General features: G+C 38.2%; 1 protein-coding gene, 1 long non-coding RNA gene and 1 pseudogene across 2 annotated transcripts; all 3 read right to left on the reverse strand.

Moving 5' to 3' along the window:
• Positions 1–18,401: 18,401 nt before the first annotated feature.
• Positions 18,402–20,142, reverse strand: LOC149242080 (aspartyl protease APCB1-like; annotated as a pseudogene).
• LOC149242081 (uncharacterized) lies at positions 20,136–21,639 on the reverse strand. Its single transcript, XM_089367628.1, has one exon. It carries the CDS (start codon positions 20,929–20,931, stop codon positions 20,428–20,430), a length of 504 nt encoding a protein of 167 aa, XP_089223754.1. The 5' UTR covers positions 20,932–21,639; the 3' UTR covers positions 20,136–20,427.
• Positions 21,640–24,928: 3,289 nt separating this feature from the next.
• Positions 24,929–28,015, reverse strand: LOC149242082 (uncharacterized). The gene is made up of 3 exons (XR_016245689.1): positions 27,658–28,015; positions 25,374–25,512; positions 24,929–25,221 (listed from the first exon to the last, which is right to left on the reverse strand). It is a non-coding gene; the product is annotated as an uncharacterized LOC149242082 (long non-coding RNA).
• Between the last annotated feature and the right edge of the window lie 44,074 nt (positions 28,016–72,089).

The raw sequence follows: 72,089 nt of genomic DNA on the forward strand, positions 1-72,089 counted from the left end.
GTACCCTTCCTTCATTTTAGCTTGCTCCTTTGCTTCTAAATTTTTTGACTTCAACTCTTTACCTTCTTGAAACAAAGTTTCAGAGCTGCAATTAGGTCTGTAATTTCGGCCTAGATCCTTCGCATGTGAGAGAAAGGTGGCACAAAAATCAGATTCCGGTTTCTCCTTGAAATGCTTTTATTCTTCTAGGTCTTTGCTCCAACTTGTCTTCCTTTTCTTGTTTGAGATTGAACTGCAGAAGTGTATCTCAAATGAGGTTGAGTTCTTATATATAGCCTTCTCATGAGAAGTGTATCTCAAATGAGGTTGAGTTCTTATATATAGCCTTCTCATTAGGTTGAATAACCTCAGATAGGGCCGACTTCTTCTAGGAGGCTAACTTGTGCTTGGAGGCTCATATGGACTTTATAGACTCAAAACAATATTTTAGATGTTACAACTTGCCCAATAAGGTTTTATACATTTAATAAAGACTCTTGATTCAAGAAAAATATTCTTTTGACTTGACAAATCCTAGAAGCATGAAGAATATGTTTGACCTAGTTGACCAACAAAATTGAGCATGAAACCTAGGCTTAAAATAATACTATCTTTATTATTTTTCTTGTAGCATAAGACATCCATAATGTCACGAGTACAATAACAATTATGAAGACAAAAACTAGTTATATTTTTTAACCTCTAAAACCTGCATGATAAAGGATCAAGCAGTTTTGGCAAATTGCGATAGGAGACCCTATCCTTTGATGTCTTCTTATGTTTGACACTCTTCATGAGATGTATATCATTGTATGCTTACGTTGTTTTGATTCATCCTCTCATTAGTTTGATTTTGATTTGTAAAAAGAAGACCTTCATATGTTTTGAGGATATTTTGGACCAAAATGTATTATTAAAATAATTAGTGATTTTATTTAAGACTCTAAAAAAAATCTGAAAAAATGAAAAAAAATTATATATATATATATATATATAATTGAAAAAGAAAAGTAAAATACTTAAATACTTCACAATTTAATTTCTTAAAATTCGAAATGTTTAGTCCACTTAACTTTATAAATTGATTCATTACTTTATAATTGGTATCAATTCATAAATAATGAATTTAAGACGAGATATTATTTTAATGTAAAGGACTTTCCATAAAGTTATAAAATACTAAGTTAATGCAAAAAAATATTTACTTAAATACTTTACAATTTAATTTCTTAAAATTCAAAAGCTTAAACAAATTCATTATTTTGTGATTTTTAATAAAATTTACAAATAATGAATTTAATATGAGATATTATTTTAATGCAAAGGACTTTGCATAAAGTTATAAAAAAATTTCATAAAGTTTGAAATATATAATATGCTATGATATATTAAATATATTTAAAGTTTTATATATATAATATGCTATGTTATATTAAAAAAAAATTTATTGAAAAAGGGAGATTTCATAGTTTATGTTCACATTTTTTAATATCTCATAATTAATTCATCAACTAATACCTAACACACTCACCCATTACCTCTACGATGAAGCATCATAATTTAAAAGAAAAGACCCTAAATTGTAAACTCTTTATTTTTTTTTATTTTTTATTTTTAACTATCTCTCCTAGTTGATTTAAAAGAGATATGTATCCCATACAGATCTCTCAGCAGTTTCTCAGTCGAGAGATATGGCCCACAGATTCGTGAGATATGGCCCACATATAGATAGATATATGGACTTATATATAGATGATTCAGATTGATTGAGTACTTGTATGGCTCAGCATCGACATTGTGGAGACATTTTTTCCAATTCCCCACAACATCTCTCTGATAGTTGCTCTCTCTAGCGCTCCTCGTAGTCTTGGCACTGAGACAGACGTTGCAGATTGCAGGGTTGTCAATTTTGTTACAGGCCCTCTCCATACATAATGCCTTCATGTGCATCAACGGTTGGGGTGCCCCATTGAAGGAGGAGAAGGGATATGCCTAGGCTCACCCATTTAAGTGTCAATCTCATAGTTGGAGAGGAGAAGACACCCATTGTTTTTTATTTCTTCGTTACTGTGAAAGTACATTAAACGAAAAGGTGGGGCTCACTATAACATACCCCTTTCTCAACTTATTCATATAAATGTGTGTAAAGTGTCACATCATATAGCACCACTAGGACAAGAATTTATGACATTTAAACCCCTTTAGTTCTTAACATACAGAAACATTAATGTTCAATTACTTAAATGATTCTATGCATTGGAAGCGTTGATCATGCTTTAAAAGAGGTAGTTGTCATGATCTTAAATTTAGGTGTCACATGGTAAATGTTAAACACCATGTGTCATATAGTAGATCAAATCCATTTTAAATTTAGGAGTCACATAGTAAATGTTGAGAACCATGTGTCATATGGAAAATATTAAGCAATAATGATTGGCTTATCAAATGATAAATGTTGAGCACCATGTGTCATGTGGAAAATATTAAGCATTAATGATTGGCTTACTAAATAGTGCTTAATATTTGTTGATGTCACATAATACAATGCCACTTAATATAGCACCATTGTAACATGAATTCATGGGATTTAAACTCCTTTAGCTCTTAACTTGCTAAATCATTAATGTTTAATTAACTCAATGGTTCTACGGATCGATCATGCTTTGCATGAAGTTTTAAGGGATTTGGATTAGTTATCTCTACATTGATCTTATGGAGGAATCCAAAAGGAAGTGGTTATAATTCTTTAATGAATTTGTTGTTGGGGGGTTTCTTAATGGTTAAGGGGAAGCTAATTGCATGGCCTTTTGAAGATTGATGGATAGAGATTTAGCTGCAGAATTATTATAGATTTAGCTAGGGGGTTAATTGTTTTAAATTTAGTTAGGGAATCATTATAGATTTTGGGAAGTGGTTACTTATTTTAAATGTAGTTGGGTAATCATTATAAGTTTGGAAGGTAGTTAATATTTTGAAAGATATGGTGGGGGATTGGCAACACGTGGTGGGCTCTCAACAGCTAGATCTGGCCGTCTGATTTACGACACGTGGCAACATCCAGCGCCTCAGATCTAGCCATCGATGTCGACACGTGGCTTCCTCTCAGCCGCCAGATCTAGTCATCAGATTTATGACACGTGGCGAAATATCAGCCACCAGATTTGGCTCTCAGGTTTATGACACGTGGCGGACTCTCAGTGCCTAGATCTGATCCTAGGATTTGTGTACGTGGCGGCCTCTCAGCGGCTAGATCTGACCCTAGGATTTTTGACACGTGGCGAAATATCAGCCGCCAGATTTGACTGGCGGACATGTGGCGGGGTATCAACCGCCCGATTTGGTCGTTAGATTTGCGACATTTGGCAGCGTATCAACCGCCAGATATGGCCCTCGAACTGGAGACACATGGCATTCTCTCAGCCGCCAGATCTGGCCGTAGTTTGCGACACATGGCAGCATCTCAACCACTAGATCTCGCCATCAGATCCATGACACGTGGCGGCCTCACAGCCACCAGATCTGGCCATCATATTCATGACACGTGTTGTCCTCTAAGTCGCCAGATTTGGAGATCACGACACGTGTTGTCCTCTAAGTCGCCAGATTTGGAGATCACGACACGTGCCAACCTTCAGCTACTAGATTCATGACACGTGGTGGCCCCAGCCACCAGATATGGCCGTCAGATTCATGACACGTGGCAGCCTCAGGTATTAGATCTTTTCCTCAGATTTAAGTCACGTGGCAGATTCCAGATCTAGGCACAAATTGTCGACACTTGGCAGCCTCTCAGGAACAGATTTTTTCCGCCTGCGAGCGGAAATCAGAGGAATGTTCAAATTTTCAAGAACAAATATTTTATTTCAATGTGGGAAATATTATTTCGTACGCCGAATTCAACTTCCCGTGAGCCGATCTGGCCAATAAGTTATTAGAAGATAACCCCTCTGCCTGATAACTTATCCATTAAGAACTTATCTTCTGATAAGTTATGTGGTGATAATTTATCTAGTGAGAAGTTATGAGCGTATAATCTATCTGATAGTGGATAAGTTATACTGAGCCCTTATCTGCGACGAAATAACTTATCATTTGTAAGTTGATAGCGTATCTTCTGATAAGTCATTTTCAGATAACTGATATGTTGATAAGTTCTTTGGAGAGAAGCTATAGCAACATAAATTATCTCAGGTAACATATCGGTAAGAGCTTATCAACAGATAAGTTCTGGGTTGATAACTTATTAGTTAGAACTTATCTGAATATACGTTCTTATCATCACTGATATGTTGATAAGTTATAGCAAGATAAGTTATTTCAGGTCACTTATGGGTAATAGCTTATCAACGATAAGTTATGGGTTGATAATAAGTTATCAGAATATAAGTACTTTTCTGATGATAAGTTTTCAATATACTTTTCAGGTTATGACGTATCAGTAGATAAGTTACCATTAGATGCAAAGAAGCTATCTCCTCATAACTTCTCTCGAGATCAGTTATACACCATGACCTATCTGCCAAAGGGTTATACAGCAACAATTTCTCCACAGATAACTTATTCAGTGCGGAATCGGCATTTTGACCTCTGCAACTACAGAGCTCCCTGTGTGCCGCCAAATATGGAGAACGCCTTCCGTTTGCGTCTTCCCGATGGAAGATTCAACTCGCCGCCGCCAAATATGCGTTGAATAAACTGTCTGATCGATAGGGCGGGGCAATTTCAGGGAATTCTGAGAATTTACTCCAGGAACTCTAGATTTGTTTGCTGAGAAATTTCATGTCACAGATTTTGAATGGAATTCATGGCAGATTCAACTCGCCGCCGCCAAATATGCGTTGAATAAACTGTCTGCTCGATAGGGCGGAGCAATTTCAGGGAATTCTGTGAAGAGAATTTACTCCAGGAACCCTAGATTTGTTTGCTGATAAATTTCATGTCACAGATTTTGAATGTAATTCATGGCAGATTCAACTCGCCGCCGCCAAATATGCATTGAATAAACTGTCTGATCGATAGGGCGGGGCAATTTCAGGGAATTCTGTGCAGAGAATTTACTCCAGGAACCCTAGATTTGTTTGCTGAGAAATTTCATGTCACAGATTTTGAATGGAATTGGACATGTAAGCAGAAGAGTTATTTGTTAATTAGCGCACTAATCGTGATGCCAAGATTATTTGGAGTTTGTATCAATGGTGAAATTATGGTAAATGTGCAAAAATCGCCACAATTCTGTGCAGTGCGTTGTCTGGAGGTGTGGCCCGGATTGGCATTCTTGTGGACATTATCCACTGTAGCTTCCCCTAACAACGTCGTTGTTCAGACTCATGATTGTAAAAGCAAAGGATATCATTCAATTTCGCGCTTCCCTGCCATGGCCGCCTCCTGACCTGACCTTCACGCCGAGGCTGCAAGGCCTGCGCTCTCAGCGATCGGGCCTCCTGCCCCCCGTGCCCGTTCCTCCCCTTTTCCTTATCCCCGTGTATTCTCCCCTTCTCTTACCCCCCCCCCCGCCTCTCCTGATCTCGCCTCGCCCTGCCTCGCTTCTGCGCCTAGCAGCGTTTGCTGCTAGGTCGCTCTGGGCTCTGACAGATTCCCGACCATGGCGGCCTCGGGCCCTTCAGGACCGGACCCGGATGAACTAATGAAATCTTTCGCTTCCCTAACCCAGGAGAACTCTTCGGAAAGGATCAGGCCCGTTACTTCTCGCTTCGTGAAAAAAATGGATGAGATCCCTGAAATCCCGCTCCCCCCTGCCCTTCCCAGGAGGGCGGCGGTAGCTCTAGCCGATAGAGGTTTAGTTGGTCAGTTCACGGGTTTATGGCCCTCCCCTCGCACAGTTCAGCGATGGGTGGAAAGAAACTGGAACTCAATCGTGCAAGGCAAGATCGCGATTCGCTTCTGCGGAAGAGGGTTCTTCACCTTCCTCTTCGAAACAATGGAAGATCGAAACCTAATCTTCAGGAATGGCCCATACTTTATGGACACAAGAGGCCTTTACCTGAACAGGTGGACTCCTGACTTCGATCCGGAGATGGACGTCCCCAACGCGGTTCCCGTTTGGGTCCGGCTCCCGCATCTGCCCCTTCATTGCTGGGGAGATGAATCAGTGAAGGCAATTGGAAATGGAATAGGGAAGTATATTGACAGATCGGAACCTAAGGAGAACATGCATGCATGTGCAAGAATCTGTGTAGAAGTGGATCTAGGAAAGGGACTACCAGAAGCCATCAAACTCAGAGTCGATCAATGGACGCACCTTCAGCAAGTCGATTATGAACAGCTTCCTTTCAAATGCAAGGTATGTCATGAATATGGACATTTCGCCAATAGATGTAGTAAAGCAAATGCAAATGTTTCTGATTCTAACCCTGAAACAGCAGAGGAAGCCTGGGAAACTGTCAAAAAGAAGAGGCCCAACCCTCCAAATGGAAACAGCAAAAACCCTATAGTCTCCCCCCTCCCCCCTTCTCCGTCAGGCCCGACTATTCCCTCATCCTCCAACCAATTCGAAACCCTATCTGAGGTTGATCCTCCTTCCCCCCCCCCCTCCCCGAGAGCCCCCCCTGTCACCCCCGCCTCCCCCCCCCCCGCCTTCCTCCCCTCCCCACACAATAGAGAGAATATTAACCCGGAACAAGTCCAAGGAAAGCAACACATCTGTAGAACCACCAAGAAAAGTCGGAAGGAAATCAAATAAGGAGATAAGGGATGAGACGGCAGCAAAAGAAATGACAACAGGGATTCAACAACCAATGGACACCTATCTGGACAAGACGAAAGGAAATGGAGAGAAAGGGAAAGAGAAAGGAGGTTCCCACACCAAAACAAACAAGTGATGAATCTGGTCTCTTGGAACTGTAGGGGGATGGGCTCCTCCCTCAAGGTCAATGCAGTCCGCGATCTTCTTAAATCAGAACACCCTGACATCCTCCTCCTCCAGGAGACCAAAATTAATGAGCAGGACTTCAAGAACTGCCTAAAGAATAGCAGAGCCTATGAAGGAATTGCAGTAAGCGCATCTGGCGCCTCAGGTGGTATAGGGACCATCTGGAACAAACAAAAATGGAACCTTTTAAATCAAAGACAAAGCAACTGGTGGATCCGTTCAGATATACAAAACACAGCAGGGACAGAAGATTACACTATCTATAATGTCTACGCCCCTCCCCATTTCCGGGACAAAGATGCTTGCTGGAAGTCAATTGCGGCAGACCTCCAGGGGACACAAGGTCGAAGCATTTTTCTAGGGGGAGACCTGAATCTAATACGAAATGCTGAAGAAAAGATGGGGGGAAACTTCTTGGCAGATCCCTCAAGGGAAGCCCTCGAAGAAATCATTCTAAACCACAATTTAGTGGACTTCCCTCCTCAAAATGGGCGCTTTACCTGGTCCAACAAGAGAGCAGGTCGAAACAACATCAAAGAAAGATTGGATCGTATCCTAGTCCAAGATAGAATAGTGGCTAAATTTGCATGCATCAAAAGCCTCATTATCCAAGGATATTTCTCAGACCATAAGCCTGTAGCACTTAAATTGGATAAAGGAGCAAACTTGGGACCGCTCCCATTCAGATACAACAAAGCGTGGGATAACCAGGAAGACTTCCGAGCTCTGATTAAAGAGCAGTGGTCAATAGAGATCAGAGGATCCCCGCACTATGTTTGGGAATCCAAAATAAAGATCCTGCGTTGGGCCATAAAACATTGGGCCAAAAGCAAGGCAGTAGCAGAGAATCGAAACAAATCAGCGCTCCAAGCAAAGCTAACGCAGTGGGACCAAGAGAAAGATAGCAGACAAGACACGGAAGAGGAGCAAATCAAAGAGATGGAACTTCAAAAGGAACTGTACAAGCTGAACAGAAAAGAAGAAGAGGAACAAAGACAAAAGTCAAGGTGTCTATGGCTCAAGTCGGGAGATAGGAACACCTCCTTTTTTCACAACAATCTGAAAATGAGGAGAGCGGGTAACAACATAGACAAAATAACAGTGGATGGAGTAGAAATAAAAGAGCAAAAGGAAATCATGGAGGCTGCGTCCGCTCACTTCCAAGAACTCCTCACTGCGGACCAGCAAAGTAGTGATGGCATGGAAATCCTTGACACGATGGACTGCAAAATCTCTGAGGACCAAAACTCTGAGCTGGATAAAGAGATTACTGAAGAAGAGATCGAGCAAACAATCCGCAACATGGCCTCAGACAAGGCCCCGGGACCTGATGGTTTCACTGTGGACTTCTACAAGACACATTGGGACATCATCAAAAAGGACTATATCAGAACAGTAAGAAATTTCTTCCAAAAAGGCAAGATGGGTGGTGGAATGAAATCCTCCTTCCTAGCTTTAATCCCCAAAGACCCCAACCCTCTCTCCTTTAACCGCTTTCGCCCTATCTCCCTCTGTAATGTCTCCTACAAAATCATAACTAAGATCCTTGCTAACAGGCTCAAATCCATTCTCCCCACTCTCATCTCTGAGAACCAAGGGGGTTTTGTCCCGAAGAGGCAAATCACTGACAATGTAATTCTCATTCAAGAGGCTATTCAAAGCAGTATCTCTAGGAAAGAAAAGGGTATGATAATGAAGCTGGACATGGCCAATGCTTTCGATCGAGTTAACCACTCTTTTCTTCAGGCTGTCCTTGAAAAGATGGGCATATCCGAGCTCTTTATAAGCAGGGTGCTGGAGTGCATATCGGGCAATTGGACAGCCCCCCTCATCAATGGAAGACCCAGCAAAGCTTTCAAAAGCTCGAGGGGCCTGAGGCAAGGGTGCCCGCTCTCTCCCTTCCTTTACATTCTCATGGCGGAAGCTCTAAGCTCGAAGCTGGAAAATTTGAGGAGGAAAAGAGAAATAACAGGGATTGAAATTGTCAGAGGGTCGAAAGGAATTAATCACTCTCTGTTTGCGGATGATACCCTCCTTATAGGAGGTGCCTCTTGCATAATGGCGAGAAGATTCAAAAAAGTCTTGGACCTCTTTCTTCTTGCCTCAGGTGGCAAACTCAACAATAATAAATGTATGTTATACGCCTGGAACATTCCTAATCATATCTTACAGCGCATTTCCCTCATCATGGAAATTCCAGCTCAGCTAAACTGGTCCCATTTCATGTATCTGGGGCTCCCCCTGGCAAAAGAGACAATCAAATCAGGGATTTGGGTCAAGATCATCGAAAAACTCAGAGGCAAATTGCAAAGTTGGGGAGTGCACTGGTTAAACTTAGCAGGTAGATCGATTCTAATCAAGTCCATCCTCGCCTCTCTTCCCATTTATCAGTTCGCTATCGCTCTAGCCCCGGCAAGCACCCATAAACACATGGAGTTAATAATCCGAAGCTTTCTGTGGCAAGGTGGCAAGCAGAATACTAAGAAGTTCAGTTTGGTCAAATGGGATAAGGTGATCCTTCCAGTGGAAAAGGGCGGGCTAGGAATAAGGGTTCCTAGGCTAGCAAACCTCGCATTGGGCTTCAAACTTATCTGGAGGATTCTAAACGAAAGAGATGCATGGTGGACTACCATAATAAAGAAGAAATACTTGAACGGTCCAAACAGCAATATCCTATCAGAAAACATTATAGAAAGACAAGGCACTCCGACTTGGAACCTTATCAAGAAATCGCTCCCCCTTTGCAAACCTTTCATCTCTAGAGCTCCTGGGAATGGCAGCGAAATAAGTATCTGGAGAGATAGAATAATGGGGTCACAGGCCAGAGATACACTTCGTCATCTGTTTCCCCTCCAACGGTGGATGGCTGATTCGAATTTCAATTCTCTCTCCGACATCTCTTTATGGGATCATGATTGCTGGGCTAGCTGGTCCCTCCCCAATCTCCCAATGAACTTAGCCAATCTTTGGGACGAGCTCAAAAGCTCCCTCAGTGGCTCAGCGCCCACTAATAGAGGGAAAGAAGACAAGTTCGTTTGGGATCCAAATGGGAGCAATTACTCAGTCAAAGAAGGCTACAAAGCCCTCCAGGACATCTCAGTGGTAAACAATTGGTCCCTGTACAAAGCTGCATGGCGCCCTGAATGCCTCCCCAAGGTCAAATTATTCAATTGGACTCTTCTTCACGGCAAAATTCTAACTGCTGAGAACCTCAGAAAGCGAGGTATCCAGGGGCCTTCTATGTGTTGTTTATGTAAATCAGCAGAAGAAACCATCACTCATCTCTTCGTTGAGTGCCCGATTTCTAAAGCTTGTTGGCATCTCCTCTCTGGTGCTATCTCTTCAGAAGCCCTTCCTCCTCAGATCTCGACCCTCCATAAAAAATGGGACAAAAGACTCCATCAACCCAAAAAAGGCAATCACATAGTGCACAAGATATGGAACAACATCCCTGCTAATCTGAGTTGGCAAATCTGGATTGCACGTAATAAGTGCATTTTCAATAACCAAAAGCCTACCATTACAGGCATTGTGGCTAAATCCATTGCCCTCATTGCTGAGTCTTTCGAAGCAATAGGGGTATCTAAGAAAGACATGGAGGTCGAGGATGAGAGGCTCAAGGAATGGCTGGGAAAATTCAACCTTACACCAAGTCCATGTGCTGGTATCAGAGAAAGGAAGGGCAGTCAAAATTGGAAGCTTCGTGGCACCGAAGAGGAAATTAGTAATTGGATAAGAAATCAAAAAAGGCCTATCCTGTATTTCGATGGGGCCTCAAAAAAGAACCCGGGTCAAGCTGGGGCCGGTGGGATCATAAAGGATTTACAGGGGAACACTATGGTATCCTTTGAATGGGGATTAGGCCAAATGCCCAATAACAAAGCAGAGGCCTATGGTCTCCTTTTGGGCTCTCTCATTTCAAAGAATCTCGGCCTTCAGAACCTTCTCATATTAGGAGATTCAGCTATAGTAATCGCTGCCATGAGCACAGGGAGAGAATTCAAACATCTGGCCCTCAACAATATCAAGAATCGAATCATGGAGAATGTTAGAGCGTTAGGAGAAGTTACTTTCAGACACATCCTCAGGAATTTCAACAAGGAGGCAGACCAGCAAGCAAATCAAGCGGTCAGAAGGAGTCTCGGTCAGGTCAGGGAGAATAATTCATTCTATGTCAAGGATATCCCGTAACCATAAGCCCTCCGCCGCCCCTTATCAGGGGAGAAGTCATTTCAGGCATCCGAGCCATCTTATCGTATCTTTCTCCATATCTCAAAGCTGCACAAACTGGCTTAATGACAGATCCTCTCGATCTCGGGCCTCTAAATCTCTCATCGTCCCCATAGCACGCGTGACATCTCGTCCTTCCAAGGCAGGCTCTCTCTGCGTCTTCAGCAAAGCCCATACTTCTCGTACTCAGACAGTCAAAAGGGTAATCATGGCCCTTGATCGTTTTCCTCCTATCCTCGAGCCTACTCAGTCCCGATTCACCCGCGCGAGGAACCTCCCTTCATCTACAAATAGTGGACAGCTCCATAACCTTTCCTCAGTCAGTGATCGAGTCTCTACTGCCCTTTCAAATCCTTGGTGTAGTTCGGAAGCTCTCTCCTCTTCAAGGATTCTTGTCATCCGTCCAGAACCAGGGGTAAGACAGTACCAGTTTTATGTGATTTTGTTTTTATTTAACAGTGGTTCTTGTTCCTCCAGCAGAGACCTCCAGAAGGTTGAGAGGCCCTATCGTCTTCTCCTAAATCCTCAGCTTCTCAGCGGTCCTGCGCCCTCCAAGGCTGTCTCAGGTTCCCTCTTCAATAGCACGCACTCACCTCTTATTCCTCAGGCCATTACAATGGCGGGACAGCAAGGCCAGCCCTCCAACCAGGCCCAGAATAAAGATCCATTGGGGAACATTTTCAATAACAAAGAATGCAATATGTGTATGGCACACACCATTATGATCAACAGTCTGAAAGCTCAGGTGAAGGAATTAACAGAGGACTACCACGCGGATAGGAATTCCAAAAGAAAGAAGTTGGAAAAAAGAAAAAGGGAGATTGAAGACTTAAAAGATCGCTGTATCCACATGGAGGCGGTTATAGACCATCTGCGCACCCTCACTGAGAGCCAACAGGCAGAAAATTCGACTAGAGCCAGCGCCCGGAAGGAGGACTCGGTCACACAACACTACCCTTGATTTCATGCATTGCAAATTTGCTTGGTTAGGAGGTTCCTATGTAAGGCAGTACAGCCGCTTGTTTACTGTATTGTGTTCAATTAAGAGAAACTATGAGGATAATGGGTCTGCGTACCCGATTTTGTGCCTCAGTTCTCATTCTTTCCCTCGCTATGTACTAGCTCTTTTTTCAGAAAGTTTTTCTAATATATGAGTAGCCGACATTGTAAAAAAAAAAAAAAACAACGTCGTTGTTCACATTTTTTGGCCACAAAGAGAACAATAATATTATTAATTTATTTTTATTTTTATAATTAGTATTTTTAAAATAAGTTGTATTATAAAATATTATTAATAAAAATAATTTAGAGAATTAATTTACAATATATATGCTATATTATGAATAAAGAAAAGTGCATATATAAATTAAATTATAAAAATTAAGAAATAAAACTTTGAAAAAAATAGTGATGAATCCATTAAAAAAAAAAAGTATAAAGAAAAATTTAAGAAAAAATATATTACATAAAGTTATTAAAAAAATGTGTAAGTATAAAGAAAAATTTAGGAAAAAATATATTAAATAAAGTTTTTAAAAATAAAAAGTAATAATTATTTTAAGTTTTTTTTAATGTAAGGAAATTCTTTTGAATATTTATTTAATTTAATTAAAAAAATACATTTGAAATTATTTTAAGTTGTTTATTTAATTTTAATTCAAAAATCTTAAATTACAAGTGTGAAAAAAGGTTTTTGTGTATTTATCATCTAGTTTCTTTGGCTAGGGTTTGGGGAGCATGACTTCAACATCTTCTATTAAGCTATGGTATGTACTTGCACATTATCTTATTGAATTGGTAAGAGTGATTCATAACAAGGAGGGATTGTTTCATATAATTTCTTTGGCTAGGGTTTGGAGAACATGACTTGAACATCTTCTATTAAGCTATGGTATGTACTTGCACATTATCTTATATCAATAAGATAATGTACTTGACTAATCAATGAAATTCTCCACCACCCACACTATATCAATATCAACACCTAACTGCACTAATAAAAGGTGCTCTCTCTTCATCTATGTAATGAAATTCTCATTGACACTCATTTGTATAACAACTCTTCTTACAAATCATTATTGAAGCATAAGTCACCGAATTTTGGATATCTTCCCATTAATAACATTATTTGAATGGATGAATTATTGAATATTGTGGCATTTAAGTTTGTTACAAACATCCTATTATTCAATTTCACCTATTGTATGTCTAAAATGATCATCACATATGATTATTCTTGTGATAACTTGTTCATATCAACTAAACTTTTCTTCACATTTTACGGCAATACCTTTTTTCTCCCCTTTTGCATGTATGGAGAACAATGCTTTTATGATGGAGAAATCACCCCCTATAATGTGATGTTTGAAGCACTCGTTTTCTCACTTTGAATTGCTCTTGTTGTTCTTCCACTCTTCCCCTAATAGCCCCTGCATCAAATCTTCTCAAACTCTCTTTGTCTCTTGCTTTGTGAGATTCAAGCACTCTGCTTGTTCTTCCACTCTTTTCTTAATGACATTGTCATCAAAACACTAGTTTATTGTGCATTTTGTCATCCATCATCATTGATATTTTATAGACTATTTACTCTCTCATCCATCATCATTGATATTTTATAGACTATTTACTTTCCCATCCACCATCATTGATAATTTATAGGCTATTTTTTAATAATGTTCACTACTCATGCCCAAACTCCTCTTTGTTTGCTTAGTCATATCCATAGAAGTTTGTGAGGATTTTTTGAAATTTAAACTACCAATATATTTCCAATTTGACCTCAAACACATTATAGACCAAGAGAGATGGAAAGTAAAGGCAAATATCACAATTAAGAAGAATATACACTAATTCATTTTACTATCATTATTATTATTATTTTATAGGGGTGTATTTTTCAAACCTTGACTTTTCTTTCATTTCATTTTATTATAGGCACCCACTTTATATTTTAATAGAGTCACACATCTTATTTGTAAGAAGTCTTACAATGCAATGAAAGTTTCTTTTATTGAGAACTCATTTCCCAAACCCTTACATCTCAAGTGTTTGTTAAAATAGAGTATATAAAAAGTGAAATTGTATACTAGAGCACATTAAAAAGTGAAGTTAGAAAGATTGCAAATATATTAAAAAGGGAAATTGTATGGTAAATTTAGGATATACTAAACAGTGAAGATAAAATGTAATAAATACTAAGTCAAATAAATTGAAGTGTTATTTATGAACACTTTTAGTGAATACATATATTTCTAATTATTATCTTATTCTTTACTTTTCCTCCTTTTAGGGGTTATTTATGAACACTTTTAGTGAATACATATAATCCTAATAATTATCTTATTTTTAACTTTTCCTCCTTTATGTATCAAGTGAACTCCTTCCTGTATCAAGTGATACAGAGATCAAATTTGAGAATATTGTGCTCATGTTACAAAGATTCATCTTATCTTGTTGACTTAACCCCTTTTAAAGGCATCTTCTCAAGAAATCATAATCAGATTATGATTGTAGACATTTTTTAACCATATTTTGAATTAGATTATTTGGGTTAGTCAAGTTAAAGAAGATGACATTTTTTAACCATATTTTGAATTAGATTATTTGGGTTAGTCAAGTTAAAGAAGATGATGTTAGTGTCATTGTGGTTTATCTTGTATTTGATTAATAATGTATTTTTATCATTTTAATTAGAATATTTGGGTTGGTCTAAGTTAAATAAGATGATACCACTGTCATTATCTTGTCTTGTTAAGATAATTATTTTGAATTAGATTATTTGAGTTAGTGAAGTTCAAGAAGGTGATGTTAATATCATTGTGGTTCATCTTGTCTTGTTTACTAATAATGGATATTCATCATTTTGAACTAGATTATTTGGGTTGACAAGTTAAGAAAAGATGATATTGGTGTCAATGTGTTTCATCTTGTCTTGTTGTGTAATAACCCTCAAGGGGCATCTTATCATATTGGGTTGCACTTGTAAATATTTCCTACTAGACCAATAATTTTTATTATTTTGAATAAAGATCATTTACATTCTAATATATCCAAATAGTTACATCTCCCATGTTTTTCCCATATTAAACTTGTTTTCAGATAATAACTTTGGACTTTGGAATTTCTAGCCGAAGTTCAACTTTAACACTTTTGATAAATATATCCGTTTAATATGATTGTGAAATTAGCATTATGATTCCAAATAATTTTATTTTATTTTATTTTCAATCAGATTGAATTCCCCAAATTTCCAAACCATTCATTTCTAAGTAAAATGAAAAACAACATGAATAAAAACATCATAATTTGCTAGAACTACTTTCTCCTCCTTTATTGTGTTGTTTGCAAATACTTAATAATAGAATTTTGCATTTTTCTTCTTTTGCATGTTTCAATAATTTGTCCACAATATCCTTAAAAAAATGTGTGTTTTTCTTGTATTCTATGTTTTTTTATAATTGGTCCAAAATATCCTCAAAAACATATAAAGGCCTTCTTTTTACAAATCAAAATCAAACTAATGAGAGGATGAATCAAAACAAGGTCAGCATACAATGATATACATCTTTTGAAGAGTGTTAAACATAAGAAGACATCAAAGGATAGGCCCTATCGCAATTCGCCAAAACTGCTTCATCCTTTATCATGCAGATTTTAGATGTTAAAAAAAATAACTAGTTTTTGTCTTCATAATTGTCATTGTACTCATCACATTATGTATATCTTATGCTGCAAGAAAAATAATAAAGATAATATTATTTTAAGCTTGGGTTTCATGCTCAATTTTGTTGGTCAGTTGGGTCAAGCATATTCTTCATGCTTCTAGGATTTGTCAAGTCAAAAGAATATTTTTCTTGAGTCAAGAGAGTCTTTATTATTTGTATAAGACCTTATTGGGCAAGTTGTAACATCTAAAAGATATTGTTTTTGTCAAGTCAAAAGAATATTTTTCTTGAGTCAAGAGAGTCTTTATTATTTGTATAAGACCTTATTGGGCAAGTTGTAACATCTAAAAGATATTGTTTTGAGTCTAGAAAGTCCATATGAACCTCCAAGCACAAGTTAGCCTGCTAGAAGAAGTCGGCCATGTATGAGGTTATTCGACCTCATGAGAAGGCTATATATATAAGAACTCAACCTCACTTGAGATACTCTTCTCATGAGAAGGCTATATATAAGAACTCAACCTCATTTGAGATACACTTCCGCAGTTCGATCTCAAACAAGAAATGGAAGAAACTGAAATCTGATTTTTGTACCATCTTTCTCTCACATGTGCGAAGGATCTAGGGTTGTTGTTGCTGCTAGGCCTAAATTGCAGACCTAATTGCAAGTCTGAAACTTTGTTTCAAGAAGGTAAAGAGCAAAGGAGCAAGCTAAAATGAAAGAAGGGGACCTAAATTTGACTTCTTCTACTCACATGTGTGGTGCTAGGGTTTAGGGTTTTTGCAGAGGAGCCAAGAGTTGCAAGATGAGATTGTAGATTCAAGCTAGCGACGAAGTTTAGATTGGAAGTAAGTTGAAGTAGATTTGACTCTTATTGACTTCGTTGATTTTTGCCCTAATTGGAAGAGACCCTTAGAAGGCCAACTTGCTACTTGGAAGACGACTTGGTCTAGGGTTTTTGGTCTTGGTTTTTTCATTTGAAGATTCTAATAAAAAAGAGATTCTTTTGGAGCCTACTTCTCGTGTCATTTGTCTTTATTGTTCATGTCTTTTGGAGCCTTAGCCTAGGGTTTTTGGTCTTGGTTTTTTCATTTGAAGATTCTAATAAAAAAAGAGATTCTTTTGGAGCCTACTTCTCATGTCATTTGTCTTTATTGTTCATGTTCTTTTGGAGCCTAGTTCTCGTGTCATTTGTCTTTATTGTTCATGTTCTTGGCAATTGTTTTGAAAAAATCTAATAAGAAACAATAAGAAGATAACTAAAGATCACAAGCAATAATGAAGGATAAGGAGAATCAATTAAATAGTTACCCTACTACATTCTCCAACAAGATATACATTTAAGTCATCTACTTTTCTCTATTTCCTATGTTAAGATAACTAATCCAAAATCTCCTAAAAAACATCCTATCATCCTGTCTACTAACACTGATGAGCATGTACCCAAAACAGGCATCTTTTGCTATTACACAATATTCAACATCCTATCATCCTGTCTACTAACACTGATGAGCATGTACCCAAAACAGGCATCTTTAGCTATTACACAATATTCTGTCTACCAACACTGATGAGCATGTACCCAAAACCGGCATCTTTTGCTATCACACATGAGCATGTACCCAAAACCGGCATCTTTTGCTATCACACAATATTCTGTCTACCAACACTGATGAGACAAAACAGTCATCTTTTGCTATTACACAAGATTCATATACGAAATTAAATCAAACAAAAGATAATATCCAAATATATATTTCTATATAGAAAGTATCTACCCAAAACAGGTTGCCTTTGCTATTACACGACATTCATATATGAAATTGAATAAAAACATATATGAAATTGAATAAAAAAAAAAGACAGTAAACAACTACAAAATCTACATTTCAATATAACAGGCCCGGATCTATATCGAATCCCAAATTAAAATATGCATTTCAAAAGTCGGTATATATATATCGATTCCCAAATTTAAACAACTACAAAATCTACATTTCAATATAAAAGGCCTGGATCCATATCGAATCCCAAATTAAAATATGCATTTCAGTAAAGAAAGTCGGTATATATATCGATTCCCAAATTTAGTGTCATGTACACAAAATCTACATTTCAATATAAAAGGCCTGGATCTATATCGAAATCCAAATTAAAATATGTATTTCAATAAAGAAAGTCAGTATTTAACGATTCCCAAATTTACTGTCACTACATTTACTGTCACTACATTTTTATGTACACAAAAATTACAAAATACAGTACACAACATTCATACACAAATTTAGTGTCACTACATTCTTATGTATTCATACACAAATTTAGTGTTACACAACATTCATACACAAATTTAGTGTCACTACATTCTTATGTATTCATACACAAATTTAGTGTCACTACATTCTTATGTACACAAAAATTACAGAATACAATACACAACATTCATACACAAAATTGAAACAGAATACAATACACAACATTCATACACAAAATTGAAACAGAATACAGTACACAACATTCATACACAAAATTGAAACAGAATACAGTACACAACATTCATACACAAAATTGAATAAAGGTTTGTTTACAATTTTATATATCAAACTGATATAATCAATATATGTGCCCTTCAGAATATCGCAAACAAACAGTCAACTGAAAGACTAAGATAAAAATTCCCATGACCATTTTACAAATATGCACCTCAATCATTACATTTTAGAAATGACTGGTTGATAACTCGACAGATCTTCCAAATATGGAACATGTGGCTGTAAATAATGTAACTGCACATTAACAACTGTCTTCTGTGCATTTGACAAGATGTTCAAATTTTGCATCGCTCATTACAAAACATGAACCAGTTCCTGCCGCATTATTCTACACAAAAAGGGGGAAAGCCTTGATCTTATTAGGTGGCTTGTGGCAATCTTTACGGGCCCAGCGAATCTGATTCTATCCTTGCAAAAAGATTTCTCCAATTATATTTATTTATGGAACCATTGTTCACTTCACTGCCAGTGGCAATCTTCACAGGCCCAGCAAATCTGATTCTATCCTTGCAAAAAGATGTCTCCAACTATATTTATGGCACCATTGTTCACTTCACGGGCCCAGCCAAACTGATTCTATCCTTGCAAAAATATGTCTCCAATTATATTTATGGCACCATTGTTCACTTCACTGCCATTGAGGATTCCCAGACAAACATTGCCTTCAGAACTGATTGACCAAATAACCTTCTGGGGAATGTCAAACTGTCTGGTCTTAATAAGTCATGGGTTGCCCCCAAAACCCAGGGTTAATTGTTCACATCTTGCTATAGGCCTGATATGATGTCTCGCCTGCCAACACAATGGTAAAGTTTTATCTGCATATCCTGTACTAACCCCCCATCAAAATGGTTCTCTTTAACTGCTGAGACAAAAGCGAAGCATGCTATATGTGTGAGATATGCAAAGGAGCTACAACTAGGAAAAACCACTCTCCTAGGTTGTTTTTTTAGGTCATTAACACCAAGAGGTCTGTTTCCGAGTTTCATATTTGCATTGCCCACGTGATATAATTTCATTTCAGGTTTGCCAAGCATGGGAACCCACGTCATTCCCCACCAAGTACAAGATCATTGCCAAAGAACATATACCCCCCACCTCTTTCATCTCCAGTAATGCAACGACCAATCACATTCTTAATCAGACTTTGATTAGCTAATTGTGATGGCAGACTAACCTGAGCACTGCTAAAGCCCAATAGTCCATCTGTCACTGCAGATAAAACTGCAAAAGAACCCTGCTGGTCATATGCACATCCAAACAAAAAATTTGTTCGAGCTATAGAGCCATTTGTCAGTAAAACTCTAATATTGTCTCATTCTTAGTCAGACTTTGATTAGCCAATTGTGATGGCAGACAAACCTGAGCACTGCTAAAGCCCAATACTCCATCTGTCACTGCAGGTGAAACTGCAAAAGAACCCTGCTGGTCATATGCACATCCAAACACAAAATTTGTTCGAGCTCTAGAGGATCCATGATCAGCATACTCTATCTCACAGTCACACTGTTCAGAGGTACTCGTGCATTCATAGCTGTGACCTGCTTGCACATTCACACACATCGACTCCCTGCAGGATACAAGTTGGCTTTTCTGGGTTTGTACAGAGGTTGTGGTCCCTTGCCACTTCTGCAAGGAGCATCACACTGGGTCCAAGTCAAATCACTCCCCGTATCAACATCAAGGTGGGTTCCCAATGAACATTGACACATAATAAAGTCCATCTGGATAGACATTGCCTTGGATTGTAAAAGCAATAGAAGAACTAGTAGAACTTGTAGGTGACACATTATTTCTGATGGTGTCTCTCTCCACAAACGCCCCATTTCAAAGCAGGTTTGTCCTTTGGATACAGAGTATACAAGCCAACTTTACTGTCATCCTCATCCTCGTTGGGACTGCTATCAAATCCAGAATAAGGCCTCCAATGTCAGATTGCCAGGGTCAGTGCAGCCACAAACAAGATAGCAGCGGGCCTTAATCAAACGCGCCCTCTCCTCTTGATGAGAAAGGGTCTCCTGGCATTTGGATCATTTCAAAGCAGGTTTGTCCTTTGGATACAGAGTATACAAGCCAACTTTACTGTCATCCTCATCCTCGTTGGGACTGCTATCAAATCCAGAATAAGGCGTCCAATGTCAGATTGCCAGGGTCAGTGCAGCCACAAACAAGATAGCAGCGGGCCTTAATCAAACGCGCCCTCTCCTCTTGATGAGAAAGGGTCTCCTGGCATTTGGATTGGGTATCTGCTGCTGCTGAATTGTGCCTCCTCCTCCTCCTCTGACCATGAAAGCTGCACACAGTTTTTCCCTCATTTGGGTTGAGAAAGGGCCTCCTGGCATTTCGATTGGGTATCTGCTGCTGCTGAATTGAGCCTCCTCCTCCTCCTCTGACCATGAAAGCTGCACACAGTTTTTCCCTCATTTGGGTTGCCCGCTCTCTGGGATTTGGATTGGGTATCTGCTGCTGCTGCTGAACTGAACCTCCTCCTCCTCTAACCATGAAAGCTGCACACACAGTTTTTCCTTCATTTGGGTTGTCTGGGGCTGGCAGGATGGGCGCCAAGGAAATTATGACCACACATTTCAATTCAGGCTGCATTGATGCAGTAACCATGGAGACCTGATACCAACTCGAGAATTTCTAGGTGTCCCATATGAAACAGGAGGAATTTGCAGATCGTTTCTTTCAGAATTTGTTAAAGAAAAATGAGGAAACAATGCTGGAACTCCACTGAAGTCAGGCACATTTAGAAACTTGTTAAAACCATTTCCTCCCATGGAAGCCGGGCTGTTGTTAAAACTGCCACGACTCCTTCACCCAACCACTGATAACAGAGTTCATGTAACTGAAATACTCATCATCTTCATAATCCATATCAAATTAAAATTGTTCGGGCAAATGTTCCTCTTCTGAAGAAGGTTCTGAACGATTATCGTCTCCCTCAGATTTAATGACACATTTCTTGATCAACCTCCAACTTTACTTGACTAACAACAGTCATGTAAATCTCTTCAAGCTCACTGGATTCCTCCTCTACTCCATGAAACTCATGACTCATCATTGCACTGATTTCTGCAAGACAAGACCGGCTTCAGCAACCTTTTCTAGGAAAATAGTGGACAGCATCAAAACCCTTAAGCCTCTCGTACCATGGATTGTTGTCCTTTAGTTGACAGACAGTTTTGTAATGTCAACAGTGTAACAGATAACTCAAGATGGATAAAACTAGAAAGACACTCCGCCAATACGATACTGAGTCCTGGCCAATTAAAAAGAAAGTCCCCTCAGGTCTACGATAGTGTAATTTTCGAGGAAAATGAGTTGGTTAAAAGCTGGGGCAAAAGCAAATGGAAAAAAGGTCAAGCAACCATATTAACACAAAAGTGTATGCAGAAATACTCCCATATCACAAACGAAACGAGAAGCCCCTGCAAAAAAGTTGGCCATGCTATGAAGAATCGAAGATAGATAAAAAAAAAAAAATACCTTGACAGTCCAGCATTTCCCTTCGCCGTTGTCAAATGCATCTATTAAACAGGTGTAGTTCCATTTCTATATTGTACATCGCGATTGTCGATATGTACAGTGTATCCTCTTACTAATCAGAAAAATGATCATATTCTGCCCTTGTCGAAGCATGGTAGACACATCCTGGGCTGTGACCTGCATTTGGAGATAAAACTGGGCTGTGACCTGCATAAGGAAGACTACATTTGGAAATAAAACTGCCTAATTTCTGGACAAAAATGATAATTCCAATGAATTACATATTTCAAAATCTCATACAAGCCTCTCGTACTATGGGTAGCTTCCGTCTCAACATTTCTGCATCCTTGATGGCATCAAGGATACAAATAAATTCCAATTCATCCTCTGAGAAGGGTATAGAAGCCTGAGGCCAATGTTGCCAGTCGAAGTAAGGATCCTCCAGATTTTCTGGGAGGCAAAGACCATGATATACGTGTATTATCAATGGATTTTCCTCCAACTCAGGGATATCTTCGTATTCTTCACAAGAAGATTCTGCATGTCTGTCAGTATTAAGTATCCTATTATCTCGTATTTCAATCCTATGTACAGCAACCACTCGGAAACTAGATGTTCCATGGTCATTGGCATCACAATCATGTGGGACAAACTGTTGAAAATAGGCAATCTTACTAATAGTTCGTCTCTTATTTCCTTTCTGACTTGTAGTCACTTTACATTAAAAATTGAATGTGTTATTTTGACAAGCACCTATGTTACCAGAAACGAGAAACGGAACGGGAAACGAGAACGGTACGAGAAACGAAGTTTGGAGGTTTCGCATATAAGAAACGAGGAGAGAGAAAAACACCATATTAAAGGTGAACAATATAAACAAGGCATTAATCATAAACCTGCAATGTTTTTTGCTCATGAAATTGTAAATTGCAAAATGCCAACTACAAAAAGGTTGAAACTGAGGCTGAATTGATACATTCCAAAAATCTGATGAATGATTTGAAAGGGAAAATATGTCATATGCATGATGAAATGTGCAGAGTCTCGCATCACCTGTTTCAGGCTTCCATATACTTAAGGTTGAAACTGAGGCTGAATTGATACATTCCAAAAATCTGATGAATGATTTGAAAGGGAAAATATGTCATATGCATGATGAAATGTGCAGAGTCTCGCATCACCTGTTTCAGGCTTCCATATACTTTTATCCAGGAACATATTAAAACCATTTCCACTGACCAGCAAGTACTGGTTATATCAGTATAAGCCATGAAGCCCCAATGTCAGAGGCAAAACAATATATAGAATTTTCACACATATAGATTGCCATTCAATTTAGGTGAAAAAACAAAGGAACCAGATATTTTCATAGAGATCAAGGAAGCAGTAGCAGAATTACAATACTGCCTCATGAATCATGTCTATTTACATCAATGGATTGTCATAGCAAAGCAAAGGGAAGTGGCATATCAACAAGAACACGCCTTCATTTGAATAGGCAGCAGTGAAAAACATTTATATACTGCTGCATCAAAAATCTTCCCTGATTGCTACCAAGCCTTTGGAATGCATATGAAAGTACACCGTGAATTTTGGCACAATTAGTTAAATTTCTGTCTGCATAGATGGAACACAGACTGCATCTTATTGGTCACCGGAAAAAAGAATGATTCTTGGACTATATTGCGAAGAATTCCAAGTTACACTGCTAGTTCTTTCTTCAACTGCTAGTTCTCAGCTAGTTCTTTCTTCAACTGCTCGCTCACAAATACTCTGGACTCTGGAGTTCTTATGTTTAATTTCCAGAAACTAACAGTCCAGCTCAGAAACTAACAGTCCAGCGCAGCAGACTAACAGTGAACTGCCAATTAAACTCTCTGTATGTGTAATCAATTGCTAATTAAACTTGATTTAACCCACGTTTGAAAAAATTAAATTTAATCTGAGTCTGAAAAAATAAATTTAACTGCACGTCTATCCGGAAACGGCCAGAAGAAACTGCAAGTCTATCCGGAAACGGCCAGAAGAAACTGTTTCGTTTCGCCGGAAACCGTTTCTTGCCAGTGAAAACGAAAACGGCCGTTGCAGACGGCGTTTCTAGTATGGTCCGGTTTCTCTCGAAGGTTTCTGCCAGAAACGGGGGACATCGTCCCGTTTCTGGTAACTAGGACAAGCACAGTAGGGGGACCGTTTTTTGCAAAAAACGATCGTGATCTAGAAGATATGCTGCAACTTCTCTGATACCTCTTTCTCCAACTCTAACCCATCTCTTTAAACCAGGTTGCCCCAGAACTTTGCAAACAAAGAATTTTGGATTGTTGGGAGCAAAGGTTTTATGATAGCAACACTTCCACCTCTGTAATTTCTGAAAAAGTAAGCCCCACACAGCCCACACCTCGAATAGGGATCTTCACTACGGTACTCAAATCATTCTTCAACACTGTCACCAAATATGAGAGAACTTTCTTCAGTGGGTACATTCAAGCTTCAAGGCCATCTGCATCTTCTTATTTCCTTTCTGACTTGTAGTCACTTTACATTAAAAATTGAATGTGTTATTTTGACAAGCACAGTAGGGGGACCGTTTTTTGCAAAAAACGATCGTGATCTAGAAGATATGCTGCAACTTCTCTGATACCTCTTTCTCCAACTCTAACCCATCTCTTTAAACCAGGTTGCCCCAGAACTTTGCAAACAAAGAATTTTGGATTGTTGGGAGCAAAGGTTTTATGATAGCAACACTTCCACCTCTGTAATTTCTGAAAAAGTAAGCCCCACACAGCCCACACCTCGAATAGGGATCTTCACTACGGTACTCAAATCATTCTTCAACACTGTCACCAAATATGAGAGAACTTTCTTCAGTGGGTACATTCAAGCTTCAAGGCCATCTGCATCTTCTTTTTAAGAGTGTACAGACCACACCACGAATAGGGATTGGATCTTCAGTGTTCACTACGGTACTCAAATCATTCTTCAACACTGTCACCAAATGGGAAAGAACTTTCTTCAGTGGGTACATTCAAGCTTCACGGTCATCTGCATCTTCTTTTTAAGTGTGTACACATTGTCTTCTTTGTCCAGTGCACTGTTGAATACACTGCCCGTGCCTGTTAAGGCACCATCTAGAACAACAAGTCATTTGTGTTTGTATCGGACTATCCTTGATGGAAGGCATAAATTATAATCTGCTTCCTTCAGAAAGTCACAATTTCTCAACAGTCGATACCAACACCAAATTCGATCCTTGAGCATAAAACAGACCAGGAAATTTTGCAACGAAGAACTATGAAAATCAATCAAACTTCACAACAAACATGGTCGTAATTCTGTCGCACAGTTCTCTCAAAGCCTTTACATTTGTAAAGTACTTCAAACAGCCAGGCTCACAGCAAACAACCTATACATATGTTGTAGCTACATGCAAGAAAAAATTGGAATTAATAAACAGATTACAAACCAAAAAATTGTTAAAATTATCAATAACATACTTTAGTAAATCTTTGAAAGTGGTTGAAGTAACGCTTTATCCTCTCCACACATGTTTGCCTTTCATGAATCGCATGTACCTTTTGATCTGTTTCTTCAATTGTTGGCTCACAAACATCACAACAAACATGTATTTCTGTTGCACATGTTCTCTCAAAGCCTTTACATTTGTAAAGTACTTCAAACAGCCACAGCAAACAGCCTGTACATATGTTGTAGCTGCAGACAAGAAACATTTGCAATTAATAAACAGATTACAAGTATTTTAGCTAGGAGAACAATGCTTCAAACATTTAAAGGAACCCTACAGCACAAGAATTAAGGAACCATACAGCACAAAAATTACCAGTGCAAGAAAAGCTTGGTGAAGTACATATATGTATCATCGATGCAAAGGTGAAATAATATGACAACAATGATATTGTTTTGAAACAAACCTTGGACACAGTTTACGTAACAACAGGTATATTATAAATGACATATTTCATTTAGTACTAGATTTCACCAAGTATAGCCAGGGTTGTTGAACCACAATGCACAACCTCAGGTTTCAGATTTTACATCTTCAGATTGTTTCAAATAAAGTTCATCTTTCTTGTACATATAGTGATAAAATCATAGACACTTGATACATTCTTATTTCGTTCAAGAGATTATTTTCTTGCCATCATTATTTTTAATATTATTTCGTTCAAGAGATTATTTCCTTGCAATCATTATTTTCAATAAACATTAAAGTGAGAATACCTGCAACAAAGCCTCAGCGCAGGAAAGGAATTTCCTTGTCCAATTTTTATTAAACGACGATGGTTGAAAGAGTCAAACGAAAATTTCAATGAGAAATAAGAAAAAGCAAAAATTTGAGCAAGTGATTTAATCTGGCACATTTGAAAATTTGAGAAAGCGGTTTAATCTAGAACAATGAAAAATTTGAGAAAGTGATTTGATCTGGCACATTGGTAAGTGTAATGAGAACATTATAAACCAGGGTGGTTGGACAAGTGGCCATCAGTAAGTGGTCACACCTATTATGTATATGAGAGGGTAAATATGTTTGGGACTTCCACCTCAAACCAGGATGACCAATTAGGGTGAAAAAACATGCACTTAACAATGATGAATCCTAACCAGTAAAGAAAGATCACCAATTGTTTCACCCTCAGAAGCCAGAATGAGGGTGCTAGAATTCCCATTATTGTGTGGAGTGTCAAGATGGAAGAACCATAGCAAGTTCCAGCTAAATAAGGTGTTTAGAACGAAGAGAACGCCATGGCTTCAATCTTCTAATGCATTTGTTTCTTTTGAGACTCATTTTCATCTCCTTACTGTCTAGTTAGAGACCTTGTCTTGGTTTTATCTAGTTTGCGTTCCTAGGTTTTTTGAGGCTTGGTCTCAAGAAAATTTAATGGGTGGACCTCCTAACTGAAGTTGATTGAATAATGGCAAAAAAATGTATGTAGGATGTGGTCTGAGGCCTTGTCCCAAGACTGGACCTTTGTGTTTGAATTAAGCTGAGTTTACTATTTAGACCCTTCTGAAGTTGATTGAAGAATTAAGAACAGCAAAAAGATGTATGTAGGACGAGGTCTAAAAGAAGTTATTGGAGTGAGGTTGAAGTCCATGCTTGTCTCTAAGAAAAGTTGGACACACTCTTTCCCAGAATTCTAGGAAGGCCAAATTTTTTCTGCTCATTTTATTGCCTTACTATGGTAAGTCTTGTCAAACGTGCATTCCTCTATCATAGGGTGATGGAGGGAGTCCATGATGTTTTTGGCTCCTTATCCAAGATTGAGAGGTGAAGTCTGAAGAAGGGAAGTGTATTTGGGAGTTGAAGAAGGATCTAATTTCCCTACTATGGTGAGTTCTTGTCAAACGTGCATTCCTGTGCATTCCTCTATCATAGGGTGATGGAGGGAGTCCATGATATTTTTGGCTCCTTATCCAGGTGAAGTCTGAAGAAGAGAAGTGTATTTGGGAGTTGGAGAAGGATCTAAGTAACATGAGGCAGCCATCTAAGTAAGATGAAGAAAGTTGGAGATGTTATGGAGATGAAGGACAAATGCCTCATGTTTTAATGAAATTGTTGAGATTTAAATACAAATGAGAAACCCACACCCTCCAATGGCACAAAGTGCCCAATCCCCCACCTAATTGTAAATGAAAACTAATATGTTTATAACTAGGCTTGAAAATTTTGTTTTGTTTCTTCCATATCTACAAAAGCTACTCAATTAGAGGCAAGTTTTGCTTAGCCTAAATTTACATGAACACAGATGATATAAGCAGCACCAAAAGAATTTAATTAAAACAACATAGAGCCATAAAATTATGTAACAATAAACAAATAAATTCTTGCATACATACCTCCTCCCCCTGTGCTCATTACATCCATGATATCTTCACCTGCCTTATCCATGATATCTTCACCTGCCTTACTTTCCCCATCCATTAAGTCCCAAACAAAAGCCATGAAACAAAAGTAAGAAATGCAAGAGAAAGAAAACACACAGAACAAAACATCAAACCACAAATTAGCATGGCCATGCTCACAAATGCAACAAAAATACAACTATAATTGTACAAAAACAAAAGAACAAGAAGCAATAGCAAAAGATACAAATAATCATAGCAAAAAGAAACAAAAATAACAAAAACAAAATAAACAAAGAGAAATAATAGACATGGACTCTCCTGTACAAGCCCAAAATGCATCCATGGCCAATCAAGGACATCCTGCACACCAAAAAAATAGAGAAGTATTAAATTGAGACCATCAAATCTTATGTTACACAGCAAATATCTTATGAGAATATGAAACAGAGGCCGTCATGAGGAGGATTTCATAGAAAATCGTGTGGATTGACCAAAAGAGAACTCACCTCTACCTCTACATCTTCATTATAATATAGTGTCTATGACATAGATATTTCAATAGTTTCATCAATTTTCCTCCGAGAAGTATTGAGATCATCAAATCTTATGAGGAATATTAAATACACAGCAAATATCTTATGGGAATATGAAACAGAGGCCATCATGAGGAGGATTTCATAGAAAATCGTGTGGATTGACAAAAGGAGAACTCACCTCTACCTATACATCTTAATTATAATATAGTGTTTCTGACATAGATATTTCAATAGTTTCATCAATTTTCCTCCATGCTACAATTTTCCTCCATGCTACTTTCTCTGCATTGTGTTGCACTCAACATTTAAATAAATGACGAATAATGTAAGATGTTTCTAATTTAAATTAACATAAATAGAACCATACATACCACATGAGTGCCTTCACCCAGTACATTTACAGGATGTGCATTAGTCATAAATCCACAACCTATCTTAATTTCCCTACAAACAAAACCCAACAAAAACCATATCATAAAATATTAAATACAGAACATAAACAAAAACAGATATTGAAATATGTAAAGAGAAATCTTAAACACTAGCCAAAATTCTTAAGCAAAACTAAGTACACTCTATACAAAGACCAAAAATCACAAACCTTAAATAGCTAAGGAGGGAGGAGCATCATTATAATTGAAATGAACATTTCATAGTAAAGCATACAAGTGTTTTGCAATGAAAGAGAACTCACCATCTATCTATGCTTCTACCACACTAATTGCTCTCTCTCTAAATATTTCAGTAGCTTCACCAACTTCATCAACAATACTCCATGTATGATATATCTCTCTAGGTCTAGAATTGGGCCTGGTGTTCTCGAAAGTTTAAAAAAGGAAGATGTTCATTCATCACCTCAGTTTAGTGAGTTCTAGGTCAATTTGGAATTAGTAGCTACAAACAGATTTGAGTGTAAGGTGTTATTTTATTACATGGGGGTGGCTGTAGGATAACCTACATAAACCATGTAAAGGCAAAATCTAGCATCAGAATTTGTCTTGAACAGCTTAGAAGGGATGGCATCATCTCTAGCACATATCTAACAACCCAAAAGCCCTTTTACTTGCATTAGCATTAGTCTCTAATGGAAACCGTTTGTTTCTTTCTTGTTGGATATCATTTTAAGTTTTTTTTAAGGCTGCTATACGCCATTGCATGCCCTGATATTGAACATCACTCAAACCCTAACTTATAGCAACCTTGTCACTGGTCTAGCCTTATAGAGCTTGAACCCTAACTTTGAATATCTTGGTCATCTTAGGCCCTGCCGAGGCCTCTACCTACCTCAGGACCTCCAAACAAAGTAATCTTAAGCCATAGTATTCTTCTCAGGACCTCCAAACAAAGTAATCTTAAGCCATAGTATTCTTCTCAGGACCTCTAAACAAAGTAATCTTAAGCCATAGTATTAGAATAACTTGTAGGTGGCATAGGGAGGCCTCCCTTGCTATTGAAATCCCACTAAACAACAAGATGAAGGTTGTTAAGGTAACAATGGAAACTCTTCCCCCGGATGCGGGTGGAAATGGCAGTCGCTGAGGTGGCTGCCAACTGGGTCAGCGTGTGGAGAACGCACATGGCCTCCCACAAGACGGCACAGAAATTCAGAGATGGCATTAACTACAGCAATGAATGCGGCTTGAATGAATACTACCGCCACCCTGATAACCAACCTCATCCTCGGCTCAAAGCAACGATGGGCTCTTCGGAAAATACCTCTGCCGCTCCTGCAATTCTTCCTCTGCAACCTCAGCCCCTGCAATGCCTCTGCCCTTATGCAGTGGCGGCGCCCACCTCCCACACAACCACTGGTAGACGATGCCATCTTTATTGCTGCATCGACTTTGGTTCAGGCATCCATTTTACCCACAGCTTGAATCTGCAAATTCGCATCCCCTTAGCCCTAGTAGCTCATCCTTCTGTTGATTTACCTGTCAACTCTGCTATAACGTTGTAGCCCTCTGAGCCCAATTCGGACCACAACCCGCCTTCTAGTGTCAAAAGCATGGTGCGCCATAGGATGTGCAGCCGCAGAGGTGGGAATAGAGGTAGCTTGACCCACTCTAGGCACTCGCCAGCTTCAGAGACCACCTCCTCCCTGGCTGAGCAGCACACGAGCCGCTACCCCAATACTCGCAGTGGCAGAGGACGCTTCCATGCGGGGCCCTCCACCTCCACCTCCGGCCCTTCTCCCAGTAGCACTCCGACAGCTCCTCTGCCACACTCCCAGAATGCTCAATTTACCTTTCGCTCTGGCCTGAACCAGCCCCTCATCACTGCAACCATAACCATTAGTTTTCATGAGAAGCAAACTCTGGAGGCTCAAGACTCTGAGGTTGGAACTCGAATTGCAGCACCTAAGGATCACAGAGCAATGGGTGAGGGCCGCACAGAAGCCATGAGACTCTCTAGCATTGCGATAGGAGGCCGCACCACTGCGGGGAGCAGCCAATCCAAGACCAAAACGAAATTGGCTCAGTCTAATCTTCAGGGTGCAAGGGAACGAAGCTCTCAACTGCCAACCAGACGCGCAGGGAAGGAAATGGAAGCGGCTCAGAAGATGAATTGGGTCATCAATGATTACTACTGCATCATCGAGGAAGAGCAACCGGAGACGCAGGCAGGTGACACGGAAGCTCAGCCACTGACAAGTGGCGCCATGGAAGATTACAGATGTTTCATTGTGGAGGAGCAGCCTTCGTCGCCACCACGTCCCTAACCGCCACCTCAATGACTTGTGCTCGCCGCCTGGATTGCCACCTTGTGGACCTTCAACGTTCTACGTGCCCGCCTATAATCTGCCACTCAGCCGCCACGTGTCTCAGGTTCACTGGGACTTTTTTTCAGTTTCTGCCTTTTAATGGTTTTTTTTGGGGGGAACACTACAATTTTAAGCTCTTCAGTTGGGTTTTCCTTTTTTCAGTTTTTTCAGATACAATGATGCAAAACTTGTTAATTCGTTGGTTTCCCCTGCGTAGGCAGCAAAACTATATTTTTGAAATCCTTGGATTAAGAACTAGTTTCCCTTCTGGGCAGTTCAATTCTAGTTTTTTTGCTGGTTGATGCCTCTCTTCTGGCATAGCTTAGTACAGGCTTCGGTCTCTGCCTATGTGTATGATAGTTTTCTTACTTAATAGAATTAGCCTAATTTAGGAAAAAAAAAAAATGGAAACTCTTCCTCATTTCTACCATGGGATTTGGCCCCTTCCCAATGAGTCCATTCACTTGAACTGCTAGATTGTGCAGCAACAAGCCCATGCAATACCTTTTTACACAAGCAAGAAGATCAACCTATCTGAGGAGATTAAAAGTGTCTAAAAGGAAAATATCTAGCATACCTTACCCACAGAATTGAAACAATAGATGGTTTGTTTATATTGATTGAGTGCACCCATGGCTTCATGGTACATAGTTTATGCACATTGTTTATGTCAACTAGGGTGTTGGAATTTGGGTAGCTCAGAAGGTATTTCCGAGAGAAGGAAACCCACCAAAAGTGAGTTGGTTCGGAAGCACCAAGGAGGTCGAGAAAGGGCTACAGACCAAGCAGAGGGTTGGTGCAAGCCCTAACTGAGGCCGCATTTGTTTGAGAGAAGCCACAAGGCAATTGAGGGCTAGTTTAGTGGCTAGTTTAGGGCAAATGGAAGGAGTGGAAGATTATGGTCTATTTTAGATTTGGATTCATGCCCCAGGGAGGTCGAGCTTCTGTATGCCAGACGTGAGGTTAAAGGGTTGTCAAATTAAGGTTTGTCTGTTATTTTGAAGAGGGTAAACTTCAATTGTTTGTACCAGGAGGGGGTCGAAGCCCTAGAGTTTGTTATAGGCAGGCCAAAAAGGCCTCGTGAGGCTAGATAACACCTTAGATCAGGTTGCAACCTGTCCACACTAGGCTGTTGTTATGAATATAATTTATATAAAATAATAAAATTAATGTAAACAATAATAATCATAATAAGGTTAACTAAATAGTCATTATTAATGAAAAGGCATGTCTTAAAAGACAACCATTCATGAAGAGGCACCTGCCTAGGTATATAAGCAGGTCTCATTGGTAACATTCATATCATCTCATCAATTCCTTATATAATATTCAATATACAATTACTTGTCTTCGAAGTATTCTGAAGATTATTATTGCATATACGAACTTTGTTTGTTATATTGGTATTAGAGCATTCCTATAACTATTCAAACCTTGTTCGTTACATTGATATCAAAGAATTCCTTTGAGTATACGAACTTTGTTCGTTACATTGGTATCAGAATTGTTCAATACTCTGGCCGCTTAATTGTTACAGAGAACCAGTGTAATTTGGCATTTGGCCATCAACCTTGCGTCAACCTTGTTGTCATGAAAATTGAAAGTGTTTTGCTATAAAGGTTTTTGGACTTTCTCCATTTTTTTGTCGGGCCTTTGTCCATTTAAAACAAAAAACAAGTTATATATAGAGAGAATATATCTGGAAAAAAAAATAAAAGAAAAAAATTGCAAAAAAATAAAAATATTAATAGAAAAACAAAAAGAAAAAGAGTAGAATAAAAAAAACAAAAACAATCAAAAAAAAAATGAAAGAAAATAATTAAAATATATAAATATATATATATATGTATATATATATATATATATATATATATACCACTTACCTGCAGTCACCATTGTCATCCAACGCTACCATCCCACAACAGGCTATCCAGCTGCCACAGTAGCAGAGTGCGCCACTACCACAGAGCCCTGTCACCAAAGCAACTAATCCACCGTCGCCGCAACAATCAAACCTTCGCAACCCCCCAGTGTTTGATTGTTGACTCCGCCAACCACAGCATCTACAATTGTTAGCTTAGTTTATCTGCCCACCGTGCCTTTGTGCAATATGAACACAACCACAGACGCACAAGTTGACCCACCAATCCTATTCTAACGAATTTCCCTCAATCAACTTCCTTCACGTCATCGCCACTTTTCGCTTAGTGCCGCCACTGACCCTACAACACAGTCGCAATTCGTTCCCCACGCCTCCTATCCCAGTGTTCCAAATCGACCAACCTCCAATAGTGTCACACCATTCCAAATTCATCCGCCATATGTTGTAACCTCCCGCACGCCATCTATACTCCACGGACACTTCCATTTTTTCCAAAGACGAGTCAACCTATCATTCCTTGCCCTTGCCATACATTGCTACCACACAATTTCGACAAAGATTCTTTGCCCTTGCAATACATTGCTACCACACAATTTCGACAACCCTATCTGCTCTAATCTGCCCATCTATGCAGCGATTAGCCATCGAGTCGTCCATACAATTTGTTGTTGAAAACCGAAAATAGTATCATGTGGGAAGAATTGTCTGTACAATTAGCCATTGGACCTTTTTATTAAATGTAATAAACTATCAAAAGAAAAATATTGAGAATAAAACGTCAATAATAATAATAATAAAATATCAAAAAGTTATATTAAGAAAAAGATACATAGATCATTATATAAAAGGCTATATAAAAAAAGAAAAATTAGAAAAAAAATAGAAAAAAAAAGCAATTGAAAAACAATCATATTTATAAAAAATTATTTAAAAATAAAAAAAAAATGAAAGGAAAAAAAAGGGTCAACAATAAAAGCTATATATCTAAAAAAATCAAAAAAATATTAAAGAAGTTGTAATAAAAGTTTTGAATTATTATAATCAAAAAAATATTGAAGAAGGTGTAATAAAAGTTTTTAATTATTATAATTGAGCAAGGAATTCACGAAAAATGAGTTCCATAAATAAGTCAACATTTTGGACCAAAAGTCCATTATGTGAAAGTCCAAAATGTGTGGAAAAACATTTTGGACCAAAAGTCCATTATGTGAAAGTGCAAAATGTGCGGAAATTTTTTTATTATGGAAGAATGTAAGGTAGTGAATAGTCAACATTTTGGACTAAAAGTAAGTGCAAAATGTGTGGAAAAGTATTTATTATGTGTGGAAAAGTATTTATTATGGAAGAAAGTAAAGTAGTGAATAGTAGAATAATTAATAAGCCTGGTATTCTAACTACTTAATTAATTGGTATTCTAACTACTTAATTAATAAGCCTAGTATTCATAACTACATAATTTTATTGCATAGTTAAGGTAGAGTTTTTAAGAATGTGTTGTAAGGAAATCACTATTGAAAACTCATCATATATACAAATCGTAGAGAAATAATATACTGTGAAGATGGTGGTAAATTATTTAATTACAAAATTATGTAGTGTAAAAAGAAATGTGGTGTGGCATAAAGTGTTCATTACATGAAGATTTATAAGAATTACTATTTTCTATAGAGATGAACCTGAGGAAATTATATGAGAATTTTAAACCATGGTTAATAGAACTATAAGCATATACAATATAATATTTTTATTGTTTCTATATATAAAAATGAAAATTATTATGGAAGAAAATAAAGTAGTGAATAGTCACAAATAGTAAAAAAGTTAAAAAAAAAAAAATGAAAGGGAAAAAAAATTATATCTAAAAAATCAAAAAAATATTGAAGAAGTTGTAATAAAAGTTTTGAATTATTATAATTGAGGAAGGAATTCACGAAAGATTTATAAGAATTACTATTTTCTATAGAGATGAACCTGAGGAAATTATATGAGAATTTTAAACCATGGTTAATAGAACTATAAGCATATACAATATAATATTTTTATTGTTTCTATATATAAAAATAAAAATTATTATGGAAGAAAGTAAAGTAGTGAATAGTCACAAATAGTAAAAAAGTTAAAAAAAAAAAAAAACGAAAGGGAAAAAAAAGGGCCAGCAATAGAAACTATATATCTAAAAAATCAAAAAAATATTGAAGAAGTTGTAATAAAAGTTTTGAATTATTATAATTGAGGAAGGAATTCACGAAAGATGAGTTCCATAAATAAGTCAACATTTTGGACCGAAAGTCCATTCTGTGAAAGTGCGAAAACATTTATTATGAAAGAATGTCAAGGTAGTGAACAATCATAAATAGAAAGATAAAAAGAATAACTTGATTTTTAAAAATTGAAAAACATGTGGAAAATATTTATTATGGAAGAATGTCAAGGTAGTGTACAGACACAAATAGAAAGATTAAAAGAAAAATTCGCAGAACTTCAGCAAAAAAATTTGGCATCGAAAAAGAAATATAAAGATCTCGAAAGTCAATTTTACGAAGAATCAACAGAAAGTAACAAAGAAATTTAATTTGGCGTCTAAGGGATCATAATCAAAAATTACTTCCAAATGTTAAGAAGTGCAAAGCTACAAAGAAAAAATTAGAAGAAGAAAAGGAATGTCTAGAGAAGAAATTCAACGAGAATCTATCTAAGGAAGAAGAAAAATTGCACTTAAAAACCATTAATCAAAGGTTATTAGAATAAATCAAAAGTTTAAAAGATGAGGAGGATACTAAGAATAAATTCAACAATTCAGAATCATAGGAATAATAACCAAAACTTTCATATGCAAATAAAGAAGCTTAAAAGTGACAAGAAGTCACTAAATGACAAGTTAGAACGACTTACTCAAAAAGAAGTATTGAAGTCTCTAGTCATAATAGTCCAAGTTGAAAATAAAGGAACAAATACCGATCCAGTCAATATCACAACTCAAGAAGATGAGAAACCAATAGAAGTTAAAACATATTCAGATGTTGTAGTTCAAACAATGGAAATTCCAAGTGATGATTCAGTAGCCAACTCAACAACAACAGTACCTAAAGTAAATCAGGGAACTGCCACACACATGATAAGGGAAAGTCCAACCAGAAGAACTCCTTATCGACATCCGAATCACAAGAGCAGACAACTAAGTCAATCTACATATTTGAACCATTCAAAACGGAAACAACAGATTTATGCTCCAAGAGATACTGAAGTTTGCAGAATCCTGTCCTATGATAACAATTCATTACAAATTTCCAGTGATCAGAAATTTTCACAAAAGATTAATCTAGGATGGTTAGATCCATTCTCAGTCCGACAATTTTGTTTATCACTAAGAGAACCATATCATGTTATATCAACAAAGATGAAAGCTTTGAGACGAGAAGATATTTGAAACGGGAAAAGAGATCAAACCCTTACATGAGTAAGCTTTGTTCTAGGAAGGAAATGTTATGAATATAATTTATATAAAATAATAAAATCAATGTTAACAATAATAATCATAATAAGGATAACTAAATAGTCATTAGTAATGAAAAGGCATGCTTTAAAAGACATGACCATTCATGAAGAGGCACGGTCCTAGGTATATAAGTTGGCCTCATTTGTAACAATCATATCATCTCATAAATTATTTATATAGTATTCAATATACAATTGCTTCTCCTACAATGGATGTTTTTGTCTTCGAAGTATTCTGAAAATAATTACTATGTATACAAACTTTATTCGTTAAAGTAGTAGGCATAAGGAAACAGGATGAGAGGCCTCATAATCTTAAGAAGGTCAAGCAAAGGTATCTCAGCGTAAGGAAGAGGCTAGCAAGGGTTGTATTTTGCGTTGGCCTCATTTGTAACATTCATATCTTCTCATAAATTCTTTATATAATATTGAATATATAATTACTTCTCCTACAATGGATGCTTTTGTCTTCAAAGTATTCTGAAGATAATTACCGTGTATACGAACTTTGTTCGTTACAAAAGCAAGCATAAGGAAACAGGAAACAGGCTGAGAGGCCTTATAATCTTAAGGAGGTCAAGCAAAGGTATCTCAGCCTAAGGAAGAAGCTAGCAAGGGTTGTATTTTGTGTTGGATGGTTGTTGAGAAGCATATCAAAAGTTTGCTCATAAAAGGAGCTTTGGACAACAAGGTTATGGATGAGTATATAGTGATTTGAAGGGAAAATCCATAGTGAATAGTTGTTTGGAGTTGATAAATGTAGTGTATTTTAAGAATTAAATGCATTGTGAGTAGCTGGTTGGATCACAACATGGAGGCAAAGGACAACCAAGTACATCAAAGGAAATAAGGATTGGATCACAACAAGAAGGAGGCAAAAAAACCAAGTACATCAAAGGAAATAAGGATTGGATCACAACATGAAGGAGGCAAAGGATAACCAAGTACATCAAAGGAAAAAAGGAAAAAATGCATTGTGAGTAGCTGGTTGGATCACAACGTGAAGGAGGCAAAGGACAACCAGCTACATCAAAGGCAATAAGGAGTAAAAAGGTTGGTTACATCAGCAAGTCATGTATTTTGTTCTTGTTGTTTTGGGCAATTTGAAAGTCAAAAGGGATCTCATTAAAGGCAATAAGGACTAAAAAGGTTGGTTACATCAGCAAGTCATGTATTTTGTTCTTGTTGTTTTAGGCAATTTGAAAGTCAAAAGGGATCTTACCTCAATCCCAATTTTGTATGTTATGTATATTAGTTGTACTAGTGATTTGAAGGGCCATGATCCCTAGTATGGGATCCCTAACAATTCTTTATTAATGGACTATTAAAGATTGAGCTTTAGGCTCAATATATTGTGTACTTTGCGGTTTCACCGTTGTAGACTGTTGTTGAAGGAAATGTAACCAGGCTAGGTCTTCATAAATGTAATTTCTATATTTGTACTTATTGAATAAAAGAGAAATTATTTTTGTATTATTTGTCAATGAGTTTCTTTCTCATTGAAAATAGGTCAAGCACATTTTGAAGTGCTTCTAGAGAGTCAGTCAAAATGTAATTATGATAAGACCCTTTGAGGGCATGACACAAGGTCAAGCGAACACCTCCAAGCATGGTCAAATCCTATCCTAGCATCAACGTGGTCTCCAAGCAGCAATACAATGGGTAAAAGTTGAATTATAATGCAATCTGTAAGTCAGCCTAAAGGGAGCTAGTCAAGTCAACTTAATTGGAGGGACAGTCCTCTATTTATAGAGGTTGTCCACTCCAAAACATAACACACAATCTCACTCTGAAATCCGCATACAATAGAAGACTAAAAAGGGATGAAGACAAGGCAGGAAAAGGGTTACAAGGACAGCTAAGAAAGGAGGAAGGACAGCGAAGTTGCAGGGCAGTTTTCTAAGGCAGAAAACAGTCACACGTGCAAAGGAATAAGGACAGCCCGCGGCCAAATCAGCAATGAAAGTGCAGTAGCATATTTTTCATGGTTTGGGCTAGTAATTAAGCCTACAAGGCCTCCCCCATCTAGCGAAGAAAGGAGGATTGTCTGTACTAGGGTTTCTCCCCCATCTAGCGAAGAAAGGAGGATTGTCTGTACTAGGGTTTCTATCCACATGTGCAAAGATTTCAGAAGTAGATTGTTGCAGACTTGACAGCAGCTAAAGGCAACATATTGAGAGACCTCACTTGAATGTATAACAAGGTCTCCAAGGAAAGTGAAGAAGGTTCTCCTTATAGCTAAGTAGAGAAGCCCTAATATTCTAGGATTTTCTAACTTAGACAAGCAGCTGAAAAGGACAAACTACTAAGGAGTAGAAGTGTCGGAAGACAGAGGTCCATGTGCCGGAAGCGCTATAGTGAAGAAAGAGGAAGGATTTGACTTGTTCTTGGAGGATCCTATAGTCAAGGGTCTAGGGTTTGGCAATTGTTCAAATAAGAAGCTTCAATAAGAGAAATCTTACAAAGGGTTTCCCTCTCAAGAGTGGAAAGGGTTTGTCCCGGGAAGAGAGCCAAAATTTGTGTTCTTGTTATTTTGTTTTGATAATGTTTGATGAAACACACACACTAATAATAAGAAGAAGATAAATTGTAAAAGTACATCACAAATTGTTATCAAGCAACGGAGAATCACTTTACACTACTTTGCCCTAGATTCTCTAACATGGTGTCAGAGGTAAGGTGACACATTAAAGGAAAGGGCAACTCAAGAACACTCATCAAGGAGAAGCATTTACAAAGTTGAAGCATCAAGCCTAAAAGTCTCAATCACTTCAAGGACAAGAAGGGTCTACAATCCATCATTCACTAAGGAGGTCTACAAACCTAGAAGAAGAGCCTTACATAAAGGCACCTACAAAGAAGAGCAGATTGGAGCATGACCTACATCAAGCTACAAGTCATCAAGCAAATATCATCATCAAGCAAGTCCACTTGAAGAAGGCAACTTGAAGAGCATCAAGATCCAGGGAAGACAAGCCACCAAGCCTGCAAGGAGGAAGCAATTCCATTACATCTCAAAATCTATCAAGTAAATTCATGTCCCCTTCTAAATATACATCAATGTCTTTTTGCAAGGAAAGCAGTAAATTGATAGGGACCAACAACTTTCTTGCATGGAAGAAGATGACTGATCTACTACTCAAGGAGAATGAACTCCTAGAGCATGTCAAAGGGAATATCGCTATCCCTACTAAGGAGTAGACTCAAGCCTTAGCCAAGTACAATAAAGATGCAAGAACTCAAAGGATTCTGATAGAATGAATCAAAAACACACTCTCATTCCCTATGTCTCCAAGTTTGAGACATCGAAAGAAATTTATGATAAGCTAGTAGAGTTATTCTTAGTATCCACCAGCGGAGAAGTAATATCCTTGAGGAATGAATTATACAAGATGAAGACAACACAGGAAGGAAGAGCTCCCTACTTCATGAAAATATATGAAATGAGAGATCAACTTCAAGAGCTTGGGGAAGCCATGTCTAGCAGAGAGATGACAATTGTTGTACTCAATGCTCTACCTGAGGAGTGGGGAAACTTCACATCTAGCATTTATGCTAGAAGGAAGCAACCACTCTAAGTGAAATGTGGTCTCTATGCAGAACAGATGAAACCAGACTTAAAGCAAAAGAAGATGTGGGATCAAAGAGCAAGCATTTGCTACCATGGCCAAAAGAAAGGGTAACTTTGACAAGTTTCGTCCACGAAGAACAAACGACAAAGACATGTCCAAGATCTAATGTTTTGGATGCCAATAATATGGACACTGCAAAAGGGATTGTCCTAAGCTTAAGAAGGACACCAATAATAAAAGGAAGTGGGAAGAAGCTCACATAACTCAAGAGATGAAAGAAGAGGGAAATAAGCAAAAGAAGGAAGATCCTCTGGATCTCTACTATGACTAAGTCAAACTCTTTACTTCTAGACTTCTTTTCAAAGTTTTGAGTAGAAAAAGAGCATGTAGGAATAAATTAAATCGCATGGCCATAAACACCCTCTAGAATCTAGCAAGCATGATGTACATAGAGTTCTAAACACTCATGTAGATGTAGCATTTATGAGAAGAACAAAAATGCATGGGTAGAAATATCTTCTAGAATATAGGAGCATGGTAGATATAGCTCAAGATATTCATATAAAAGGAGCATACCTAGTATAGAAACATGATTAAGTATCTTAGAAGACCTCCATCATCAAAGGAAAAGAAACATTTGCAAGACAAGGATCTTTAAGATCCTATGATGGAATCTTCAAAAGAAGGTTCATGGACCAAAGCAGATGTCTCATTGGCAATCCCATTCATGGGTTTCAAGAAAAGGATGATATGCAGGCAAGCTAATATGAAGCAAGAAGGGCCACACCAAAGGATGATCAAAGGAGAATCAAGATGAGGTATATTATTGAGTCATGGGTATAGTTCTATAACATAATCAACCATGAAAGAATCTCTTTCACCAAGAACATGCTAGAGGCATGTACCACAATGTGATGAAGGTCAACAAAAGAATATGCTCACATAAGGAGCATAAGATTACTAACTAAGAAGCAAGAAGAAATGCTGACAAGTCCAGAAAGCAAGCAATGAAGGAATGCTCTCACAAGAAGCATTAGATGGTTGACCTATCTATCTGAGAAAAAGCAAATGAAGAAAGAGATCAAGCATGTGAAGAACACCATGGTCATCGAGAATCACTATCTGACAAAAGGCCTTGAAGATATTTCCCGAAAGAAGGCGGGACAAAGGAAGAAAGGACCCTTGACACCTATGAAGGCCTTGGAGATATAACGATGCAGATAACTGATTCTACTCTGGAGAGATGTCGTGATGAAGAATCCATCCAACAAAAGAAAAGACAACGTTGAAGCAATATCAGGAAGAAGTTATGATGGGCTACTAGGTCAAAACATGTAATCAAGCTAGTACTATGAAGCATCCATGAGAAGAGTATTCTAAAGCATGGACAAGATGACAAAGGAGTAGCCACGATGACAAGAAAAACCTGATAGTCACTTTCCACGAAGCAATGACATAACAAAACCAAGAAGGAAAGTGATTGATGGATGGTGCCCTACCTAGAAGAAGATCGAACAAAGACTTTATGACATCAAGAAAAAAAGGAGATCAAGCAGCTGAAGGACCCAAAAATAAGAAGTTGTTGATGAAGGAAAAGAATCCCCGGTTAAGAGGGAGCTCTGACAGGTCCCTAATCAAGAGGGAGTTTTTGGATTACCCCTGATTACAAAGGAGTGACAATTGTGTTTTCCATTTCATGGGTCATGCACTAAACCAAGACTAACAACCATAAGTCTAGATGAAGGCCATGAATGGAAATGTAGACACAAGATAGACACAACATTCTTGCCTTCACTTGAGAAGAAAGAATGGGAGGATTAGGTAATCATCTGGCATACGATACTCTTTGAGGATGTGTAGGGCATCCAAGACGAGAGTAGGCAAGAGGATCGATGTTCTTTGAGGGCTGGGAACCCAAGATAAGAATAGTGCTAGAAGGTCATACTCGAAGAACACCCGAGTGGGTATGTACCTTGAGAGACAATGATGAAAGTGTCTATAAATCATTGGTCTCGCCAACATTGTAGCTCATGGTCTCGTAAAGAGGTGGAGTTGTTGGTCAAGGCCTTGCACTATGACAATGCTGATGAATATGAAGCTATAACAGATAGATTGCAAATCCGGTTTCTCTTATGTGAATTCTTCATGATTGAAAATTGCCAAACACCTTGTAATGTTGCATGAATACCTACCTAGTTAAGAGGGAGTGTTGAAGGAAATGTAATTTTGATATTTGTACTTATTCAAGAAAAGAGAAATTGTTTTTGTATTATTTGTCAATGAGTTTCTTGCTCATTGAAAATAGTTCAAGCACATTTTGAAGTGCTTCTAGAGAGTCAAAGTCAAAATGTAATTATGATAAGACCCTTTGAGGACATGTTACATCATGTATAACATCATACAAGGTCAAGGGAACACCTCCAAGCATGGTCAAATCCTCTCCTAGCATCAACATGGTCTCCAAGCAACAATACGATGGGTAAAAGTTGAATTATAATGCAATATGTAAGTCAGCCTAAAGGGAGGCATTCAAGTTGGCTTAATTGGAGGGACAATCCTCTATTTATAGAGGTTGTCCACTCCAAAAGATAACACAATGTCACTCTGAAATCTGCATACAATAGAAGACTAAAAAGGGACAAAGACAAAGCAGGAAAAGGGTTTCAAAGACATCAAAGAAAGGAGGAAGGCCAGCGAAGTTGCAGGACTGTTTTTAGGGTAGAAAACACTCACACGTGCAAAGGAATAAGGACAATCTACGGCCAGATCAGCAATGAAAGTGCAGTAGCATATTTTTCATGGTTTGGGCTAGTAATTAAGCCTACAAGGCCTCCCCCATTCAGCGAAGAAGCGAGGAAAAGAAAGTGAAGAAAGGAGGATTGTTCTAGGGTTTCTGTCCACATGTGCGAAGATTTCAGAAGTAGATTGTTGTAGACTAAGAAGCAAGAAGAAATGTTGACAAGTCCAGAAAGCAAGCAATGAAGGAATGCTCTCACAAGAAGCATTAGATGGTTGACCTATCTATCTAAGAAAAAGCAAGTGAAGAAAGAGCTCAAGCATGTGAAGAACACCATGGTCACCTAGAATCACTATCTGACAAAAGGCCTTGAAGATATCTCCCGAAAGAAGGTGGGACAACTCTGATAAAGGAAGAAAGGAACCTTGACACCTATGAAGGCCTTGGAGATATAAAGGTGCAGATAACTGATTCTACTCTATAGAGATGTCGTGATGAAGAAGCCATCCAACAAAAGAAAAGGCAACGTTGAAGCAATAACAGGGAGAAGTCATGATGGGCTACTAGGTCAAAACATGTAATCAAGCTAGTACTATGAAGCATCCACGAGAAGAGTATTCTGAAGCATGGACAAGATGACAAAGGAGTAGCCAAGATGACAAGAAAAACCTGATAGTTACTTTCCACGAAGCAATGACATGACGAAACCAAGAAGCAAAGTGATCGATGAATGGTGCCCTACCTAGAATAAGTTCGAACAAAGACTTTATGACATCAAGAAAAAAAGGAGATCAAGCAATTGAAGGACCCAAAAATAAGAAGTTGTTGATGAACGAAAAGAATCCCCAATGAAGAGGGAGCTCTAACAGGTCCCTGATCAAGAGGGAGTTTTTGGATCACCCCTGATTACAAAGGAGGGACAATTGTGTTTTCCATTTCATGGGTCATGCACTAAACCAGGACTAACAGCCATAAGTCTAGATGAAGGCCATGAATGGGAATGTAGACACAAGATAGACACAACATTCTTGTCTTCACTTGGGAAGAAAGAATGGGAGGATTAGGTAATCATCTGGCATCTAATACTCTTTGAGGATGTGTAGGGCATCGAAGACAAGAGTAGGCAAGAGGATCGTTGTTCTTTGAGGGCTAGGAACCCAAGATAAGAATAGTCCTAGAAGGTCATACTCGGAGAACACCCGGGTGGCTATGTACCTTGAGAGACAATGATGAAGGTGTCTATAAATCATTGGTCTCGCCAACATTGTAGCTCGTGGTATCGTAAAGAGGTGGAGTTGTTATTCAAGGCCTCGCACTATGACAATGCTGATGAATATGAAGCTATAACAGATAGATTGCAAATCCGGTTTCTGTTATGTGAATTCTTCAAGATTGAAAATTTCCAAACACCTTGTAATGTTGTATGAATACCTACCTAGTTAAGAGGGAGTGTTGAAGGAAATGTAATTTTGATATTTTGTACTTATTCAAGAAAAGAGAAATTATTTTTGTACTATTTGTCAATGAGTTTCTTGCTCATTGGAAATAGGTCAAGCACATTTTGAAGTGCTTCTAGAGAGTCAAAGTCAAAATGTAATTATGATAAGACCCTTTGAGGGCATGTTACATCATGTATAACATCATACAAAGGGAACACCTCCAAGCATGGTCAAATCCTCTCCTAGCATCAATGTGGTCTCCAAGCAACAATACGATGGGTAAAGTTGAATTATAATGCAATATGTAAGTCGGCCTAAAGGGAGGCATTCAAGCTGGCTTAGTTGGAGGGACAATCCTCTATTTATAGAGGTTGTCCACTCCAAAAGATAACACACAATCTCACTCTGAAATCCACTTACAATAGAAGACTAAAAAGGGACGAAGACAAAGCAAGAAAAGGGTTACAAGGACAGTGAAGAAAGGAGGAAGGACAGCGAAGTTGCAGGACTGTTTTCTAGAGCAGAAAACAATCACACGTGCAAAGGAATAAGGACAGTCTACGGCCAAATCAACAGTGAAAGTGCAGTAGCATATTTTTCATGGTTTGGGATAGTAATTAAGCCTACAAGGCCTCCCCCATCCAGTGAAGAAGCAAGGAAAAGAAAGCGAAGAAAGAAGGATTGTTCTAGGGTTTCTGTCCACGTGTGAAAATTTCAGAAGTATATTGTTGCAGACATGACAGCAGATAAAGGCAGCGTATTGAGAGACCTCACTTAAATGTATAACAAGGTCTACAAGGTCTCCAAGGAAAGCGAAGAAGGTTCTCCTTATAGCGAAGTAGAGAAGCCCTAATATTCTAGGGTTTCCTAACTTAGACAAGCAGCAGAAAAGGATGAAGTACTAAGGAGTAGAAGTGTCGAAAGACAAAGGTCCATATGCGGGAAGGTATAGTGCAAAAAGAGGAAGGATGTGACATGTGCTTGGAGGATCCTGTAATCAAGGGACTAGGGTTTGGCAGTTGTTCAAATAAGAAGCTTCAATAAGATAAATCTTACAAAGGGTTTCCCTCTCAAGAGTGGAGAGGGTTTGTCCTTGGCAGAGAGCCAAACTTTGTGTTCTTGTTATTTTGTTTTGATAGCAGTTTGATGAAACACACACACACACTAATAAGAAGAAGAAGATAAATTGGAAAAGTACATCACAAATTGTTATCAAGCAACGGAGAATCACTTTACACTACTTTGCCCTAGATTCTCTAACACGTGTAAAATGGGGTTCCTAGTGTGTTTGTGTGATTGGTTAGCCATAGACCAGATCTAGGGTCTAAGGAAATTTCAACATGGTATCAAAGTGACTTTGAAGGTAGGTGGATCACAGTGTGCACAGGGAAGTAAAGTGAGCCAGTGGAGGTTGGGTAGACTCAGAGGGAGTCTAGCTTCAAAGGGAGAATACAAAGGAACATCAGTTGCCCAACAGAAGTCTAAATCTTAAGGCTCAAGCGAGAGAGACGATTTTTTAGCCCATGCAAGGATAGTCACGATCGATGACAGAACATTCACGGTGGTGCAAAGAAAATACATGTTATGTGAGGACAGTCACGCACCATGAAAGACAAAGCTTTATCAAGTACAAGAAAACGACATGGCACACGCGAGGATAGATATGGCTATGCAAATACGAGGACGGTCATGGGCATGAAAGGAATGTCATGGAGCTGGAAGTGTGAAGGAAACACCTTCCTCACTAAAAGGGGTTGGAATTTGGGTAGCTCGAAAGGTATTCCGAGAGAATGAAACCCAACAAAAGTAAGTTGGTTGGGCAATTTACCCAAAGTTGGGGTTTTGGACCCAAAGTAGCAGGTTTGGGACCTAAAGAAACTAATTGTTTATTATAAAGGGTAAGAGAGCGAAAACATTAAAGATCTAGAGTTTCCTAAATGAAACCAAGAGAAAAGTATAAATAGAGAGCGTAAAAAGAGGCTCAATGTACACACTTGAGATGTGACCTCGTGTGTGGAGCAAGATAGCCTTAAGGAGGCCAAAGATCTTAGAGAGATAAACACATATCTGAAGAGGATGAGGATTCTGTTCTAAGGAGGCTGGGTGGGTTGTCTTGCAGACAGGAGGCCACAGTCTTGGGTCCTGATAGAGATCCTTCTATGAGTGGAAAGAGGTCTAAGAGTATTTGACCGACTTCTGTAGTAGTTGCATGAAGCACCAAGGAGGCCAAGAAAGGGTTGCAGACTAGGCAAAATGTTGACCGCAAACCCTAAGTGAGGCCACAGTTGGTTGAGAGAAGCCATAGGGCATCCGACTAGTTTAGTGCCTGCCTAGAGTAGTTGCAGACCTGGATCAAAGAATTGTGGCTCTATTCTACTGTAAACCACTCTTGTGTGAATACAAGCCCAAGAAGGAGAGACGCATATCCTCAGCTGGAAGGAGAGGAAGATTATTATCTATTTCTGATTTGGATTTGTGCTTTAGCATAAGTTAAAGGGTTGTCGAATTAAGGTCTGTCTACTAATTTGAAGAGGTCAATCTTTAGTTGTTTGTACCAGGAGTGGGCAAAAGCCCTAGAATCCATTACAGGTAGGCCGAAAAGGCCTCAGGGTGCTAAACAATGCCTTAGATTAGGCCGCAGCTTGTCCATATTAGGCCACGAGCAGAAGGAAACAAACCGAGAGGCCTCATAAACTTGAGGAGGATGAGCAGATGTATCTCAATTTGAGGAAGAGGCCAACAAGGCTTGTATTATGTGTTTGGATGCTTACTAAGAAGCATATGAAAAGTTTGCTCATAAAAGGAGCTTTGGACAGTAAGTTTATAGTTGAGTATAAAGTGATTTGAAGGGAAAATCCACTATGAGTAGTTGTTGTTTGGGGTTGATAAATGTAGTGTATTTGAAGGATTAAATGCATTAATAGTAGTTGGTTGGACAAAGATTTGAAAGGAGCCAAATCACTGTGTGGAGGCAAAGGACAAGCAGGATATCAAGTGCAATAAGGCTTGAAAGGGTTGGTTACATCAGCAAGTAAGTCATATATTTTGTTTTGGTGAAGGGGGATGATCCCTGGTATAGGAGCCCTAATGATCCTTTTATTAATGGACTAATAAAGATCGAACTTTCGCGCTCAATATATCTGTGTACTTTAATGATTTTGCTGGTGTAGATTTCTATTGTGCAGAGTGCTTGTAAGTTGGGGTTCCTAGTGTGTTTGTGTGCTTGGTAAGCTTTAGACCAAATCTAGGGCCTAAGGAAATTTCAACATGGAGTTGCCTATTTTGGCATTTCCAGTTGGCACATTGTATTTAGTTACAACTTGTTATCGTCCATCATTTACTGCATATTATTCATCGGAAAAGGATTATTTTCACATAATCCCATGCATTCAATAGAAGATTTTCCACTTGAAAGGTTGATAGACTCACATATCCATGCATATGAAGGAAGCTTGACTTATACATCTTCTCATGTTGGGAAGTTGTCCACATATCTTGTTTATCTTGATTAACTCTTTTAGAAGGGCACATTTTAAGGTGGAATTGTTACAACTATTTGGAATATTTGACTTGGTTTAGGAAGTCATGTTCACAGATGCAAACAAATAAAAGCAACGATATTGGAAAAACATAAACAATAAAAGAAAGGCACCCTTTATCCTAGAAGATAACTTACCTTCTATGACATGGTTGTTACCTTTGCTATGGTTTCCCACATCTCTCTCACACAAAGATATGCAATGGTTTCATCAATGCTTCTTCACCTTCCTTAACCTACATTGCATTTAATTTAAACAAATGATATAATTATGAAGCAACAAATTAGTTAAATCAAAACAAGCATGGAACCATATAATTATGTACTAGAAAACAAGTAAATTCTTCAATACATACCTCCATTGCCTTTGCTCACTACACTTTTGGAATCAAACCAAAGTAGAGGTTGTAAATACCTATTTAATTTTCCGACCCATTGAACACCCCAAAAATACGAACAAAAATAAGAAAAATAAATAAAAGAGCACATAAGGAAAATAAAATACCTAAGTCACAAATTAGCATGGCCATGCTAAAAAAAACAAAAGACATAAAAGTTAAACCAAAAAATAAAAACACAACAATAACAAAAGATGCAACAAACAATAACAAAAAAGCAACAAAACTAACCAAAAGAAAAAACAAGCAAACAAAAAGAAACAATAGATGGGTTCAGAAGTAGACTGATGCAGACTTGATAGCAGATAAAGGCAACATATTGAGAAACCTCACTTGAATGTATAACAAGGTCTCCAAGGAAAGTGAAGAAGGTTCTCTTTATAGCTAAGTAGAGAAGCCCTAATATTCTAGGAAGGATTAGTGCAGAAAGAGGAAGGATTTGACTTGTGCTTGGAGGATCTTATAGTCAAGGGTCTAGAGTTTGGCAGTTGTTCAAATAAGAAGCTTCAATGAGAGAAATCTTTCACAGGGTTTCCCTCTCAAGAGTGGAGAGGTTTGTCCCTGGCAGAGAGCCAAAATTTGTGTTCTTGTTATTTTGTTTTGATAACAGTTTGATGAAACAGACACACTAATAAGAAGAAGAAGATAAATTGTAAAAGTACATCACAAATTGATATCAAGCAACGGAGAATCACTTTACACTACTTTGCCTTAGATTCTCTAACATGGTGTCAGAGGTAAGGTGACACATCGAAGGAAAGGTCAACTCAAGAACACTCATCAAGGAGAAGCATTTACAAAGTCGAAGAATCAAGCCTAGAAGTCTCAATCACTTCAAGGACAAGAAGGATCTACAATCCATCATTCACTAAGGAGGTCTACAAACCTAGAAGAAGAGCCTTACATAAAGGCACCTACAAAGAAGAGCAGATTGGAGCAGGACCTACATCAAGCTACAAGTCATCAAGAAAATATCATCATCAAGCAAGTCCACTTAAAGAAGGCAACCTGAAGAGCATTAAGATCCAGGGAAGACAAGCCACCAAGCCTGCAAGGAGGAAGCAATTCCATTACATCTCAAAATCTATCAAGTAAGTACATGTCCCCTTCTAAATATACATCAATGTCTTTTTGCAAGGAAAGCAATAAATTGGTAGGGACCAATAACTTTCTTGCATGGAAGAAGAGGACTAATCTACTACTCAAGGAGAATGAACTCCTAGAGCATGTCAAAGCGAATACCGCTATCCCTACTAAGGAGCAGACTCAAGACTTAGCCAAGTACAATAAATATGAGACAAGAACTCAAAGGATTTTGATAGAATCAATCAAAGACACACTCTCATTACCTATGTCTCCAAGTTTGAGACATCGAAAGAAATTTATGATAAGCTAGTAGAGTTATTCTTAGTATCCACTAGCGGAGAAGTAATATCCTTGATGAATGAATTATACAAGATGAAGATAACAGAGGAAGGAAAAGCTCCCTACTTCATGAAAATATCTAAAATGAGAGATCAACTTCAAGAGCTTGGGGAAGCCATGTCTAGCAGAAAGATGACAACTGTTGTACTCAATGCTCTACCTGAGGAGTGGGGAAACTTCACATCTAGCATTTATGCTAAGAAGGAAGCAACCACTCTAAGTGAAATGTGGTCTCTATGTAGAACAGAGGAAACCAGACTTGAGGTAAAAGAAGATGTGGGATCAAAGAGCAAGCATTTGCTACCATGGGCAAAAGAAAGAGTAAATTTGGCAAGTTTGGTCCACGAAGAACAAACAACAAAGACATGTCCAAGATCCAATGTTTTGGATGCCAAGGATATGAACACTACAAAAGGGATTGTCCTAAGCTTAAGAAGGACAACAATAATAAAAGGAAGGGGGAAGAAGCTCACATAACTCAAAAGATGAAAGAAGAGGGAAAGAAGCAAAAGAAGGAAGATCCTCCAGATCTCTACTATGACTAGGTCAAACTCTTTACTTCTAGACTTCTTTTCAAAGTTTTGAGTAGAATAGGAGCATGTTGGAATAAATTAAATTGCATGGCTAGAAACACCCTCTAAATGTTGGAATAAATTAAATTGCATGGCTAGAAACACCCTCTAAAATCTAGCAAGCATGATGTACATAGAGTTTTAAACACTCATGTAGATGTAGCATTTATGAGAAGAACAAAAATGCATGGGTATAAATATCTTCTAGAATATAGTAGTATGGTAGATATAGCTCAAGATATTCATATAGAAGGAGCACACCTAGTATAGAACCTCATCCATGATAAAAGAAAATTTGAACATGATTAAGTATCTTAGAAGACCTCCATCATCAAAGGAAAAGAAACATTTGCAAGACAAGGATCTTTAAGATCCTATGATGGAATCTTCAAAAGAAGGTTCATGGACCAAAGCAGATGTCTCATTGGCAATCCCATTCATGGGTGTCAAGAAAAGGATGATATGCAGGCAAGCTAAGATGAAGCAAGAAGGACCACACCAAAGGATGATCAAAGGAGAATCAAGATGAGATATGTATGCATCAAAGTTTAAGTCATGTTATCATTTGTATATTATTGAGTCATGGGTATAGTTCTATAACATAATCAACCATGAAAGAATCTCTTTCACCAAGAACATGCTAGAGGCATGTACCACAATGCGATGAAGGTCAACAAAAGAATATGCTCACATAAGGAGCATAAGATTGCTGACTAAAAAGCAAGAAGAAACGCTAAGTCCAGAGAGCAAGCAATGAAGGAATGCTCTCACAAGAAGCATTAGATGGTTGACCTATCTATATAAGAAAAAGCAAATGAAGAAAGAGATCAAGCATGTGAAGAACACCATGGTCACCGAGAATCACTATCTGACAAAAGGCCTTGAAGATATCTCCCGAATGAAGGCGGGACAACTCTGATAAAGGAAGAAGGGACCCTTGACACCTATGAAGGCCTTGGAGATATAAAGGTGCAGATAATTGATTCTACTCTATAGAGATGTCATGATGAAGAAGCCATCCAACAAGAGAAAAGGCAACGTTGAAGCAATATCAGGGAGAAGTCATGATGCGCTACTATGTCAAAACATGTAATCAAACCAGTACTATGAAGCATCCATGAGAAGAGTATTCTGAAGCATGGACAAGATGACAAAGGAGTAGCCAAGATGACAAGAAAAACCTGATAGTCACTTTCCACAAAGCAATGACATGACAAAACCATGACAAAACCAAGAAGGAAAGTGATCGATGGATGGTGCCCTACCTAGAAGAAGTTCGAACAAAGACTTTATGAATCAAGAAAAAAAGGAGATCAAGCAGCTGAAGGACCCACAAATAAGAAGTTGTTGATGAAGGAAAAGAATCCCCGATTAAGAGGGAGCTCTGACAGGTCCCTGATCAAAAGGGAGTTTTGGATCACCCCTGATTACAAAGCTAAGTTGCAGGAAACGTTGGAGAAGGGTCCGTTTCCTGCCAGAAACAAAACGGAAACGAGGAAACTCATACCGCACGGCATGGAAATTCATTTCCAGCCATACTGGCCCATTTTTCAAGGAGGAAACATGGCCAATACGACCAGAAACGCGTTTCTAGGCCATACGGTGGAGTTTCCTCTTCTAACTTGACTTTGTCTTGTATTTTTTTTTTTTTTGCTCCTAATTTTTTATTGTGCGACTAAAATATCTTTTGGATGCTTCTAGATGCCTCTCAAACTATAAAAAAGAGGTTTTTTTAGTGGGGCAGCCTAATGTTCAAGCCCATGGCCCTAGTGTTGATATGCAGTTCATGGTAATGTTAAATTCTTAAAGTAAAAGTGATATTCTCCTTTAGTTTTCATTTCATCCTTCTACTTAAATTTTTAACATTACCATGAAATGACTCAGGATGTTTGAGAGTGGTTTCACCGTCAATGGATTTCATATGGAGAAAGTAGAATTTTAGATCTCACTCAAAATCCAGCAGACTTATCTGTTTTTCAGGATTTCAAGATTGGGGGGATTGCAATGTTTCCATTGGATTTTGTCATGTACTAGGGTATGGAACTTGAATTTAATCAAGAGAACCAAGCCCTCTATGCAAAGGAGACTCCCAATCAAGTACGAGACAAGAAATTAGAAATTTCTCGTGGCTGATTTTGGATATTGCTATTTTCATTATGTGATCATTCATGAGTAAATGTGATGTAAATTTAGAGACTTATAATTTATGCATTGACAATTGACAATTTAATCATAATGTAATAAATTAGAATGTATCATATATGCTTTATGATTGCACATATTTCTTAAATGTCCTAACATATATATATATATATATATATATATATATATATATATATATATATATTGTGTTTCCCCGTTTCCAAAATTTGGAGGGGTCACGTTTCGTAGCCGTGCCTGTTTCGGAAACTCGTACCTGTTTCCCCGTTTCGTGCAACTTAGTTACAAAGGAGTGAATTGTTTTTTCCATTTTATGTGTCATGCACTAAACCAGGACTAACAGCCATAAGTCTAGATGAAGACCATGAATGGAAATGTAGACACAAGATAGACACAACATTCTTGTCTTCACTTGGGAAGAAAGAATGGGAGGATTAGTTAATAATTTGGCATCCAATACTCTTTGAGGATGTGTAGGGCATCCAAGACGAGAGTAGGCAAGAGGATCGATGTTCTTTGAGGGCTGGGAACCCAAGATAAGAATAGTCCTAGAAGGTCATACTCAGAGAACACCTGGGTGGGTATGTACCTTGAGAGACAATAATGAAGGTGTCTATAAATCATTGGTCTCGCCAACATTGTAGCTTATGGTCTCGTAAAGAGGTGGAGTTGTTAGTCAAGGCCTTGCACTATGACAATGCTGATGAATATGATGCTATAACAGATAGATTGCAAATCTGGTTTCTCTTATGAGAATTCTTCAAGATTGAAAATTGCCAAACACTTTGTAATGTTGTATGAATACCTACCTAGTTAAGCAGGAGTGTTGAAGGAAATGTAATTTTGATATTTGTACTTATTGAAGAAAAGAGAAATTATTTTTGTATTATTTGTCAATGTGTTTCTTGCTCATTGAAAATAGGTCAAGCACGTTTTGAAGTGCTTCTAGACAGTGAAAGTCAAAATGTAATTATGATAAGACCCTTTGAGGGCATGCTACATCATGTATAACATCATACAAGGTCAAGGGAACACCTCCAAGCATGGTCAAATCCTCTCCTAGCATCAACGTGGTCTCCAAGAAACAATACGATGGGTAAAAGTTGAATTATAATGCAATATGTAAGTCAGCCTAAAGGGAGCCAGTCAAGTTGGCTTAATTGGAGGGACAATCCTATATTTATAGAGGTTGTCCACTCCAAAAGATAACACACAATCTCACTCTGAAATCCGCATACAATAGAAGACTAAAAAGGGATGAAGACAAAGCAAGAAAAGGGTTACAAGGACAGCAAAGATAGGAGGAAGGACAGCGAAGTTGCAGGACTGTTTTCTAGGGCAGAGAATAATCACACATGCAAAGGAATAAGGATAGTCTACGGCCAGATCAGCAGTGAAAGTGAAGTAGCATATTTTTCATGGTTTGGGATAGTAATTAAGCCTACAAGGCCTCCCCCATCCAGTGAAGAAGCAAGGAAAAGAAAGCGAAGAAAGGAGGATTGTTCTAGGGTTTATGTCCACATGTGTGAAGATTTCAGAAGTATATTGTTGCAGACTTGACAGCAGATAAAGGCAACGTATTGAGAGACCCCACTTGAATATATAACAAGGTCTACAAGGTCTCCAAGGAAAGCGAAGAAGGTTCTCCTTATAGCGAAGTAGAGAAGCCCTAATATTCTAGGGTTTCCTAACTTAGACAAGCAGCAGAAAAGGACGAAGTACTAAGCAGTAGAAGTGTCGGAAGACAGATGTCCATGTACCGGAAGGTATAGTGCAGAAAGATGAAGGATTTGACATGTGCTTGGAGGATCCTATAGTCAAGGGACTAGGGTTTGGCAGTTGTTCAAATAAGAAGCTTCAATAAGAGAAATCTTACAGAGGGTTTCCCTCTCAAGAGTGCAGAGGGTTTGTCCCTTGCAGAGAGTCAAACTTTGTGTTCTTGTTATTTTGTTTTGATAGCAATTTGATGAAACACACACACTAATAAGAAGAAGATAAATTGTAAAAGTACATCACAAATTATTATCAAGCAACGGAGAATCACTTTACACTGCTTTGCCCTAGATTCTCTAAAACTTGTAAGATGGGGTTCCTAGTGTGTTTGTGTGATTGGTTAGCCATAGACCAAATCTAGGGCCTAAGGAGATGTCAACATGGTATCAGAGTGACTTTGAATGTAGGTGGATCATAGTGTGCACAAGGAAGTAAAGTGAGCCAGTGGAGGTTGTGTAGACTCAAAGGGAGTCTAGCTTCAAAGGGAGAATACAAAGGAACATCAATCGCCCAATGGAAGTCTAAATCTTAAGGCGCAAGCGAGAGAGATGATTTTTTAGCCCATGCAAGGATAATCATGATCGATGACAAAACATTCACGGTGGTGCAGAGAAAATACATGTTATGCGAGGATAGTCACGCACAATGAAAGAAAAATCTTGATCAAGTACAAGAAAACGACATGGCACACGCGAGGATAGATATGGCTATGCAAATACGAGGACGGTCATGGACATGCAAGCAATGTCATGGAGCTGGAAGTGTGAAGGAAATACCTTCCTCACTAAAAGTGGTTGGAATTTGGGTAGCTCGAAAGGTATTACAAGGGAAGGAAACCCACCAAAAGTGAGTTGGTTGGGCAATTTACCCAAAGTTGGGGTTTTGGACCCAAAGTAGAAGGTTTGGGACCTAAAGAAACTAATTGTTTATTCTAAAGGGTAAGAGAGCGAAAACCCTAAAGATCTAGAGTTTCCTAAATGAAACCAAGAGAAAAGTATAAATAGAGAGCCTAAGAAGAGGCTCAATGTACACACTTGAGATGTGACCTCGTGTGTGGAGCAAGATATCCTTAAGGAGGCCAGAGATCTTAGAGAGATAGACACATATCTAAAGAGGATGACAATTCTGTTCTAAGGAGGTTGGGTGGGTTGTCTTGAAGAGAGGAGGTCACAGTCTTGGGTCCTGATAGAGATCCTTCTGTGAATGGAAAGAGGTCCAAGAGTATTTGACTGACTTCTGTAGTATTCGCATGAAGCACCAAGAGGGCCAAGAAAGGGTTGCAGACTAGGCAAAATGTTGACCGCGAGCCCTAAGTGAGGCCACAGTTGGTTGAGAGAAGACATAGGGCATCGGACTGGTTTAGTGTCTGCCTAGAGTAGTTGCATACCTGGATCAAAGAATTGTGACTCTATTCTACTGTAAACCATTGTTGTGTGAATACAAGCCTAAGAAGGAGAGACGTAGACCCTCCGCTGGAAGGAGAGGAAGATTACTATCTATTTCTGATTTGGATTTGTGCTTTATGCAGAAGTTAAAGGGTTGTTGAATTAAGGTCTATCTACTATTTTGAAGAGGTCAATCGTCAGTTGTTTGTACCAAGAGTGGGCAAAATCCGTAGAATCCATTCTAGGCGGGTCGAAAAAGCCTCAAGGTGCTAAACAATGCCTTAGATTAGGCTGCAACCTGTCCATATCAAGCCACGAGCAAAAGTAAACAAACCGAGAGGTCTCAAAAACTTAATGAGGATGAGCAGATGTATCTCAATTTGAGGAAGAGGCCAGCAAGGGTTGTATTATGTGTTGGATGCTTACTAAGAAGCATATGAAAAGTTTGCTCATAAAAGGAGCTTTGGACAGTAAGTTTATAGTTGAGTATAAAGTGATTTGAAGGGCAAATCCACTATGAGTAGTTGTTGTTTGGGGCTGATAAACGTAGTGTATTTGAAGGATTAAATGCATTAATAGTAGTTGGTTGGACAGAGATTTGAAAGGAGCCAAATCACTGTGTGGAGGAGGCAAAGGACAAGCAGGTACATCAAGTGCAATAAAGCTTGAAAGGGTTGATTACATCAGCAAGTCATATATTTTGTTTTTGTGAAGGGGGTTGATCCATGGTACAAGAGCCCTAATGATCCTTTTATTAACGGACTAATAAAGATCGATCTTTGCGCTCAATATATCTGTGTACTTTAATGATTTCGCTGATGTAGATTTCCGTTGTGCAGAGTGCTTATAAGTTGGGGGTTCCTAGTGTGTTTGTGTGCTTGGTAAGCTATAGACCAAATCTAGGGCGTAAGGATATTTCAACATGGGGCTGCCTATTTTGGCATTTCCAGTTGGCACATTGTATTTAGTTACAACTTGTTATCGTCCATCATTTACTGCATATTATTCACCGGAAAGGGATTATTTTCACATAATCCCATGCATTCAATAGAAGATTTTCAACCTTTCGCACATTGTATTTAGTTACAACTTGTTATCGTCCATCATTTACTGCATATTATTCACCGGAAAGGGATTATTTTCACATAATCCCATGCATTCAATAGAAGATTTTCCACCTGAAAGGTTGATAGACTCACATATCCATGCATATGAAGGAAGCTTGACTTATACATCTTCTCATGTTGGGAAGTTGTCCACATATCTTGTGTATCTTGATTAACTCTTTTAGAAGGGCACATTTTAAGGTGGAATTATTACAACTATTTGGAATACTTGACTTGGTTTAGGAAGTCATGCTCACAAATGCAAACAAATAAGAGCAATGTTATTGGAAAAACATAACAAGAAAAGAAGGGCACCCTCTATCCCAAAAGATAACTTACCCTCTATGCCATGGTCGCTACCTTTATGGTTTCCCACATCTCTCTCACACAAAGATATTCAATGGCTTCATCAATGCTTCTGCACCTTCCTTAACCTACATTGCATTTAATTTAAACAAATGATATAATTATGAAGCAACAAATGAGTTCAATTAAATCAAGCTTGGAACCATATAATTATGTACTAGCAAACAAGTAAATTCTTCAATACATACCTCCATTGCCTTCACTCACTACACTTTTGGAATCAAACCAAAGTAGAGGTTGTAAAGACCTATTTAATTTTCCGACCCACTGAACCCCCCAAAAAAACGAACAAAAATAAGAAAAATAGATAAAAGAGCACATAAGAAAAATAAAATATATAAGTCACAAATTAGCATGGCCATGCTCAAAAAAAACAAAAAACATAAAAGTTAAACCAAAAAATAAAAACACAACAATAACAAAAAATGCAACCAACAATAACAAAAAAACAACAAAACTAACCAAAAGAAAAAACAAGCAAAAAAAAGAAACAATAGATGGGGACATTGATCTGCAATCCCAACATGTGTCGATGGCCAACCATGAACACCCTGCACACCAAAAAAAATATTACATTATATTAAATATTCAAAATATTGTAAGAAACATGAAACAAATATCAAAATATCTTATGAGAAATCTTAATTAGAGACCAACAATACTACAAGTAATCTTATGCATATAAAAAACATCATAAGAAACATGAAACAAATATCAAAATATTTTATGAAAAATCTTAATTAGAGACCAACAATATTACAAGTAACCTAATGCACTGGAGAGTATAGGCTATGCAACCACTAAAAATCAACCAAAAAATAACTCACCTCTACCTTTGTATTCTTTGCACTCTACTACAATATTTATCTCACAAAGATATTTCGGAAGTTTCATTAATGGTCCTCCACATTCCATTTTCTGTATTGCATTGCACTCAACAAAATATTATGAAAAAATATTATATACACACAAAACGTTGTGAAGTATTATGAATATGCACTAGAAAGTACGTCTTATGCAATTACTAAAAATCATAAACCTCAAATAGATAAGGAGGCATGATCATATATGGAATCTGGATATTTAAACCAAAAGAGAACTCACCGCTATCATTGTGTTTATCTTTGCACTCTACTGCAATCTCTCCCTCACAAGTACATTTCAATTGTTTAGCTAGTGATTTATCCTCATTATATTACCTGCATTACATTGTGCTTAATAATTAAATAAATGGCAAATAATGTAAGATGTCTTGAATTTAAATGTACACATCACAAGTACATTTCAATTGTTTAGCTAGTGATTTCTCCACATTATATCACCTACATTACATTGTAGTTAATAATTAAATAAATGGCAAATAATGTAAGATGTCTCGAATTTAAATGCACACATGTAACCATACATATCACCTCAACCGTTTCCTTAACCCACTACATCTTTGGAATTATGGATTGTTAGGACCTACCCTTTTTTCCCACTCAATGTACCAAATAGAAATCAAAATAGACACTTATGGGAATATCATAAATGAAAACAAAATGTCTTCTAAGCAATATTATGCAAAAGCACATCTTATGCAATCACAAAAAATCATAATTTCTCAACAAGAAAGGAGAAAGTAGAACCATTGTATTGAAATGAGAAGATATCCTTGAACTTGCTTTATGGCTCTACATTCTCCTACACATCTGCAAGTCTCTCACAAAAAAATATTTATGTAATTTCATCAATGCTCCTCCACCTTCCTTTACCTGCATTTGCATAGCATTCATTATATAAATAAATCACAAATAATATAATATGCATTCAATGCTCCTCCACCTTCCTTTACCTACATTTGCATAGCATTCATTATATAAATAAATCTCAAATAAATATAATATGCATTCAATTATACCTTCACTATAGTGTCTCACATCAAAAAAGATATTCAGTGGTTTCACCAGTGGTAGTTTCACTAGTGATCCTTCACATTTCTTGATCTGTATTGCATCTAAATTTCAACAAACGCACATGATATAATAATGAATCAACAAATGAGTTGAAGTAAAATGGGCATCACAAACATATAATTTAGTAACAAACAAGTAAGTTCACTCATACATACCTCTTTTGCCTTTGCCCATAAACAAGTAAATTTCCCCATACATACCTCATTCGTCTTTGTCTGCTACATTTGTGGACTCCTACACATCTGCAAGTCTCTCACACAAAAATATTTTTGTAGTTTTATCAATGCTCCTCCACCTTCTTTAACCTACATTTGCATAGCACTCATTATATAAATAAATCTCAAATAATATAATATGCATTCAATTATACCTTTGTTATGGTGTCTCTGCATCACACAAATATATTTAGTAGTTTCACCAGTGGTCCTTCACCTTTCTTGATTTGTATTGCACCAAAATTTCAACAAACATACATGATATAATGATGAAACAACAAATAAATTCAATAAAAATGGGCATGAAACCAAATAATTTAGTAACAAACAAGTAACTTCACCCATACATACCTCTTTCACCTTTCCCCATAAACAAGTAAATTCCTCTATACATACCTCATTTGCCTTTGCCCACTACACTTATAGACTCTACATTAGAGTTAAACCCACACTATGGGTTATTAAGATCTTCCTTAATTTCTCCACCCATTCGATCTAGGAAAAAAATATGAACAAAAGAAGATAAAACTAAAAAACATACCAGAAAAACAAAATACCAAACCATAAGTTAACATGACCATGCTTAAAATACAAAGATATAAGAGCCACAACATTTAAAAAAAAAAACAAAAAAAAACAATAATAAAAACAAAAATGACCAACAATAGAAAAATACAACAAAAATACAAAGATATAAGAGCCACAACATTACAAGAACAAAATAAAACAATAGAAACAAAAATGATCAACAATGGAAAAATACAATGAAAATTAAAAAAAAAAAAACAAAATATAAATACAATGAAAATTAAAAAAAAAAAACAAAATATAAATACAATGAAAATTAAAAAAAAAAAAACAAAATATAAAAACTCAAATAAGAGACAGACTCTGAACTGCAGCTGCAAAAAGCATCCATGGCCAACCAAGGGGACCCTGCACACCAAAAATAAATAAATATTAAATATAGACTAGTAAATATTCTAAAACTATTAAATACACATGAAATATTATGAGAAATATGTAACAGAAATCAAAATATCTTATGAGAATCTCAAATGCAAACTGGAAATATTATGAGTAATCTCATGCACTAAAAAGTACATCTTATGCAAACACCAAAAATCATAAATCCTAGATGACGAGGGAGAAAATTATAGTATTTGCAACAAGAAATATTACATAGCATATCATACATGAATTTCGAAACAAAAGAAAATTGACCTCCACCTTTGCTTCTGCACTCTACTACAATGTGTCTCTCATGAATATATTTTAGTAGTTTCATCAGTGATCCCCTGTGTTCCTTTACCTACATCGCATTGCATTCAATAATCAAACAAATGGCTAATAATGTAAGACATCTCAAATTTAAATAAAAACAGATATGGGACCATACATACGCCACAACATTCACCTTTACCCACTGCACCTATGAAATCATGGATTGTTAGGACCAACCCTAATTTCCCACTCATGTACCAAATAGAAAACAAAAGACACTTAAGGAAGATCTTCAATTCTTCAACAAAAAAGGAGAAGGGAGAACCATTGTATTGAAATGAAAAGATATCACTGAACTCGCTTTTTGGCTCTACACTATCCAACACATCTGTAACTTTCTCCCAAAAATATATTTGTATAGTTTCATCAATGCTCCTCCACTTTTCTTTACCTACATTTGCATAGCATTCATTATATAAATAAATCCCAAATAATATAACATGCATTCAGTTATTCCTTTGCCATGGTGCCTAACATGACAAATTCAATAGTTTCACGAGTAGTCCTTCACCTTTCTTGATCTATATTGCATTTAAATTTCAACAAATGCACATGATATAATAATGAATCAACAAATGACTTGAACTAAAATGGCCATCAAAACACTGTAATTTAATAACAAACAAGCTCGTTCCCGCATACATACATCTTTCATCTTTGCCCATAAACAAGTAAATTTCCTTCTACATACCTTCTGCCCACTACACTTGACTCCTACACATATGCAAGTCTCACACAACAATGTTTTTTAGTTTTATCAATGCTCCTCCACCTTCCTCTACCTACGTTTGCATAACGCTAAATATAAAAATAAATCCCAACTATTATAAATGCATTAAATTATAATTTTGCTATGGTGTTTCACATCACACAAATATATACAATAGTTTCACCAATGGTCCTTCACCTTTCTTTATCTATATTGAACTAAATTTCAACAAACATACATGATATAATGATGAAGCAACAAATAAATTCAATTAAAATAGGCTTAAATCCATATAATTTAGTAACAAACAATTTAAGTTCTCCCATACGTACCTCTTTCGCTTTGTCCCATAAACAAGTGAATTTCTCCACACATACCACATTCTTATTTCCACACTACACTTGTAGACTATGCATCAGCTCTAAACCCACGCTCTAGGTTGTTAGGGTCTTCCTTAATTTCCCCAACCATTGAATCCAAATAAAATGAACAAAAGAAATTATGTTAAAATAAAACAGAAGAAAAGCAAAAAACCAAACCATAAGTTAGCATGGACATGCTCACAAATACAATGATATAAAATACATAACATTAAAACAAAATAAAACAACCATAGAAAAATACAACAAAAATACAAATATTTATAAGAGCCACAACATTAAATTTAAAAAAACAACAACAACAACAATGGAAACAAAAATGACTAACAATAGAAAAATACAATGAAAATAACAAAAGCAAAACATAAATACTCAATTAAGAGACAGGATCTGCACTGCAACTACAAAAAGAATCCATCGTCAAATAAGGGGACTTGCACGCCAAAAAGTAAATGACTATTAAACAGAGACTAGAAAATATCGTAAAAAATATTAAATACACATGAAATATCATGAGAAATATGAAACGTATATCAAAATATCTGCAAACACTAAATAAGTGAGGAGGCAAAAACTATAGTGTTTGCAACAAGAAAGATTACATAGCATATCACATATGAATTTCGCATCGACAGAAAACTGACCTCCACCTTTTCCCCTGCACTCTACTACAATGTTTCTCTCATAAATATTGTAGTTCTCTACAACAATGCTATTTAGGATATGCTTAGCCCTTGAAGTTATATGTCTATGATTCCAATTTCAAATGTGTTTGTTCCAAGCCAGCCTTATATGAATACAACTTGAAAGGGAGGTTACAAATCTTGTATGGAAGATGTCAAAATGTTTTTAATCAAGTTACACTAGTAGATCTGATCTACATCAAGAATTTTCACATTAGTCTAATTACCAGTAGCAACCAACATAATAAGTGAAAGCATTGTTATCAACCAAAAACTGGGTAACCCATAAGAGAAATTTTTCTCCTTCTTGGGTAATCAACCTTTGATTTATACTAATATGAATCAAAGATTGATTTTTCTCCATGATTACTAATATGAATCAAAGGCTAATCCAAATGATTGATTGATCTTTGACTGTATTCTTGTTCCCTCACTTTACCTAGTTGGTTAGTCTTTGATCCCAGTCTAGTGGGACCTCCTCTGGGGCCTTAGAATTATAAGAGGGACAATACTAGGAGGCTCTAATTGAAGTAGCATGCCCTTCATATTCCATACTTGCCACTTTTGATCCATTCTAACGCAAGTGGCCATTGGTCATGGTATTAGCACACTCTCATCCTCATCCTTTGGGCCTGACAACATTACCCTACATGTTGTTGCAGCTAAAAGAATGATGAAAGCAAAGAAAACTACAATAAAGGAAAAATACAAAAATGGCTCAGAGAAAAATTAGCATGTGGGCAAAAGCCTAGCATGAACTTCCCCCCTCCGCCTCCCCACCCCACCATTAGCCATCACCTAATTCCTAGAGCACTTAATGCTCCACACATAAAAAGGAACCTTGTATTTCCCAACCCTAATGAGCAATAAGCCACTTCATCTTAAGGGATTATAAATCCTAAATCTCTCATATACAAGCTTGGGCTCCTGAGCCATGCACCCATATCAAAAAATTATGATAAAGTAAAAGGTGCACCAGAGGGGTGGAAAAAACAAAACAAGGAGAGGGATAACTCATGCCTCACAATTGCTCCCTTTACATCTATATACCCAAGATGTTGGACCACCATTAGCTAGTCACTTGGTTATGGCCCTTGGCCCTAAAGTCTTTCCCATTCCATTACCACCCTCTATGCATGCACCAATAGTGATGGGTTGACCTAGGACTAGTCACTTCCACTTGGGGGTTGGAACAAGGTTACTTGGGAGCAAGAGCAGAAGTGAGGAGCGACATTTTCAAAAGCTCTCGGTTTGGGAGCGAATCAGGAGCGAATTTTTATATAATATATATTTTTAAATATTTTGATGCATATATGTCAACAAAAACATGTAGAATGGTGAATTAGTTATAAAAAACATAAAAACATGGATTAAACCATATAACATCAATCATCTAGTAGTTACAATCTTCATCAACCATAGGTCCACAAGATACAAGTTTTGATTTATATAGCATATAAGGGTGCACATAACCAAAATAAGATAGAGGGCAATCCATCTCTGAACCAAAAATACATTAACAAACAGGCTCTAGATGATTGACCTTTGGCATCCAAACAAATCATGCTACAACAAATGTGAAAATTCCTAGAACTAACAATCCCAGGAATCCTACTGCAACCAACTGAATCTACATCACCTAGATTGTAAATTACATTACAAGCTTATTTCAGATTTCTTCTTGAAACATTGAAGTAAATTACTAAAGCAGCATGCACCAAATTAAATATGATTCTGAAACACAGAAACTGAGCAAGGAAAATAGAAACACATAGGACACCGTTAATTTTGGACAATCGTCCCCGGAAAACCCAATGTGGGAAAACAGGTGCAGCAACTCTGAGGGTTTATTATTATTAAACAGTAGAAAATTCTGAATACATCACTGAATACCTCACAAGGTTATTCAGTTACAAAGAGAAATACTGGCAAAAGCTTTGTGAGTTTACCTCACACAATCATTGAGAAAAAGTCTCGGTTGTTCCGACTGTTGGATGAGGTTGCCTTGGCAAGCATTGTGCTATCTCTGTGTTGCCTCTACATTGTCCCAACGTCAACCCTTTCAGGCATAGCGTCACCCAAGTAGGGAATCGATCAGTAGCCCAGAGTCACTACTCTCAGCGTCCCAGTCTCACACTTCGGCTTTCGGCTGCTGAAACTGATCCTCTGCTCTGATTTTTGGCTTTCTCTCTCTCCCTCTGTGTTGCGTCTGCGTGGCCCTGCGTCAGCCTCTACGTCAAGGCTATTGGATCACTCACTACCTCTCTTTGTTGATGATTCTCCGGCCTGCTATCCCTGCCCCTCTGCTGCAAGAAATCTCCTTAATCGATTTTCCTCCTGAGAACTTCTCACTTCAGAAAATCGATTTTCTCAGTCTCTCTGTATGTTTTCCAAGTGACCCTTAAGCCCCTTCTTATATCTTCATGTTGGACAACCAATGACCTAGATTAAATCATAATCAAAGGCTCAAATCGTTTTGGCTTGATCTGTGTCGTTTTCTAGAAGTTTCACCCCGGATAAGATTAATACCCATTAATATTTAATTTTCCTAAGTTTAGGCTTAGGAACCCCATTAAAAGTATTAATTATTTTAATAAAATCACTTCTGGGAGGAATTTCCAAAAACACTTTCTGGGTTTTTTGGAATGGATGTGCCCAAGCCTTCCTGCAAAATTTGGGGCCTAGTGCACATACGATGCTACCCCAAATGAACATTCCCTCTTAGCAAGGAATGTGCTCTAGAAATACACTGCTATTGCATACTGCTTTGACTCTGAAGCATCATCCTCTGCGCTGTTGATGTCTGACATGCTATCCACCAACTACTGTGTTGTTGTTGCTACTGTACTGTAGCCTTTAACACTGCCATTGCCAATGATACGTCTGTACTGCAGCTCCCTCTCAAATGTTGCATATGCTATGCTGCTAGCATTGCCACTGCTAACACTGCATCTGTACTGTAACTCAGTTGCTAAGAGAAGCAACTGAAAACACCCACAACTGGACAAGTATCCAGTGGATACACCTCGGTGCTGAAATTCTGACTGCTGCTAGTTCCATGCTCTCTTCTGAAGCCACTACACAATTGAAGCTCTGCAATGTGCCTCCTCACACTGTTTCCTCTACTCTGTGTTGCTCACATTCTGGCGCTACTAACCACTGCAGTTATCGAATCAACACTCCATGGCACCAACTGAAAACTCCTCCATCCAGCTACTACTGATCATGGGCTCCTACAACAAGGTGATGATCCAAGAGGTGGGATCCTCAAGAATCATGCCCATTTGTAGCTCTATCGAACTACAGTTCTATATCAACCCACCTCCCTCCTAGAGGTATCTTGGTTGTCATGGCGAACTCCTGTTCGATTTTTGCGACTGTAACCTTAGGATCATGCTTCTCATCCTTGTCCTTTTCCTTCAAAGGACACTGGATGCATAGTGGCCCATCTCACCAAATTTGAAGCACTTCACCTGGAGACGTCCTTCTTTCGTCTTTGTTGCCCCTGTTGTCCCTTCGATGCAAGGGTTGTGTTATCCTCCTCCTCTACTTTGGGTTTTGACCCACTGTTGTTGTTGCTCTTGTCAAGTTTGACCATGAGCAGGTCTCCCCTTAGCTCTTCTTGTTTCAGAGTTGCCCACATCTTGTCCCAATTTGGCAATGCTGCTCTACCCAAGATACTCTGGACAAAGACTTGCCATTCATCTGAGACAAAATTTAGAGCTAGTCTCACTAACTCTGAATCCTAAGGTGTGTGCCCCGCAACAGACAACTCATCATGGGTCTCCTTCAGTTTCGTGAGGAATGGATCCACATGTTCTCCCTTTAGCATCTGTGCAGACCTCAACTTCTGTTCTAAGTAAATCTTTCATTGCTCAGAAGGTCCCTGATATAATGTGGCCAAGGCATCTCACATCTCTTTAGCAGTCCCTTTGCTAGCAACGTGGCACACCACGTGATCCTTAACTCCATCCAAAATCATCCTCTTGGCCTTTGACATCTAAGCATTGTACTTCTTTAGCGGATCTGCATCCGCAGGCTCAACTACCACATTATTAACATACATCTTGAGGGCATGCTCATCTAGAAGGAAAGACATTCTAACCTTCCAGATGGCATAGTTGGAAGCCCTGTCCAACCTGTCCTGATCCCTCAAGCCACTGGTTGCCATATCTTCTAAAAGAAATGTCGAACAACTCCCTCTTTCTCCCTACTGCCTAGCTCCTAGGTTGCCTTAAACACTCCCTGATGTAGCTGGTAAGTTGTTGCTCCTCTGCTGCTCAGCAAATGAAAAATATTGATTTCCTCAGCAAGAAATCACCGAGGAAGTATTCACTCACTATGTGATCTGCTTCTTCCTTCTAACGACTTTTCTGCCTCGCACTCAGCTTGCAAAACACTGCGTCCCTCTAGCTCTGCATGGATCCCTCTGCCTCGGCAAATTCTCGATCTAACAGTCTTACCTCTCCGTCGACTCACTCAAAGAGAGACAACCTCGAAAATATAGTCCTCCTAGCTAGAACTACGCAATCCCTTAGGGGATTCGAACTGCTACTTGCTGCAACAAGTTGGCCCTTGCTTCAGTGCTAAATCTGTGCTTCTCGTTTCACATCAACAGCTCTAATACCATGTGAAAATTCGTAGATCTAACAATCTCAGGAATCCTACTGCAACCAACTAAATCTACTTCACCTAGATTGTAAATTACATTACAAGCTTATTTCAGATTTCTTCTTGAAACATTGAAGTAAATTACTAACATAGCTTACACCAAATTAAAAATGATTCTGAAACATAGAAATTAAGCAAGGAAAATAGGAACACATAGGACACCGTTATTTTTGGGCAATAGTCCTAAAAAAAAACCCAATGCAACAAAATCGATGCAGCAGCTCTCAGGGTTTATTACTATTATTTAGTAGAAAATTTTGAATACATCACTGAAAACCTCACAAGGTTATTAGTTACAGAGAGAAATACTGGCAGAAGCTTTGAGTTTACCTCACACAATCACTGAGAAAAATTCACGGTTGTTTTGGCTGCTGGATGAGGTGCCCCAGGCAGGCAATGCGCTATCTCTGCGTTGCCTCTACGTTGTCCCAACGTCAACCCTTTCAGGCACAGCGTCACCCAACTAGGGAATCAATTAGTAGCCCAAAGTCACTACTCTCAGCCTCTCGACCTCACACCCTAGTTTTCAGCTGCTGAAACTAACCCTCTGCTCTGATTTTCGACTTTCTCTCTCTCCCTTTGCGCTACTTCTGCGTGGCCCTTCTGGCCCTGCGTCAAGGCTACTAGATCACTCACTACCTTTCTCTGCTGATGATTCTCTAGCTAAGAATCTCTCTCTTTGAAAGCTGCTATCCCTGCCCCTTTGCTACAAGGAATCTCCTCAAACGATTTTCCTCTTGAGAACTTCTCACTTCAGAAAATCGATGAATCTCCTCAATCGATTTTCCTCCTGAGAACTTCTCACTTCAGAAAATCAATTTTCTCAGTCTCTCTGTATGTTTTCCAAGTGACCCTCAAGCCCCTTCTTATATCTTCATGTTGGACAACCAACGGCCGAGATTAAATCATAATCAAAGACTCAGATCGTTTTGGCTTGATCCGTGTCTTTTTTTAGAAGTTTCACCCCTGATTAGATTAATACCCATTAATATTTTAATTTTCCTTAAGTTTAGGCTTAGGAACCCCATTAAAAGTATTAATTATTTTAATAAAATCACTTCTAGGTGGAATTTCCCAAACGCTTTCTAGGTTCTTTGGAATGCATGTGCCCAAGCCTCCCTACAAAATTTGAGGCCTAGAGCACATCTGATGCTACCCGAAATCAACAACAAATACCTACATATCATCAAAATCATTGCCTATCTTGGGATCTTTGTCATTAATATCACCCTCTAAGCATTAACATAAGATAGAAAAAAACATAAAATGTCAAGTCAAGATTTTGTTTGAGTGATGGGTACATTTTTAGTAGGGTCATGATAGAGGAGTTCGACAACCAATATCACTAACATCAAGGTACATAGGATTGATGTTCTTGATTAAATACAAGAGCCAAAGCCTAGTACATGACAAAATCCAATGGAAACATTGCAATCCCCCCAATCCTGAAATCCTGAAAAAGTGACAAGTCTACTGGCTTTTGAGTGAGATCTAAAATTCTACTTTCTCCATATGAAATCCAATGAGGTCGGAACCACTCTCAAACATCCTGAGTCATTTCATGGTAATGTTAAAAATTCAAGTAAAATGATGAAAATGAAAGAAACTTTAAGAATTTAACATTACCATGAATCACATATCAATATTAGGGCCATAGGCTTGATCATTAGGCTACCCCACTAAAGTATTCTTGTTCCTTTCAAAAACATTGCGTTTAGAATGTTTTTGCAAAAAATTGCAAAAAATGCCAAGGAGCGAAATTTTTTTAGGGAGCGCACTCCCGGGGTTGCTCCAAAAGGGAGCACGCTTCAAGAGCCACTCCCCCATGACCCTGGGCTGGAAACACCTACTAGGATTATCCATCTAGCCATCCCAAATATAAGAGAGGAAACACCTATATGGGACTTGGTCTAGGTCTAGTTAGATATTTGATAGTGATCATTGTGTGAAGTATTGGTTGTGCCCAACTTCAAGTATGGGCCACTTATGCATCTATGGTTTAAGTTACCTAATGATTGATTGATTGGGACTTGATCTTGATAGGGTTTTGTTGGGTGGTGCACATCACAACAGTAGAGATTTCTTGAGATGATTGCCCACCTCCTTAACACAAGGGCAGAAGCTATACTATCTAGTGCAAAGAGAGAAATTAACTTTGTTGGTGTAGAATTTCCTACCTAGGAAAGAGTGTTGGGCTATTTGAGGACTTTACATGATGCTTGACACTTAAAGGAACCTCCAGATGTTGAAACGTTGAGCCCTTGATTCTTAGTGTTGGAGTATTGATGATGTGCATAATGGACCCAAGATGCCCTCAGGCTAGCCTTGGCACTATTTTGATGGGCATCACTTGATTCAAAGACTAGATGATGATGGTCATCCTTGACATGACGAGGAAGTGCTTGTACATCACCTTGGAGCCCTAATGCTTTGAGATATTTTGGTGTCACATCACTCCTTTTCCTCTTGTGAGAGTGTTAATTTTAGGTATGTTCTATGCTAGAGCAATTTATTTCAATTTCTTTTCCACATTAGCAATCACATCAGCATAAAGTAAAATGCATATAGAACATAAATATAAATCGCAGAAGACAAGCCAAGACAAGAGGACACAAGATGTGGCGCTAGCCAAGGACAAACCCCAATGTGGGGAAACCCTTGATCAATTCTTCTTCTATGTTCTTCAAAGTTCAGCAGAGAAAGTGAGAGAGAGTACATTTACAATAGAAGTCAATCACTTTGACTTTTGATATCAGCATGAGATCAGTTGAAGACATATTGCTTCAATTGATTCTCTAAGGTGACTCGTTCACCTATCATAGTGCTGCATCTCATCTATTTGTTACACATTACCATGTGACACCTTGTTGTACTGTCACATGTGTTGAACCTTGATGACTGAGATGCTCTCATCTTCATGTTGCTCATGATGCTGCATCTTCCATGGTCTTATTCATCATCAAGCTGCCCATGCTCATGATCTCATTCATCATTATGATGCCCATGCTCATATCATCATGCATCATTATGCAGCCCATGCTCATATCATCATGCTGCTAATTATGCTTCCCATGATCTCATACATCATGTTGCCTTCCTTTGAACAGAGATGCTCCAGCAGTTTCGACAATTCTCGGTAGTTCCGACTTTTCCGGCAGTTCCGACAGTTCTGGCATTTTCGGCGTTTTCGGCTTTTCTGGCTTTTCCGATATTTCCTGCTTTTCCGACATTTCCGGCTTTTCCGACAGTTCCGACTTTTCTGGCTTTTCAGGCGTTTCTGGCTTTTTCGACAGTTCCGGCTTTTCTGACAGTTCCGGCTTTTCCAGCAGTTCTGACTTTTCTGGCTTTTCTGGTAGTTCCGGCTTTTCCTTAGGATCTCTCCTCCTACTAAAACCCAAAGACAAGTAGAGAGAGGAAGAGATCCAAGTGTGTGTAGAAATGACTTGAAGTCCTCTTCTATTTATACTAAAACATAAAGGTTGAATAGAGATGACTGTTGGGCTTCTAAGCCTACATAAGTTACTGGCCGACTTAACAATTTGTCCATAACATAAATAAATTCATAACTTCATAAATACTTATCGAAATCGGATGATCTTTAGATCAATCCTACACCTCTCAATGGGAGGGATCCAATAAAAATATCAGCTGCCATAAATAATATGACCCACATGGAGTTTGGCCCAAGTTGCCAATTTTAACACTCCCTCTCAACTATGGAGAACTCCATCCGCTGATCCATATGTCCAACTGTATTATCTCTGCTATCAGTGCCTTGCACTGCTCTGCTGGCTCTGCTTTACTCTGCTCAGCTCTGTTCTGCTCTGTTGGCTCTGCTCAGCTCTGCTCTGCTGGCTCTGCTCTACTCTACTCAGCTCGCTCTGCTCTGCTTTGCTGAACCATGAAAAAGAAGGATTGATCGAGAATGTGTCATACCATTCTCCACTGACCCGAAGTTAGTCTCAAAGTGTGTACCACTGGTCCCAGACTAGTCCTCAACCAACCCGAAGTCAGTGTCATAGTAGGTACAACTCCTACCACTGGTCCCAGACCAGTACTCTACTGACTCGAAGTCAGTCTCAGAGTATGTACCACTGGTCCCAGACCAGTACTCTACTGACTCGAAGTCAGTCTCAGAGTATGTACCACTGGTCCCAGACCAATCCTCAACCGACCCGAAGTCAGTGTCATAGTGGGTACAACTCATACCACTGGTCCCAGATCAATGAAGGTCATCCTAGCATAGGGAGTATAGTAGATACAGTGATGCATCCATCGGTACTACTATGGTCCCTATCCTCATTTCCTTGCTCATTGATCAGATGAGAGGTACTTCCCATGAATCCTAAACTACATGGGTAGGATGCCTCAACAAGAGAGCTTAATCAATCCTATCCTCACAGGAGAACTAATCATCCTGCTACACAATCGCCATGGAGAACACATCATCCAGGCCTCACAGGAGAACTAATCATCCTACTACACAATCGTCATGGAGAACACATCATCCAGACCTCACAGGGGAACTAATCATCCTGCTACACAATTGTCATGGAGAACACATCATCTAGACCTCACATGAGAATTAATCATCCTACTACACAATCGTCATGGAGAACACATCATCCAGACCTCACAGGAGAATTAATCATCCTGCTACACAGGAGAGCGAATCATCTTGTCCCACAAGAGAGTGAATCATCTTGTTCACAGGAGAGCGAATCATCCTGTCCACAAGAGAGCGAATCATCTTGTCCACAGGAGAGCAAATCATCTTGTCCACAGGAGAGCGAATCATCATGTCCCAATGCGCACCACCAAGGGAGGGTGAGTCACCCTGTGGTCGTATGTTGCTCCAATAAGAACCACAAGCCCCCAAAGTTCCCAGAGCTCAATGTATACAACATGCAGGACCCTTTTACAAGGGTCTCTTGACGACTCCAAGTCGTTCGGGAAAATCACAGATTTGATCTTTCCCCCGAGGCTTTAGACAAAGTGTAGCGACCTGTACATCATCTCATAGCGATGGAGCTTCTTTGCTCATAGACTTACCATATCCCAGATAAGGTAGTATCTAAGGTCTATCTGCTGGAGCAATCATCGAATACAGGATTCCTCAATAATCGAATCCCACCTCTGGTTGTCACAAAGAATCACAGTGGTACAAAAAGCTCACTTGAAGAGCTTCTCCAACCAAGCAGCTTCATACAAGATCATACTCATAGATATGTATCCGGTCTCAATGGTGCTTATATTAACCAACTTCTGCTTCCCACTCATCCATGATATCGAAGCAAAATCCAAAGAGAAACAGCACTAAGAAGTGCTCTAGTGATCCTCCACGGTGCCTGCCCAATTAGCATTCGAATAATCATGCAGTT

This window comes from Pinus tabuliformis, chromosome 8 (assembly GCF_031772625.1).
Source record: "Pinus tabuliformis cultivar Carrire ecotype Pingquan chromosome 8, CPIR1, whole genome shotgun sequence".
Lineage (NCBI taxonomy): Eukaryota > Viridiplantae > Streptophyta > Pinopsida > Pinales > Pinaceae > Pinus > Pinus tabuliformis.

Coding starts and splice junctions, on each gene's coding strand:
- LOC149242081 (XM_089367628.1), bottom strand. CDS start 20,931: ATGGTTACTGCATCAATGCAGCCTGAATTGAAATGTGTGGTCATAATT.